Consider the following 56,417-nt stretch of genomic DNA (forward strand, 5'->3'; position numbering starts at 1 on the left):
GCCTGTTCCTCCACAATTGATTTCTACCCAGAATGCAATAAAAGTCACTGAAGAGAAAAGAGAAGCAACTGGGTAACAACGGCTTGTTAATCAGTGCTGCTGATGGGTGTGCGTACAGTCAGAAATGGGCTCTTCTGTACATTATGCATGAACACAGATAAATGCATTCAGTTACTTTACCTGTCTATATCACTGTAGCATTGTATTTTGCTACACATGAATGCAAGGAGGTTTGCGCAGTACTGGTATTTGGTGAGTCTGATTGACATCTGAATGGATTTCCTGCCATCTTGATGCCTTTTCTATAACTGCTCATCATTAGTTGTGCTGCTGTTTGGTTAAAATCCATTGATCCTTTGATTTGTTTTTGCACACATGTGTAAACTCATATAGACAAGTAGAGACATGACAGACGCTCACCAACACAGGAAGATATACAAAGATTGTATAGATTATTTAGACTGCAGGGGAGAGTTAACCAATAGTGTGCAGTATTTCCTGCTTTGATTAGCTAATATTCTTCGAGAGATTAACTGAAAGTCCATCAGGACACTTTTAAAAGAAAACATGCATGATATAGAGGTTAGAGGTTTAGGGTTAAATATCCCTCTATGACAGTAAATATTAATGATTAAATTAGCAACATTGAAAGTCACTATTTTATTTTGGGAATTGTTTCTTCAGTATTTGGCACTCAGAACAGCGTGGCATGGCTGCAGCTTGTTGACAGCTCTCGGTTCAATTCCTAGGACTTTCTGTGTGGTGTTTGCGTGTTCTCCATCTGCCTGCATGGTTTTTGCTCCAGATATTCCAGCTTCCTCCAAAAACAATCAGGATTGGGTAAATTGGTGAGTGTGAATGGCTCGGCCCTGTGATGGACTGTAAACCTGTCGGTGGGTGCCACGCCTTCATCCAGTGACACTGTCAGACTAATCTATATTCATCTCAGTGGCACTAGATTGGAAAAAGAATATATCTCAAAACTTGGGTCACATAAGGAACTAAAGTAATTTCTATTACTCAACACAACAATAGAGAAGTGAGAAATGATGTTAGTTTTGATGTTTAAAAAATAAGTACACAGCTGGAAGGTCAGACAAAGAAAATGAAACTGCATATATGTGCATTTATGTGTGAGTGTGTCTGTGTGTGTGCAGCTCTGTGTGCAAATTGCTTGATGTAGTGAGCATCTGGACTGAAAGGCAATCCTCTCACTTACCGTATGTGTGTGTGTGTGTGTGTGTGTGTGTGTCTGTGCGTGTGAGTAGGAGGTCAACACTATCCAGTGGGTAGCAGCTGTCACTTTTCCTCTCCAGCCTCCCAGATTACACCAAATGAACTTGTAGCTGCTCCAGACTGGGTGGGACCCAGACTAGGTGTTCATTGATCAGTCTGGAAGGTCAGAGTGGGTTGGAGCATTGGGGTGACCCCGGAAAAGATGGGGAAGAAGAGTGGAGGGAGGCGGGGCGACACTCTCCTCCTTATTCCACCTACCTTCGAGGCAATCACTGCCTTCCCCAGCTACTTCCCTTTCTTTACTCCTTACGTTCTACCTCTCCGAAATAGATTGTCATATGTATTTACTCATTATGCATAGAAAATGCTTTGATCGATAACAATGAGGTGGTGGCACCGACCCAACTCTAATCTGCGTGATTCTTGCTCATCTGAACATGTGGTTTAAGCACACATTTGCATATTTTGGACCCACACAACCCTGCTATTGTATATTTGCTCTTCTACTTCGGCTGTACCTTGGCATAAGTGTGATCATTTTTAATATCTGAAGTATTCTGCATGAGAAATTCATATTGTGCACTGTTGCTGCTGTTGCTGCAGCAGTCCCACAGGGATCATTCCAGCTTCATTTAATCAGGTCTGAGCTAATGATTAAAAGCAACCACATCACATTAAAATGTAATGCGGTGCAAACATACATCATGTTACACCAAAAGCTGCTGGGTAAGAAAAAAAACAGCAGAGGTTTTAAAGTGAGAGTATCTTTGGTTAAAATAAGAATGCATCAAAGGGAAGAAGCTGTTACATATGTGGGGATGAAACTGGGTGGAGAAAGTTGAAAGCAATGACGGCGGTTCAAACTGGACAGTGAGGCCATTGATTTAGAAGCACCCCTACCTTAAACAACATGCGTTGTTTCCCAAGATATTACGGTTTCCACATTTCTTTGTTGAGGGTTAGCAGGTATCAGACTGATTTGATGGTTTGTCAGGCAGCAAAAACTGCAGAGTGGTTTTTAAAACAAAATAAGGCATAATTTTACAGCCCTGGAAGCACTTCACAACAGTGCAAAGTTAAACAGCCAACGTCCATTTAACAAGCTGTTCCATTCACTGAAATGAATTTTAAAGTTAGAATGAATGTGGCCTGCAAAGTTAAGATCGTCACCAAACCCACCGTGTAAATATGAAGGCTTAGCAAAAAAAGGAAATGTTTTTTTTTTCCTCAAAACTATTTCATGACAATTTGACTTTTAAAGTACTACTAGTTGTCTCATAAAAGTCACTCCACACAGAACATTGCTCTTCATATCACTCTTGAAAACATCTTTTGTGCATTTTAAACAAATGAGATGTAACCTATTAAATACTGTAAGTGAGTCTTTATGCTGAGCTGAGCTAATGGAGGTTAGCACACACAGTAATTTTGCTTTAAGTTGTTGCACAAAAGCGCAATGCTTTTACACACACACACATATATGTATATATAGTGTAGCCCAACATTATCAGCTTCCCTGCTCTGGGAGCAAATATTACTTAATTGGTACCTCATGAATGATAATGATTCTTTAATCCTATGAGGCTCCTTCTTGCCCGTCAGTACTGTAAGGGGGGCTTCAAGAGAAAAAATAGAGGGAAATCAGAGCTTCAGCACACATCATAAGTTACACTTCCTATTTTCATGCAAATATGGTTCACTAATCCATATGGGAATTCTGTAAATGAGATGTTTGTCACTGCACCCAGCACATTACCCCCGTGGCAGGAACAACCTGGATATAACATTTTGCACATTATATCAAAATGCTTATTTACATTTAAATCAATGAAATGTTGCTGCTGAATGGGAAATTGCATATTTTTGTACATTTAAATGATTAAAACAGTGAGAGGGGCTCCTTAAAAGCACTTCAACTTCTTATTTTGTTTAAAAAGACATTTTCTTGGTACACTTTAAAGAGCCTAGCCTTGCACTCATTGACTTTTGATGATTAATTCAAAGCAGGATGGCAGATTACGTATTTGAAAGCATGTAAGACAGAAGACAGAGTGGAATGAGATGAAAGCACGAAAAGAAGGGGAGATCACAATCTCAACGGAGCAAGCTGAGAAGGAGAGAGTGATGGAGAGGGGAAGCTGAATGATTGCTGCCTGTGTTTCTCCAGTCTGTTAGGTCTGTGTCTTTGTAGCCTAGCTCCTGGGAAATGGAGGATATAACCCTCTAAAATCTCCCTGTTTCATGTGGGGTCAAGATCTTTTTGATCAGGGGTGACTGAGGATAAAAGTGCAAGAAGAACGTGGAGGGTTGAGGGGTTTGGTGTGGTGGTGGGGTGGAGCAGGAAAGAGTAAAACTGAGGAGAGAAGAATAAAGGATGAGTGACACATGATGGGGTCTAGGGTAAGAGGAGGTGTGTGTGTGTGTGTGTGTGTGTGAGAGAGAGAGTGTGTGTCTGATGGGAAGATGAAATGGTCAGACAAGGATTTCACGGTGTCTGCCTCCCTGCTGAGCTGCAGGGGGAACTTCAGAGGGGCAGTTATAGGAAGGATGTTTCCCAATCATCATTCTCAAGTGTGAGTGTGGCAGTTTGCGCGTTTTAGTTTCAGGAGTCGAAAGAGGCCCTGGTTTCATATGGCAGGAAAAACAAGCGTCAGCAGTTGTTGGTGCGCGTCTGGGTATCTGCATGTGCATGCAGCTGTCGAGGAGAAACACACGCACACACGCACAACATGGCAGAGAGCGCTGCTTCTATATTAACTCTCTCAAAGGGAGGGCTCCACGTCACAAGCTTGATATTGATTACAGAGACTACGATGCATCGAAGACACCAGATACTGCAGCCATATGTTCACGTGAAACTGTTGTGAATGTGGAACGCGCACATATGCAGACTACTAGAGTGTATCCCTCCTGTTGCGGGTCCCTACCTTCCTTTTCATACTGCATGCACAGCACAAGTGTTCACACTTCGCCAACTCTGCTTACACACACACACACACACACGATGTTATGTTTGCATGACGGTTGCAAAATCCTCATGAGCGTCATCTTATGAAATCAGAGTCATATAACCGTCTGCTCTCATAAGAGATCCCGCTGCAGTTTTTTTTTTTTATTTTTTTTTTAGCGCTGCGCCTTTAAACGGTGGGCGTGGCTACACTACTACGACCCGCCTTTCTATGCATAACAGCCAACCCTGCATCTCCCGGATCACATAGTGCAGCAGTCTGCACAGAAAGTGACCGCAGACGAAGCCCATCCAGCTCTCTGACCAAACGGATTGACTCGCTTCAGCGGCTGTCGGTGAGCTGAAGGCGACTGCAGGAGCGGAGGATCTCATATCTCCGGCTACTTTAAGGAGGGGAAAAAAAAATAATTGCACCGTTTTTGGACACTTAGGCTACATTTCACACGGCGGATCTATGAAGACTAAGGCAGGGTTTTCACTCCCAGCACCAGGTAAAACTCCTTTACTGCTGTTATTATGATTATTTATTCCCACAGAAGCTTCCCTCTGTGTGGGCGTAGACAGCCGCAGGATCGTGGCTCTTGATGGGATAAAGGTCCAGGCTGGAGTCTGGAGGTGTTGCAGCTTTCAGCTCGCTGCTGTTTAATTAACTGATCGGCGCTCTTTAGTCGCAGCTGAAGTCTCTGAGCTTGATCAGAGAGCCGGACCGAGGAGGAGGCTCATGAAGCACTTTGCATGACACTCTGTTCTCTGTTTGGCCGGCTGCGGGGCTGGTACCTGTTCCTCCAATTAATCCATTTCAGACTCTTTTAATCCCTCTGTTTCTGCTGAGCCCCCTTGTTCGTAAACCCCCCCCCCCCCCCCCCCCCCACACACACACACACTCCTCCTCTGTCTCCGTCCCTCCGCCTGTCACAGCATAGTATACTACTAAAACACTGTTATGTAATGAAACACTGTTGCGAAACTTGAACTTCTCGGCGGCAACACGGACTAGTTTAACTTTAACTTCGCAGTATTTGAGCGCAGGGTAGTTGGTATTAATAACCTCTCCGGTGTCAGTGGGACTCGGTGACCTCACAGGGTCTCAGCTGGCACACTGTGTTCCCATACATGATTATTTGATCTCTTGTGTATTTTAAAGTTTGTGTTTACCGCAGGAAAAAAAAGCAAGGGTGTAATTATTGACAATAATCAGCTATTGTGCATTACTCTGGCGGCAGTGCGGACGCAGATTGAGCCAATGTCCACAGACAGGGGTGTGATTATTTTAATGAGAATGAGGCTCAGTACTGATACAACTATTGGCTCTATCCCTGTGCAGACCGAGGGAACAGGGAGTGATTCACCCACAACTCCCCCCTACCCCACCACCCTACCGCCACCAGCCTGCAGCCCCCATGCCGGGCATAAGCTCCACCGCGCCTCGTTATGAAAACTGGGACATGGACCACCTCGATCATTACCAACATTATTTCTACGACGACCACGACCCGGATGAGGATTTCTTCAAGTCCACAGCACCCAGCGAGGACATATGGAAGAAATTCGAGCTGGTGCCGACCCCGCCCATGTCCCCCATCCGGACGGTGGAAGGGTCGGGCAGGGTCGGGTTGCTGTACCCGTCTCTGGGGGACAAGCTGGAGTGGGTCTCTCAGTTCCTGGGGCAGGAGGACGAGCAGCACCACCAGCACCAGCAGCAGGACCTGCCCTGCAAACTGACCGCGGCCAACGACTCTTTCGGGAACCTGAGCTCCATCATCATCCAGGACTGCATGTGGAGCGGCTTCTCGGCCGGCCAGCAGCTGGAAAGAGTTGTAGGGGAGCGCTACGCCTCCTGTCCCGGGACGGGGGCGGCCGCCGCTAAAGTCCCCGTTGGATCCCCGGGGAGGGCGCAGTGCGCGGCTGCAGACGCGCCAGCCCTCGGCGGCTTGGCGGCGGACTGCGTGGACCCTGCTGCGGTTCTCACCTTCCCGTTGACCGGCGGGTGCAAGAAACAAGTGTCCTCTGGTTCAGAATCTCACACCGACTCCTCAGGTCAGTAACTGATGCAACACAGCACTTCTCTGCAAGAATCATGTTTAGATCTCCTTTGACTTCCAGAAGTGATCAGCAGTGCCATCTCCCCATTTGCCAACAATTTTATTCTAAAACCCCCTACTTCTCTGTGTAGATTCATTTTGGGTTTATATTCCAATTAGTTTCCCCTTATCCAGTCAGCGATAAGCTGTTATCTGACTGAGAGGGCTGGCATGGCACATGATGACTGCATTGCGTTACCTTGGTGCATGCAACACATGCTTCAAGCCCAGAGAGTGACACGCCCATTGAAACATCTGCTGCTTGGCGGGGCTCCAGTCGACCAGCTGCTACCTCTCCCTTCTCCTCCAGCCTGACTTATGATAACAATATCCTCTCTGCACTCCCTAACTCGGGGTTTGACATGAATTCGGTAAAGAATAACACATTATTGGAACTTCATGCATCAAGCTGAGGGAAGAAGAGGAAAATCAACCCTCTATTTAGTTATGTTTGGTCAAAATTTTCCCTGACTTCAGAATTCAGATTTTTTTTTTTTTTTTTTTTTTTTTTTTTATATATATTTCCTCGTTGAACCCAAACGCTTAACTTTGGTATGTAGGTTGCCATGTGATGTTGAGCTTGGACCGTGCATAATCGTGTGTGGAATGTCACAAAGGGAACTTGTTGCTGCATTCCTCCACTCAACAGGCTGCAGCGCCAATTGTGTCAGTGGGTGGACCTGGTCCCAGTCAGCCGGCCTGGGCTGTGAATAGAGTGGGATTAGCCATTTAGGAGGAAGGCTGGGCCTGCAGAATTGTTTGACACAAGTTTTGAAGGCAGCATTTTGCACTGTTTTGGGGAATAGTGTTTGCCTGAATAAGCTCAGAATGCGCTTTCATTAGAAATGTGTGCACCAGTAGAGCCACTTGAGAGATTTTGTATGCCTGGTAATATCATCATATCCCTTTTGTCATACAAGTGCTGTTGAAAATAGTTAGGAAGCCCCCCCCATGTAGACATTACTTTCTGAGGTGCCAAATTCACAAAGGTGCAATTATTTTATTAAAAAAAAAAACAAAACAAAAAAAGTGTTTCAGTTCACATGAGCATTGAAATTCTCCCAGGAGTCAGTTGGTGGGAATCAAGCCAATGGGTCCTTTCCTTTATGCTTAATACACCATACACAGCAAACTGTTTTTTAAGCTTGTGTGGCATTGAATATTAGACAGCCTGTTTTAACAAGTTGAAGAATTGCTGATTTTTCACCTGAGTGCCTCTTAATCCAGTCTCTCTGCCTCTCATCCTCCCTCTGTCCACATGAATGAAGAGGGAGAATTCCCTCTCAGGGAGCTGACCTAATGGAGGGATCATTAGTCAAGGGATGTATTTTTGTAGTGTTTATGTTATTATGATTATGTAAGATGCCATCAGGTCAAACGGCATTTTACAGAATGTTAATTGTCTTTTAAAAGAGTGTGTCTTATGAGGATCTGTTTGACATAAATTCAGTCATTTGTAGTTTGGACCATGTTTTCTATTCTTTACAATCAAATATTTTGTTTACTGGATTTCTTTTACCCTTTCAGATGATGAAGATGACAAGGATGAGGATGAAGAGGAGATTGATGTTGTGACAGTGGAGCACAAGCAGCAGCGTAAACCTCGTCGAATGGTCAACACCCGGAAGCCTGTGACCATCACAGTGCGGGCTGACCCCCTCGACCCCGGCATGAAGCGTTTCCACATCTCCATTCACCAACAGCAGCACAACTATGCTGCCCCATCACCAGACACTTTACCCCCCCCAATTGAACCACCTCGCAAGAGGGTCCGGCAGGAGGCCTCCACCCATGTGATCCAGTCTCACCAGAACTCCCACTACCACCAGCCCCGAACTGGCCACGCCCCTCTGAACTTAGACAGCAGAAGGTCTCATGTGACAGTGGCTGGAGTCAGGTCAGAGTCCCCTAACCTCAGCGCCTCCTCTCCCACCTCATCAACATTGCCTTCATCTCCTCCCTCCTCTTCTTCCTCCCATTCTCAAAACTCCTCCCCTTCAAAGCCCCACACCCTCACCCACCTTTCAAGCCCCCAGTCCTCTGACTGTGAAGATACAGACAAACGCAAAGCGCACAACTTCTTGGAGCGCAAGAGGCGGAACGACTTGCGCTCGCGTTTCCTATCGCTGCGGGATGAGATCCCGGGCTTAGCAGACTGCCCCAAGACTCCCAAGGTGGCAATCCTGACGCGAGCCACAGAGTACCTGCAGCAGCTGCATGCCAGTGAGAGGCAGAAAGCTCAGGAGAGGAAGCAGCTGAAAGCCAAGCAGCTGCAGCTGCTGCAGAGGCTGGCACTGCTCAAACGCTCCTGAGCGGGGTTTGGGGGGGGGGGGGGGCTGCCATCACACCACACACCTACACTCACAGAACTCAAAGGGACTACATGAAGGACAAAAGATACTGATATTCACTTTGAGTTAGTCATGTTGGAATAGTGCGGGTGGAGATATATATGTATAATTTTTTTTTATTTTTGTTCTGTTTTTGTGGTTTGCACATTAGCTTCTGAGTGATTGACAAGGCCACCAGCCATTCGGAACAGCAAGTGGGGGACTGATCTTATGACTTTAACAGGCAGATGAATATGTCCATGGTTACTCAATACAAATTTGTTAAACTGAAATGTTTCCCCTTGCCAAAAATGTTAAACTGTTGCTTGCCACTGGGAGGGCTGCTGTGAAAGCAGCAGCTTCTGGTTGATAAACTGCTACAACTGTGCTGTTTAACTGCTGCATGGTCTGGTCAGACGTCTCCTTGTGATAGATGTGCTTGCACAGCAGTAATGTCTCCCTTTTCTATCAGTCTGAAGAGCCCCCTAGAGTTTGTTTCCTCTTTCAAATATCTTTCTTCTTTTGTGCTTGCATACAATTTTGTCCTTTTTTACATTTTCATTATGTCTTGCTCTGTCTTTCTACTGTCTACCCTCTTTCCATCCCCCCCCCCCCCCCCCCCCGTCAGCATTAGGAGTTGCTAGCTTGATGCTTGCTGATAATGGAGATGCATGGGGATGTAGTTGGACTATATTGAGCAATCCAACAGTAATGTTACAACTGTATGGACACTATGTTCAGGACCTCTGTAATGGCTCAGTTTGTCTTAACTTCTATGCCTGCAGGTTTTCACATCTAGACTTATAGTTTTCATCTTGCATCAGATGTCTTGACAGCAGCACAATAACAGCCTGTTTTTGTAGCATTTATTTGGAGAAAATGAAATTGTGTTGCCATAATTTTGAGAGTTACAACTGTTTCAAGCAACAATCTGCAAAAAACTTTACAAAGCTACCAATCAAATAATTAACCAAAAGAATCTTTAATAAAATGGCTCAAATTTAATCTGTCAAACATGCCAACCTTTGCTCAGAATGAGGCCCACTGAGTTCCAATAGTATATTGTTTCATCTTACTGTGTGATTTACATTTGTTAATTATTTTTTTTATTTCATGTAATGCCTATAGAAGCCTTTCAGTGTATGTAGACTGTCCCGTCGGATGTTATGTATATAGTACCCTTACTGTACAGCCCCTTCAAACCAAAACCAGAGCTGTCTACTATACTCATCCTAGTTTTTGTTGGGCCTTGTGTGCTAAACCGGGGTTAGGCTTGCTGGCTTTTCAAAGATAACTTAAAGCTTCTATTTTTGTTAATAAAATGATAATGAAAAAGAGTCAAAATAAAACACTCACTGAACATTGATCACACTAGCCACTTTGTCACAACTTATTTTCTTTTTTGTGATAATTGTTTTCAGTTTTTTTTTTTTTTTTCTGTCTCTGGGGTTTCTTTATTTGTACAAGTCAAGAGCTGACAAAAGTTTTATACTATATTTTCCTACCAAGTTGAGTTTGAGTGTGAATTATTGACTATTTTTGTTATCCAGCCACCAGGGCTTTATTGGCGGTTGTGTGCTGTAAATTGGCATGTGACGTATGCTTCTCTTTCTCTCTCTTTGGAGTGGAAATTACCTGAAAGCTGTATTCAGTCCACTCAATCACTGTAGCTGTAACACACTCTGAAATCTGGCACAGGGTGGGGTGGAGGAGGGTGGCGCTTAAGAAGATCTACCGATTTAAGCTTGTCTTTGTGTAGCCTTTAGTGACCTTAATGTTGGGGCTTTTTTTTTTTTCTTTTTTCTTTTTTCCTGCAAGCCTGGTGCTCCTTATTGCCCCACAAGCCATCAAACGGAGAAACACTGTAGCCCTGGATCTAGTATTGTAAATGACTCGATCCCTAGCACTCAGGAAACCCTCAAAGTAGTTTGTAACTCTTGTGATAGGTTCACAGACGGTGCTTGAGGGGGAGAAACAACATAATATAATATAATATGCTGTATGTATTACATGACCTCAAAAAGTGCCCTCAATGATTTGATTAGTGGATTCATGGTGTACTTGGCAAGAAATACTAGGATATCATTAATGCTTTCCTTTCTCCCCTCCTCTCACAAATAAACCTTATTATTCAGCACAAACCACCAATAGCCCTGATTTTTTATTTTTTTTTTGTTTGTTCCTCAATAAGGTGCACCCACAGCAGTGGTGTGCCCCATATTTCATTTTTTTCTTGTATCGATCACTGGTCTCTGCGGTGGGCACACTCATGGTAGCAGTGGACATCGCTTGCTTACTTTCAGACTTCCAACTATGGTGAATTTGGAGCCTTGTCTCAGCACTTTGTTTTTTCTGTACCTCATAAGCCTCTATGTATGAAGAGTAAGTCATAATATTAATAAATTTCATGGTTTGACATCATAAATCCTTTGTTTATCGACTTTGTCTCTTTCACGTGCTTACGATCCTGCCCTGTATTATCGTTAAACTATATCATAATGGGATGGTTTTCAATATAAACTACCTGTATGATTGAACACATGCTTCCATTTGTTCTGAGCAGTCTCCAAGGTAACCCATCCTGGCATTTTTGCCATGGCAATAAACATATTTGCTCACAGAGCCCTGATAGTTTCCATAGTAACCACACCAACTACAGTGCAGCCCAATTTGTGAAGACAACTCATAGACGTAGTAAATGTTATCAGTCTGTTCACAAATAAAGCAACATCTCTGTTCTGACACCTTATTGGCTGATTCATTTTGAACCGAGAAGATTTTAATCCAGGCTAATAACAGGCAAACCAATCAGATCGTGATTTGCATCGGGAGGGCAACAATGTTTTAGCAGAACTGCATTTATTAGACTGAGAAGGAAATCGGCCCCATCAATCAACGTTTCCAAGGTAACGGTTCCCTGTTGCTTGGTAACAGAGCCCGCCTCTACGGTCCACCCCCGCTGCGCATGCGTACCTCTGTCAGCTGGGAGCCGAGGCAGTAGCATCATGGCGGCGTCCACTCGTAGCGTGCAGTCCGCCTTACGGAAAGCGATGGCTCCGTCGTTGGTGGTGGTTTTGGGAGCTACCGGTACCGGGAAGTCCAAACTGGCAATAGAGATCGGAAAACGGCTTCAGGGAGAGATAATCAGCGCTGACTCCATGCAGGTACGAATGGTGTTAAGCAGTCTCTTGCGCGGAGAGACCTTGACATGGCAGCCATAATGCTCTGGATGACACTCAGATGGGTGAAATACATCGAGGAACACGAGCTGTTTTCCACACAGATGAGCACAGGGCCGGGTACATTTAGCAGGGTGTCGTCTCACCCAGTGTTTTTTAACGAGGGTTCTGTAGCAAGCCGAAAACCCCTTTGCGTCAGATAGCAGGTGCTAGCACAGCGAGGACATTTACTATAGTACATTTCCATCCCTAGCCAGATCAAACCTCCACTATTACAAGCCTAAGGTCAGCTCTGACTCGAGTCCAGCATTTATCATCGGCTCTGTTGTGCTGGGACAGTCTGATCTGCACCACCGTCGGTCTGTAGGACACTGCGGGGACATAGCAGCCGAGGACAACAACCATACGCCACAAATATGACCTACTAAAAGTGCCCAGCAGGCTGCTGTCCTGTTAAAGCCATGAATGTACACACAAGGTAAAGAGGTGGGTCGAGATAAAAACAAGGCATTGCAGTTTATTACTGAGTCCTGTAGTGTTTCTGTGCCTTTTGTTCGTCTCATGTCTCTCCATTCTACCATGTTTATGATTTTATGATATGATCATGATTTTGTTGTCATTTGTATGTTTGTGCATGAAACGACATTTGTACTCAGGTTAGGAAGCATATGATATAACGAGTGGAATAATAAGCTATAAATTATTTGTCTATCTTCTAACCAGAACGCTTCATCTGACAGAGATGAATGAAACTCAAATAGCTGAAGCCAGATTGCATTATTTCTTTTGAGGTGCCACTCATCCTATGATAAAACTCAAGGGAATTAAAGTGTCACCTATGAACAGTAAGTAGCTGTTGAGTAGCTGCATCAGGTGGCTGCTGGTTTTAGCAACATGAGCTCTGCCCAAGAGTGAATTTTGAGGTTTGTAAAATAGGGACTATGCACTGCTTAATGTGATGGTGATTATCAAATGTGCTGTTTGTGCCTTATGATGAAGTCTTTAAGTCATGCGTGCCAGAATTTCAGCAGCATCGCTCTGAGCTAAATGAAGCAAAGTAGGATTGAATGTGATGAGTCATAATTTAGTTGGAATGTTTATTGCTTTCTGTACTTGCATTTCTGTTATTATGTTCAATATAAAACAGCACAAATGCAACCATTACACACATGACTACATAGTAAATGTTTGAGTTTACTGTAGAGGAATAGATAATGGGGGTGTGTGTGTGTGTGTGTGAGTGCAGTGACAAGTAAAAATTCTCACACTTGCGTCGCTTCTCACGCCTCTCTTTCAGCCCCGCCCTCCCCTTTTGGTTCTCAGGCTCCGTTGCCGCAGCAACGAGAGGTCATAAGCACACAAGAAAACGCTGGGTACCCGTTTGAGTCCGGGTCACACCAGAGCATGGTGTGGACATGCAGAATTACACGCACACACAGCAAATATGGGTTTATCCAAATCTACCAGTGTCCGGTAGGGATTTCTCTTACTGCAGAATTCAGTAATTTCAGTATCGCCTCTCTCCCCTTCCATCCTCCACACCACTTGGTACCTGTATTGTCCTGGTGCGCTAGCATCCCCGTAGAGAGTGATTCCTCTAGCAGTCACCTGGTACTGGGTAAACTGGGTTACGCTAATAACATTTCAGGCCAAAAATATCTCAGCGACCAGCAGCCCCAGTGGAGGGAAACGGTGGCCTAATTGCAGTGCGGAAGCTGGCGCCTATCTCCACAATCCCCAGCCTTGTTGCTACCATGCTGTTGGCATGTGTGACAGTGAGAGTAAGCCAGGGAGACATGTACACATGGAGTGAGTGAGAAAGAGACTGCTTATGTGAGAATGGGGCTGTGTATAGGCTAGAGCTGGCCTGTGTTGTCTTTGGGATAGGAAACAGTCTGGTCTTGTTTGGGAGAAAGCAGTATTGTGCTGAGCTGGTGCATATTCAGCACGGTGCTATACCAGCCCAGCAGCTGATAGTGAATGGCCATGCTGTGGCCACTGGGAAGTGTCTATTGTCCCAGGGAGAATTGGTTCCCACACTCCCTAACACTCCTATTGTGTTATCATGGCCCCCCACCTCCTGCCCCTGGCCCATGCTCCCAGCCAACAGTTCATTGGACATGCAAGGGGATATTATTCACTCATTAAAGGAACATGCTATCTATGGCAAACACACAAGTGCCTCGCTGTACTGTCATTGAATGAGGCGCCGCCAAATAGTGTAAACCAGTGGTTCCCCAAAGTGGGCTCCAGGCATTGGTGGGGGTCCTTCAGAGTCTTCCAACAAAACTGTCACCATTCCTTTGCTCCCTAAATGTTGGAGCGATGGGAAAATGTCAGCATATTAGTGTCATTTTTAGATGAACGAATGCCAGCCCATTTTCTTCCCTTCACCTCAACTATGGATACCAAAATGATCTCATTGGGTGTGTGCTTAAATTAGTGATCCATATCAAGTTACTTACACAAAGAATCTGAGGCTTCTGTTTCACTATTAGATAAATGCAGAAGTTTTAGTAGTACAGAACACCAGATCCTTTACTAAATTTAAACTGGACTCGATGCCCTCTTGCATTTAACTGAGGTTCCTTTGCTCATCCTTTACACAAATTGTTTTAAAATAGATTAAAGGGCTTCACATCTTTTCACCTTAAAAATCACCTTAAAAAATGGATGTTCAGTGTTCAATGGATGAGGATGAGGTTCAAGCATCTGATAAACTGTGTGGCTTTTCTGGCTTCGAAGGATGCTTAACAATAGTAAAAGGATTTTTAAAGTTAGAATTTACAAATTAAATATATTGCTTGTTTTCATGTATATATAGATGCTTTTTTTTATCCAGCGTAATTACAATAGGCTGTGACAAAAGTATTGTGGTACCTCAGAGAAGCTGCATACATTGTACAAGTGAAAGAGAGCAAAGTTGTTTGGTACAAGCGCCAACAAAACTCACATAATCACCAATATTAAGATAAAATGCAACCAACTGAAATCATGACTTATCAGCCAAAAGTAATCACAATCAGATTATTATTATTATTAGTATTTTTAGTATTATTAATTTTTTTATGTTTTTGCATATTCCTTTTTTCTAGTATGTGTTATACTGCCACATCACGCCATGAGTTACTGCTGCACTCACTGTTTGGAAGGCCCAAATTGTGGGATTTAATTGTTTGAATCAGGCTTTTGATGAGCTGACATTGTTTGTCAATCAAGCACGACCTCAGGGGAGCAAGTGATTTATCAAGCCGCCGTCTCTTGACAACGCTTTGCAGGGCATTATTGGTAATAAGAAACAGCTGAAATAGACAGTGACAGCATGGGGATGAAGTGTTCAGAGGTGATTCATGTGAGCGGTACTCAGGCTGAAACATTAGATCAGTTTACTTAAAGCTGTGGTCATCGTTTATATGCTAACTTATTTATGTTCAGCTACACATTAGAGCAGTGAGACATTGCTGAGCTCCCAGTCTCACTCTTCATTTTAAGAAAATTGGCAGGGACTGTTCTTTGCTACTGTCAGTGTCACTTTTTTTTTTTTTTTTTTTTTTTTTTTTAATCTTTCTCTTCAATGTGCAACCAAAGTCTACTCGCTTTTTTTTTCCAGCTTGATCTGAGGTTGATGGGCATGTACTTAGTGATATGTTACAGTGTATTTCCTTCAGTGCTGTGCTGATTAAGTATTTAGCCAGATTCTGTAATGTTGTTTGTACTTTATGACCAAACTAAACTCAAATTACATTTCTCCTGGGATACCTGAAGGCATCAACCAAGAGAGAACGGTCTCTGCTTCATATTTTTATTGAGCTCTGACAAAAATAACGTGAACATGACTTCATGTTCACTGTCATGGCTTTCCAATCTCAATAAGGTTTCCTATTTAATTGTACTTTAGAGTGAAATAAACAGAGAATAATTGCTGCTTTGAAGGCAGGAAATTAATCTAAATTAATAATTAGTCATGAAAAGTCCTTTCAGTTACAAGTTAATTGGTAAAATCATACAAAACCGTCAGTGTCACTTTATACTTTAACTCGAATCACTGAACATTTCCTGCTGTCTAAACAAAAATTGAGCTCATTATGCTTTTTGTGCATGAGCAGATTTCTCACAGTTACTTTCCATTATGTGTTAACTAACACACTGTCACTACATTAATAGTTTCACCACAGGGTGTAAAAAAAAAAAAAAAAAAAAAAAGGGGGGGGGTGTGCTTCAGTGCGTATGCGTTAGCATGGCTGTGTTTTTTTGTTTTTTTGTTTTTTTAAAACCAAAAGGCCATCAGAGGTCTTGGGGGGGCAATTTAACAGGCAACATTAGAAATATTAGTTTGTGAAACTATGGTAAGCATTGATGGCCACTGACCCTTTGGTTTATCCGTGTATAAAAGAGGGAGCTGCCATATCCATAAGTTGGGACAAAGGAACATTTGGGTTATCAAGGATTATTCTTTTTCTGGTGAATGTGAGAAATGGACGCGAACAGTAGAAAAGCTGTCATGTGTCATCTCTGCCTTTGCAGTGCCATAAAAGGAGAACGAGGGAGGTCTCTCTCAGTGTAAGAACACAGCAGGGCCGATTTGTCGTTACTCGTAAATTTGATGGTTGTGTCGCCACTATGAGGGTTGCTTATTCTTTCAAAGGTTATGCTTATTATTGGCCAGAGGTTGTTACACAGGCACACACACCACCTGCTTATATGCGTATTTAACACATCCCACACTCAAACTGTGCAGCTATGTGTTGTATCCATCTAATTCACTTGCAATGACTCCTCGTCGTCTCTCTCTCTGTGGATATCTGACCATCTCTCACTCACTCCCCCCCCCCCCCCCCCCCATTCCCCACTGTCTCTCTATCTGTCTGGTGTGCCTATGACCTGTCTGGGCTTTGACGTATCTGTTTGCATTGCAACTGAGGCGATGTTCCTGCCTCCCACATTCAATTTATGATGCATGCTTTTTAAGTAATCTAAGCTGGTGTAGGAGCCAGCCGAAAAAAGAGAGAGATGATTAACTCTTACTTCTGTTGTTTTTGTTTGTGTGTCTGTATGTCTGTGTGCGTGCGGGTAAATTGTAGTCTGCGGGTGTGGTGATGCGGTCACCGCTAGAGCAAAGCAGTGAGGGAGAAGAGGATGGCAGGATGGAGGAGGAGAAAGAGGAAGGGTGGGGTGGGGAGACAACGCCATGAATGATTTATTAGTCTGGCATTACTGGGCCATTCCCCACAGAGAGACAGAGAGAAAAGGGGAGAATGGAGGGATGAATTGTTGAAGGATGGTGCCTTGAGGGAGAAGGATAGAAGGGAGAAAAAAAAGGGCATTCGGTTGAAAGAATAACGGAGGAAAGGATTCAGAGAGGGATATAAACGTAGAGCCATCTTGTGGGACTTGCGGACAGGGTCATGGCCAGGGGTCAGAGTAAGGACGAACTGAGCTGCACCAGGGTTGACCTGTTACAACTAAGCCTGCTGTTGTATTTAATCAGTGAGACTTTGACACTTTGGGATGTTATAGCAGTTCCTTCATTAAAAAGTAACAATTACAATATAAAACATGAAGAGATAAGGAGAAAATTATTGTTTTGAAGGAAAAAAAAACTGTTAAATAATTGCTTCATCATGGACACACTCAAAATCCAAACTACTAATAAGACAAGTTGTCATATATATTTGGTCTGATTTACAAATGGATTCACTTAGCAAGTGCAAAGTATATATTCCACCTCCCCTCCCAGTATTTAAAATTTGCAATCATCTCTTTGGGATGCTGACCGGTAGATGCTCTATTAAGGAAGCTTCTATGAATGAATCTTTTCTCAAAACACTTTGCTGGATGCGTTCAGTGCTTTATGGCGTTTTATCTCACCATCACTCATAAACAGCACAGCACAGCACAGAGGAAATATAAAGAGGTTCAAGGAGCGGTTGTGGCTGACTAGGGCTAACATCCTCCCAGTTGGTTGGTGTGAAGGTGCTTCAGCTCCTCATGGTTCTTTTCTTCGCAGATAAAAACCAGCCTGCTGAACTATTACAACTCCTTTGTGAGGTTCTGTTTTTTTTTTTTTAACTTTTGCTGCTGAGGTTTTATGGTCAATCAGGTGTGAAGACTCACAAGATTTGCACATGATGTCAGAAAAGCTCAATTGAGTAACTCTGAGGTGAGTTACCTTTGACTGCTAGTTGTATGTTTTATATTTTTGATTTGCAAAGAGCCTACTGTACTCACATTAAGCTTGTTGGTTGGGTCTGATTGCTCTAACTTTGGTAATTCAACCGTCAGCATCGTCTAAGCAAGCCAGCACTTTAACCTGCTCTTCTGTGAGCACACCATGTGGCCTGTGGTTTGTCATTCTCATCAGTTAGTCTCATCTTTGGGCTGCCTTGATCTGACGTCAGGATAAAGTATAGAAAATACAATTATATAATGTATTAAGTTTGCTTATCTAAAATATGCCCTTTCACTTCTTTGTTTCCTGAACAGTTGTCAAGAAATCATCAGATAGAAGCTGCATATCATTGCAGTCTTGTGCACAAAAGAAGCAAGTTCCATCCCTTTGACGAATGTTGTTTGAATAATGCTGAATAATGCTGCATTTCACACATTTAATGTTGCAAAAGGTTTCCAACATCTGCTCCACAACTACTGCTGTTGTAATATTTAATCCAAGGAGACAAAGGCATCTGCTCCATGTAATGTCCAAAGGTCTCTTATAGTCACTTGATTGGTGGGAGATCATTTTTTGAGCTGTGAGTACTTGCATTGTGATTTAAATGGGAAAACATGTTTCCACTCTCCACCCTTGTGAAATAATGCTTAGTCAAAGAGGCCGAATGCTTTTTTTTGGCAACATTTGAGAATGCACCAATTTTTTTTACTTCACAGAATCAAACTGTGCATGAAGAAGGTTGAAGGAAATATCAGACAGAAATCTTCCATGTATAGTTAAATGGTATTCTTTATTGTCTGAGCTGTTATGTTTGTCCATTTAGATATTAACAATAACAAAGTCATATAACAATAACTATAAACAATGACTGAGGGGAATGCTAACCTTAGCTAATGTGAAAACAGGACTTTCTATTTACCAGTAAAGGCCTACAACTGCTTCCACACTGAAATGGGTATATGCCCTGTTTGTAAAGCACATACAGCGAGTGGTGTGGCATCGATTGGACCTTTTTATAAATCACTGGCTCACAAACTGAATGTGGACCACAAACCTGATAACAGATCCACTTGATTAGCTTCATTATCAGGGCTGATACCGATCCAGTGGATCAGATTTTGTATTCCTTAACAATTACACAAGAGAATTGTCCACAGAAAATTAAGCAATATTTGCTGATATTTCACCCAAACTTGCAAGAGTTGCAGACAAGCATTTAAGTTGAATAAAATCCCAATTCTGCCAAACTGCTGGTCTATGATACTCTGATAGACCTGCTTCATCTTACTTTTTCATTTTTTTCCCCTTTTCTCTGAAGCCTTTTTTCATTTTCTCAATGAGTGTTTGTTCTCTGCGTTTTTCTTTTTCTTCACTCTGCCTCTCTTGTCCTCTCTCTTTCTTTTGGCAATGCTCACCCCCCCCACCCCCCCAGCTTATTTATGTGGCAGAGGAACAGCTGTCTCGTGCAGGGCGTAAGGTTGGCCAGGCAGCCCGGCTGCAGGCTCCACAGAGCGCGAACACTGAGCTCATTGTCTCGCTCACACACTGGCACACAAACACTCCTCTCTTACTCTCTCACAAGCCACACCGTCACATCCATTCACGTCCATTTAAAAGACAGACGGGAAAGAGTGGGCAGCTGGACCCACATTAACTGGGTTTCCATTGAACTACATTGATATGAGTTATGACATTTGCAGTCACAATAAGTCTAATGTGATCAGCAAAAATTGTTGAAGCATTTCCGCAGCAACTTCCTGGAACATACCCATTGATGAAGAAATGACACACCACATTCCTATTGGAGGGGAAGAAATAACGTGTATTCACTCATCAGACTCATCCGTTGTTTAATTTCTTTGCAGCATAGAGGTGGTTGTAAAATATCTGCCCCTTCCTGTAAATCTTGTGCAGGCTGGCATTTCCGCAACCACACTCCTCATTAATAGAAAGCGGCTAAGTGCATTTTCTTGTTTGGTCCTCAGATGTCATGAAATATGGCCAACATTAGCTCCAACCAAACAACTTGCTCAGCACTAATTAATTCTTCCTCCACTGTTTGACATTTTTGTGAGTTTCACACTGTTGTGTATTTTCTCTCCAGCCCAGTAAATATCAAAATTTCACATTTTATTACTTACATTGTTTCATATGCTTGCTTAAAAAAAAAAAAAGAAGCTAACCTCCATCCTAATCTACATCTGACATCCGTTTTTCAGTTTCTTCCGCAATACACATGTAAGCAGGATTAGCTAACTTTCATTTTCATTAATTTTATTATTCTTTGATGCCTTTATGACTCTGAGCTGACAGATCACTGCAATTTGTTGCTCATTTCCACCACCTTGAATGATGGCCTTAATTTTTGTCACTTTTTCTCTCTCACTTGCAACCTCCCTCAAAGCATTTCTACTCACTTCACATATTCCACACGTGGCTGGTTTCACTTCTTTATTTACACTCCAGTCCTCTTCTGCGTGCTTTTCCTTTCTGCTCTCCTTGTTCTCGTTAAAACGAAATTAAAATGACCACAATCTGCCTTCACAATCTGCAACCCGCTAGCACGAGAGCACATGCATGTATATTATGGCGCGCTTGCATAATGGCTAGCAATTTCAGTGGCAGGTAAGAGTTGACCAAATGAGGGCAATTGTGAGGAGGAGGGTAGATCGAGTAAAACTTACAGCAAACTAGGAGCTATTATTCAAAGTTTGGGAGACAGGATAAAAATAGTGGATAAGCAAAACATTTAGAAGCAGGCGTGTAAAATGTTGTGACGAGACATTGATAACAATTAAACGTAATCTTGTTCTTGTCCCTCAAAGCAGTGGACATAAGCTCGGCGCGCGGTCAATTTAGCAGCTGTTCTGTAGCTTTTCATCACATCACACCCCTTCTTCTTCAGCAGATGTAGTTGTAATGAAATCAGCATTTTAAAGCCAATGTAGACGAAAAATCCTTCAAGTGCTCAGGAAAATGGCAAGTTGAATGTTTACTTCTGTGACAACTTGGCATCAACTCTATCTTTTGCTGAAGATTATATAATGAATATTATATAACATATAATGAAAGCTGCGAAATGGGCTGTGAGGTTTGCATGTTTTGTTGAAAGTTGCAAAGAGACGCACACATGAACCTCACTCAGTGTCTCTGTCTCTCTCACACACACACACACCATCCTTCTGGTACCATCATCTTGTCCTCTCTTTTTAGTGTTTCTGCGTTTGTGCGATTGTGTGTGCGTGTACGAGAGGAACACAGTGAAGACAGGAGAGGCGGTGTTGGATAATGTGGGCAAATTTGTCAGGGAGCATCCTGTTCGCTGTAACAAGTACACAATGCTCCTCTGTCTGCTCATCTTCTGTCATCCTTTCTGTTGTGGTGTTTTTCATTCCAAAAAAACCCTTCAAACTTTCACTCATGAGTCTCCCATCCACCCATCCATCCAGCCATGCGTCCATGCTTCCCTTAGCTGACAGCGCTGTCGTGCAGAGAAGCCATGAATAGTTTATCAGGCCGGGTTATTCTGTGCAGCCCTGCTCCCCACTTTTGGCTTGCTGCGGTGCTCAAGAATATTTGGTGAAGCACACGCAACCGCCAGACTCCGTCATCAAGCATGTGATCCATCACCTATGCACACTTGTGTTTGTTATTTATAACGTTGGGTTAAACAGTCTGTAATATTGCTGTTTTCAAATATAAGATTCAGGGTACACGGTGATGCTGTATAATAAGGTTAGGGGGTATTCCAGAGGATGTGGCTACACCTTGCACCACAAAAGCTTCATAAACTGAAAAACATTTCAGAGAAAATAAAATCTTCCTGACATGTTCTGACAGAACAAAAATACTTCTAAGAAAGACATTCAGACAATTAATGTTCTGGCCTAAGTAAGCAGAAAACTGCAACTGCAGAAAAAAATCGACATTGAGAAAAGAAACTAAAACCAAAATGAGGGCTGAAACGTGAAAATAAAAGGATAACTTTGAAGTAATAAACCCATGACACAGTAAAAGTTTTCTAGCTGGCAACTGCATTTCTAGCTGATGCTAATTACTGTTTAATTAGCTAATGTTAATGCTGATTGCTCTGAAATTTGTGATGGTAACAGTTGAAGTGCTACAAAACCTGGAGAACTAAAAGTAATGAGGCCTTTAATATTTTGTTGATGGCGCCACACACGATCTTGTGCTAAAAGCCTAAGTCAGAGAGCAATGCTTCTCAACCGAAAAAAGGAGTAAACAGCATTAGTTTAGCGTTGTATGTGCAGGCAGTTAGTTGCAGAGTCACACTTTAGGATTAATGTCAGTGTAGGTTTGGCTGTTTGCTGAAATGCAATTAAAAAAGCCTGTAGGACAGAGGACAAACCTGAGTGACTAATGTCAGCCTAAACTCTGTTAGCATCCGGGAATGACTCCAACTTGTAGGGGAACGCTATACTGTGTGTGTGTGTGTGTGTGAAAGAGAGATAGCATATATATCTTCTTTTGTTTCAACAACTTGTAACTGCACAAAATTATGTTTCCTTGAGTGAATAATTTTTTTTTGCTGGTTATGCTAAGTGTTGTTGAGCAGATGAAATCCATTCACTCAGTTTTAGTACCTGGAAAAATCAATGGTTTTTACACGCCTGCTGTGCACCGTTTGTTACTTATCACACTAATAACACATCTACAGGGCTGTCAACCATAACCCACTAATATTTACATGAAGAAAGCAAAAACCATGCGGGTTTCTGACCCTGTCCTTTCTCTTCCTTCCACATCCACCAATGTCCCAGCTGTCCAAACCTCACACAGATTCTAGTTGGGGAAAATGTCAGAACGAGAAGTGACCCCCCCCCCCCCCCACACACACACACACACACACAAAAAAAAAACAACAACAACTCAACTTTCCTCAATGCATGGGAAAAATCAGTTCACTGTTTAAACCATGAGTGACTTCATTCATTCATTCTTTCATGCTGTGAAGATGATACTCGTGTTCATTTGGGAGTGTGTTTGAGTCACCTTAGCCAACTGAGCGCTCATGATTAAAACCACTTTCCTACTCTGAATTATTGAACAATAGGGTGTTTCACCAACATCTTTCCCGCAAATCACAGCTGAATCCAACCAGAACTTGCAGCCCACTGAAGTGTTGTGGAGCGTTTTGACTCAGAAGGATTTCATAAAGTTTTCCTGGCAACTTTGGGCTGATTTACTTTCTGTGCCACGCACACACATACTTTGAATGGTTGATGGTAGACTACACACAGAGCTGAGGATAAGTCAGTAAAGGTGTATTAACATGATAAACTAGCGTAGATGTTCATGTTTTGCCATCTAATTACTTCAGTTCAAAGTTTAACTTCTGTTGAAATATTGTTGAGCTAGCATGGCCTAGAATTAATCTACAGCATCCAACTGCCTTAATACTTTGAACCTACCAATCAACAGACTAAAATCTTGCGTTTGTGATGTTGCAGTTTGGTAAATGCTGAGAGTTGAAATGCCGTTAAGTAAATCTTGACGGCCACGCTCAGTTGCTGGACATTGCAAGGATTAGGCTCAATGCCTGCGTTGTTGGTTATTAGAGTTAATAACTGTACTCCCAAACTCATGTCAGCCGTGCATATACAATATGACAAGTGAACTCATTGATGACCTTCATCAGAGTTTGTTTTTTTTTTTTTGTTTTTTTTTGAGTCTCTAACCCCTCCACCTTTGCTTAAACTATGCCAAACTAAGATGCCGTATTCCTGCCCCAGTGTGCGTGACAAACACCTATGGTCACTCCCTGATTCAGTTTTTATCAGCCTGAACTCAACTGGTGTATGAAACTCCAATTTCCCCTTTTCTCTGTCTTTTGTAGAGAATTTGGATATAGAATGAAGGCTCAAAACGTCTCATTTTTGGACAGGCTACGTGAAATCTGGCACTAATTGAAACTGTTCCACCAGCAAAGCATTATCAAAAAATGCCTTTAATACAGCTGCTCAACAAGGTGTTAACAGCTGGACACTAACCTTTGTTTGAAAAGTGAAGGTCTTTCAAGGGGTTTCTGGTGGAGGACATTAACCCACAGATCAGCTACATTGGGACAGCTTGGAGAAGAAAAGCAGAGATGGAATAGTGCAAACCACAGTGTTGCCTACTTTATGCAGCAGCTACAAATCTACTTGGCTAAACGTGGCAAATCGCCTTTCTGTACAGTGACTCCACGTGTCGATCCAGTTATCATTCCTCATCAGAGTCCTGTGTCTTCACAGTATTCTCTTCTACAGGAAGCTCTACCATGAAAGCCAGAAAGCTTATCGTAGTTGGATTTTCAAAATAATCATGGCAATTGAAACAAATAAAAACAAAATCCAAGTTAAAACACTGAATTGTAGAGAGAGGAGCCAAGTTATAAAGTCAGCTCTACAGTCTGTAACATCTCTATAACACTTGAGATGGTGTGTGTGTGTGAGACTACTGTGTGACACCCTGCTGGTACATTCCTTGCAGAGGAGTCCTGTCACTGGGTGATGTAAAATGGACAAGGGAGGTGTGTATCATCATTTACAGGAATGGTCAGAGCCATTTCATGTAGACTATCACTTCTCCATAACAACCCTTTCTCCAGTTTCTGACCTTGTCAAATACAGACAGAGAACCACCCTACTACTATCTTAGATTTCAATTTCATGACCTGTTTGTTTTATGAAAGCAATTTTTTTGTGTTGACTACGATTTTATGCTTTCTAGGACAAACCTCCAATAAACTACCACTCTTGGAGTGCATTACTGTAGATTTACTATTTTTATGTCCTCCATATAACTACCTGTCCTCTTTCCTCGTTTTCTGTTTTATGATGTACTTCTGCACTTAGTGTTTGCCTTTTCACCCCTGTTAACAGATTCCTTTGTGCTGTCTTCAGGTTTACCAGGGCCTCGACATCATCACCAATAAGGTGACGGCTGAGGAGCTTGCCCAGTGCAGGCATCACATGATCAGCTTTGTTGACCCGCTAGTTAGCAGCTACACGGTGGTGGACTTCAGGAACAAAGCCCTGGCTCTGATATCCTTTTCCGCAAAGCGTGAAAGCAGATGAACAGCGTGTTTTGTAACATCTCTTTCCACACTTTCCTATCAACCCTGCCACATCTGTAATCTTTTATTAATACGTGGTAACAGCAGGAAGGAATTCATTTGATTTGACTTTCACTAATTGGTTCGGGTGTTTGTGTCTGTGTGTAGACAGCTCTATCCTTGTTTTATCAGTGCAGATGTTGCACTAAAAATGAGATGGGCGATATGTCTGGCCTGAGATATTTATAGGAGTCTGTGTCTGTGGAACAGCCACACACACGTATACATTATTCCTCCTATAGTTATGCATTTCCAAAATGCCTAAACCCAACCCCAGCCTGACCATACTTTAACATTAACCCTAAAAAAGCCCTTTCAATGTGTGATGACTGACCACAACGACCTCACAGTGCAGAATTGTCCTCACAAGTGGCTTCAAACTACATTTTGTACACACATGCACACAAACTCTGGGCAGTCACACCCTCCTGCAGACTCCAGCCATCACACAGATGTGGAGAGAGGAGGCGATAACTAGAGAAGGTATAAATAGATCAGGATTTTATACACACACACACACACACACACACACTCTTCCACTCTTTCTCTCTCGCTCACACATTCAGCAGTGCAGTGAGAGGGGATGCGGTAGCTCCAAGAATACGCTCAGTGCAGTGTGAGCCTGCTGGTGGGAAGAGAGAGAAATGGAAAGAGATGAATGCAGATTAAAGGGATAGATGCTGCATGGGGGATTTTCAACTGTAAAGGAGATGATGAAGAGGAAGAACAAGGGATGTGTGTGTATTAGTGTGTAATAGCACGATAGGTTTGACAAACTTAAGAAGTTAAAAGACACAAGAACCTAATGACACATCTTCAGCTATCAGTCCTTCACTCAATCACATAATGCCCCTCCTGAAGCTCTCCTGTGTTTCTCCTTTAATGCTCCCAGTCTTCTGGCCCTCTTCCTGTTATCCCTCCCTCAATTTTCCTCACTACTTGTCAGTGATCTCTCTCTTTCCATCTCTTGTTTCCCCCACCCTCATACACAATGATGCAGCTGTATGTGTGTGTGTGTGTGTGTGTGTGTGTGTGAGCGAGAGAGAAAGAAGAGGTGAGTGACGATGGCAGAGTGGTTATTTAATTATCCCTGAGTGGAGAAGGTGGGTGAGTGGAAGGAGGGAGGGGGGGAGGAGAGAGAAGGAAAGGTGCAAAATGAGAGAAGATGCGACAGAAAAAGAGAGGGCTAGGAAAAAGGTGTGGCTCCGGAAGGCTCAGTTTATGTGACCACAAAGGCTCTTCCTTTGAACTCAAACTTAATGTGAACCGAATGCAAGTGACACTGTGTTTTTAAAAGGAATCAAAATGGGATCCATAGTTGGATCTTATTTGTACTTTATCTGTCTATTATTTTCTCAATCAATCGATAAGTTTTAGACGTTTTAGATGACATGTTTATACTGCAAGCACAATCATTTCAAATCAGATCCAATCAAATTTATATATATATAGCTTCAAATCATAACATAGCTACATCAAGGCGCTTTATATATAGAGCAGGTTTATACCAAACTTTTCATGGAGATGTTGGGTCTCTGCCCAACAAATAGCTCTAAGAACAAGCACTTGGCAACAATGGCAAGTAAAAATTTCCTTTGCAAGGGACAAACAGTGAGAGAGATACCATAAGTGTGAGCATGAAGGAGATTGGGGGGGGGGCTAGACCAAGAGGAGAGAAGATGTCATGGAAAATACAAACAAAACATACAGTGATTGCATCTGTAGGACGGGGAGAGGAGGGACAGAACACAGACTACAGGAAGAGACAAAGTTACAGACATGTAATGTTGTAATGTACATGCATGGGTGGGGGAGAGAGAGAGGTGCTCAGTGCAACCCCCAGTGTAGGCCTATAGCAGCACAACGAAAAGAAAAAGAGCAATTAAATCAGGCTTTGTCATAAATTAAGATTTCAAGCCTGATCTTGAAAGCTGCGACAGTCAGTTGATTCATAATCAATGTTCTGCTTGTAAGATTGCTGAACACTAAAACAAATCATCATTCATTATCATTCATTTATCATGATAGGTCTTTTTGAAATGTCCTTGAAATTGGTAAAAGTAGCAAATTAATTTGTGTTTCGCTATGCTGCTTTACCAAGGTCAGGAGTTGAGTGTCTTTTTAAAGGCCAGCAGTCAAACTTCAGATTCGGAAAAAAAAAAAGCATAGGTTAAAAGTTAAAGGTTGCAATGTTTTTTGTCTTTTCAGTGCAGCACAAGCTTGAGTGGCAAAAAATCACATGCTTCATGTCCACCATCATTGTTGTACATTATTGTTCCATTGGATTTTTTCAAGGTTTCTTTAAAAGAAAAAAAAATACACACTACATTTTCACGTTTGTGTGAATTTCTGTCTATTCCACTCTTTATCCACGCTTTCTCTTTCATAGAAATAAATTAAATAAATGACGGACAGTTGCTCACCTTATAGAGTCACAAGCCAACAAGCAGAAAAATAACCATCAGTCTTATTACATATATCCATTTATATTCAGTTACAGCTGTAGTATATCATCTATCAGTTGTACTGCACTAATTTATTGTAAATGCTGACACAGATAAGAAATACAATATTCTGTTTAATACTGCTGTTGCAGCCCTCTTATAGCGTTACAGTTTGTAATGGATTTAAGCAGTATTGTTCTTGTTTATTGTGTATTCTGCTTTGCACTTTGCAGCAACAGATATTATTACATTCTTCTAAGTTTTGCAGTTTTTCAAAGTAATACTCTGAAGCAAACAGTAGTGAAATGGCCGATCTCATGCTATAGTCACATTTTACTTTTTCATTTGTATTTTGCATTTTGTATACTTTGCGCAAGTGGTATGTTCTTTAAGTGTTTGCTGTAACGTGAACACTGTATATTGAGTCAAAAGGGCTCTGATATCCAAAAGGCCAAAAGCTCAATTTTCTCTCCCATTTGGATTCTCAGTTATCTTGAATGTGCACATAATATGAAACCATTAAACAAGCAGCGTTAAAAATGTACCGCCGACATGAGTAACTCGAGTAAGTGCACAATTTAGTAAAATTTGAGTGCCAGCCTCTCAGAGTGAGTGACAGTGATTAAATTAGAACCTGCCTCGGATGTTTTTGTGCCGTTGGGGTTTGAATGTCGAAAGAACCTCAAAAAGTCATTTATTATCTATTTGATTTGTGTGCTGATTTCCATACAATCTGTGTAGATCAGTTTCCTCCTTAACCCACTCAACATAGATGATATGCACAGCAGAAAAAAACTCCCAATCATTGTTGGAGGGACAAATTATTACATTGAATCTCTGCTGTGGAAAGTCCTGCTGGATACAGGGGTGCGTGAATATTTCAAGAGCACAAATCTTCCCTTTCTATATTGCTAAGTATTTTCCCTGCCTTTGTTGTGAACACTCATCACATGTGGATCGATAAGATTTTGTGTGTTTGTCTGATGATAAAACTGCCAAGTTATGCGTGAAGCACAAATAATATAGATAATCCACACCCATACATATAATTTCAGCCCATCTGTTACCAGAACCTGGAAATATCGCCCTTATAGTGAAACCTACATTTTTGAATGTTTTTTTGTATAATATCTACTGCTCTCTGTGCTTACATAGATAGGAATGTAAAAGTAAGACTTATTAAATTCCTCATGTGCCAAGATGCTAATCAATGTGTTTTAAGTAGGGTGACTCACAGGTTAAAGCTAATGGCATCAGTTTTGTGTATATTAGTACAGTACAGTATTTACATATTTGGAGGGTTTAGTTCAAGATCACTACTTGAATACAATCCAGAGGAACACTTTAAATATCTTGCACAACAGGAGACTGAAGATTCAGAAGATGGAGGAGATGGGCCGTCGGACAGGAAATTGGAGCTGCAAAAACTTGGAGCGGCTGAGTTGCATACACAACTGGCGGAGGTGGACCCCGATATGGCTGCCATGCTGCACCCCAATGACAAACGCAAGATTGCCAGGTGCAACAGCTGAGTAGATATCTTCAATGGTGTATGTGTTCTAGTGAAGTATTGATTGACAGTATTGATTTCTTTTCATTTTATCGCTCATGCTGCAAGATCGTTAGGCATAATAAACTCTATTTGTTAAGCAAAACATATTAGCTGATCACCGTTGCGCTTTAGGGCATTGTCGTGTTATCTTCACTTCCCGATTAAATAATTGGCTGGCAACTTTCCTGAAGATGCATCCTTTTTGAGGAGTGAGTGAAGGTATTTTCTTGTTTGATCCTTTGCTTTAGATTTCATATATCTTGATTGAATTGTGAATTGCAGCACTATTTTGCATTTCCTTTATGACAGAATTATGTTTTTTTTCCATCATGTTAAACTGCCAGTACAGGAGTCCTAAAAGAAAATAAATGTATTAGTTCCACACATGATATTGATTGCAAACATTATCAGCATTTGAATAGCGCTACTTGTATTTTATAGAAATGCCTATAGTACAGGATTTTTTTCTTTTTCTCTTGAGAGCAACAGGAACTGGCTCTTTTCACCTTCAGGACAATATGGTGTAAAATGATTTAGGTGTGTCTTGTGGTAACTTGTTTGTGTGCACATTTTTTAGTTTCCTTATGTTTTGTGTGAGCTCCTGAAGGGCTAATGTTTTGTCTCAGGCTGACAGTCACACTATATGACCTCCACCCAAACTGCACTAACGGTGTGTGTCTGTCTACACACACTCACACACGCACACATGCACTCACATCTTGATAAGTAGCAGTCAGTGAATTCGGGTCTTTTCTTTGAGTAGGTTAGGTGACAGGAGAGGACGGGAATTATCTCTTCATCATTACAGCAGAGTGAAACTGGGCACAGCTAAGAATCAGGTTTGGATTCAGATCTGAATATCTTAAAAGCCCAGCTGAAATATAACCATGTGGTAACAAAAAGAGTCTGAAAGAGTCTGAGCCCATGCAGAAAGTTGTTTTTTTTTTTTTTTCTTCTTTTCTTTTGTTCTTGTGTTGACGTTGCACATTTTATTTGTTCACAATGTGTTGGTGCAGCCATACCATTTATCCTATTATCAAACCAGATTCTATATTTGTGCCTCAGAAGTGGAGAGGTTTTCATTTACTTTGGATGAAATGGATAAATGAATGGTTAACTTGTCCAATCTCAGTTTACCCACCCAGGCCTGATTTACAGGGACTGGGGTATAAAGTCATTCTATATTGGGGCTTTTAGGATTTTGTGTCAAGCTGAAAAACCTCTTGCTTTGTTATGTCTACACAGATATCCAATTGAGGCATTCATTAAACCTATATTTATGCGTCCATGTTTATCCACAGGAGCCTGCAAATACACCAGGAAACAGGCATCCCCCATAGTCGCTGGCTAGAGGAGCAGAGGGGTCAGGAGGGAGGCGGCGGACTCGGGGGCCCGCTGAGGTTCCCAGACCCCTGCATTTTCTGGCTGCACGCTGACATGGAGGGTAAGGAGGAACAATCGCTTCCATTTCCATGTATTGTAAAGAACAGAGCTGCTGATTATCGTATGGGAGCTTCAATGCAGCATGAAATTAGCTTGCATCTGCATCTGTCTATTCTTTCTGGTATACTTGTTAAATTTTTTTCTTTCTGTTCCCCTCCAGCTCTAGACAAGCGCTTAGACTCTCGTGTAGATGAGATGTTGTCTGCAGGACTTATAAAGGAGCTGAGAGACTTCCACATTCGCTTCAATCAGCAGAAAATTCAGGATGACAGGTAAGGTAATAAGCAGCTAAACAGGTTCACCCTCCAGATCATAGTCAGCCATCCATCCATCCATCCATCCATCTATTCATTAGTATCGTTTATCTGTTGGCTGATCATTTTTGCTGAAGGCAAAAAACATTGGAACTGGATCTTGGGAAAGTGAGCAGATGGCTTCATTTTCTAGTTAATTTGTTTCAACTATTTCATTTTTATCTACAAAATCAACCGAACTCCCAAGTCATTCAGGGAGAATAGAACGGCATTTACAATCTGTTTTATGTGCCAAAAATTAATCTGATATTTTCCTATGGCCCTGTAGTCCTTGCTCTTGAGCATTTACAGGGGGGCATGAGGGGAGAGTGTCCCTGCAAGTCAAAGCTCACATTCTCCCCCTCATCTAAATTAATGATCCAGACATTCAGTCTGAACCCAGAGTCAACTCCTTTCATCCGTGTAACCAGGGCAATAGAAGAGACCTCAGCCAAGTAGCTATCCAGTTATTTATTTCTCCTTCCAGCTCTGACAGGTCACTGTGTTCTGTACCGTCTTGTTTCCCATAGGCCTGGAGACCAATTTAGATACAGCCCACACTGTTGTGAGTTTAGATCAGATGGGACTAATATTTCTTTAGGATGTCCAGTGATTATTAATAATTGCAGCGATAAGGTCTCTCCATAGGACTTTAGCACTGCCAGGGGAGTCTGGTGATTGGTGCTTATTACCTCAGGACCTCAGGAAATTCATCCCACACTGGATGGATGTTGGTCACAGAGCAAATTACTCACCTTGCTATGGTGTCTGTTGAACTATAGATGCTATTGAAGACAACGGTAACACGATAAAGATCAACATCTTTTGTCTTTAATGCAATTCCCCACTTGTGTCTGACAATTCTTTAACAGTAACCACATGGTCAGTAGTGAACTGGACGTGAGCGACTCCTTCATTTATATGGGTCCACTGTTTTACTACTGTAAATATTGTTGTGTGGTGGCATATCTGGCTTAGTATCATTCAGGGACATTGTGATTTTTGCCGTTTTTCAATGTTCTTTCTCCTCCAAATAGATGGGTTCCTGTAGTTATAATATTGCAACCACTTGTTACTTTAAATTCTTTTTATTCATCTGAATAATACTGTTTTTTAGTTTTGCTCCCCTTCCCTCAGTCATGTTGCAGCAGATAGTTGCTTTTGCAGCATTACACAACATAATCAACCAAATGCAAAAACACAAAGGCACTTCAAGAGACACTACTGACAAAAGAGACAAGCTCCATCGTTTTTTTTTTTTTTTGTTGTTGTTGTTGTTTTGTTTCCACTGGTAAACACAGCAGTCTGTGCTACTTCCAGTGCGTTTGTGTATTTATTGTTGTACGTGGTGCAGCGAATGATTCAAACTGATTAAAATATATTCTGAATTGGTTTGTTTTTTTAAGTTAATGTGTTAACAATCTGGGTTGTTGTGTGGTTGGTGCACATGCCATTTTATCACAGTGTCCTGGGTTCGATTCCCAGGATCTGTCCTACATGTAATTTCCCTGTCTTTCTCCCTGTCAGCCTCTCTGCCACTTACTAATTAAAATAACAGCATATCAAGTTGAAAAAATAAATAACAATAATAATGATAAAAAAGAAAAAGAAATGACTGTGCATTGAGCTCTAGAGGCTGCTACAGAAATACAGGACTAAATCATGGATTTGCCAGCATACCAGAAAACCACAACAGTCTAGGGAAAAGGCAAGAAAACCTGTTGCGGAATGAGACAAAAATACTTCACACCTACCTTTGCTGTGGACTGTTACTTTCAATTCATTCATTCATTCATTCATCTTCAACTGTTTATCCGTTTCTGGGTCATCTGGGTGCTGGAGCCAGTCGCAGCTCACACTCAATGAGGGCGGAGTCACCCTGCACAGGTCACCAGTCCATCACAGGGCCAACACACAGAGACAGACAGAGACCAACAACCACTCACACTCACACCTACAGACAATTTAGAGTCACCTGTTAACCCAAACATGATGTCTTTGGACGGTGGGAGGAAACCAGAATACCTGGAGGAAACCCACATAAGCACAAGGAGCACAGAAAGGCCCCAGGTTCGGGGACCGAACCCATGACCTTTTTATTGTGGAGCAACAGCGCTAACCACTATGAATATAAAATTAATAAATGAAGATTGAAAAAACATATGTCACACAAAATTGAAATTGTGTCATATTATATAAATTATGAAAAGTGCCCATGTCCAAATGCATTTTTAAAGGGTTTGACATGGAATTGATAAGAATTGCTAATATTATTTTCTGGCCTGTGTGTCAGCCACGGCAGTCGTAGCGGTGTGCAGTTAGTAAGATAAAGATTCTCTGCAATTGTCCGTGAATTACCATGCACAGCTTGTGACAGAAATATCATGATTAATATTTCTGCTAACATGCAAACACCAATTGATTCAGCAAGCTTTATTTTTCCTACCAGCAACAAGCCCTCTCTTTGATAATAATTTATAATGCCCCCTTTTTTATTTATCATGTATAATATGAATCTTAATATTTATCCATAGACTCAAAATCTCAACAAAAAATGCACTATTAATTAAAAAAAAAATGTGCATGACATGAAGTATACATGAGCTTCACTGATAGCTGAAACAGAAATGTGGAAATATACTGCTTTGTGTGTCTTTGGCAGCAGATACTGATAGTGTATGTGTGTGCTGTGAGGGGTGTGGCTGCAGGGAGTTGATGCATTGATGGAACCATGCCCAGGAAGCTGCCAGTTCCCTTCTTTAGTCCCTCCTTTCTTTCATCACCCCATCACCCCATCCCACCTCATCAAACAGCCCCCTCCTCCTTGTCCTCCCACCTTCTCTATGTCTCTCTCTCCTCCTTCCATATCTGCCACTATTGCCCTCTCAGCAATCTGATCACCCAAGGACTTCACCCTCCCCCCCACTTCCAACTCTCTCTCTCTCTCTCTCATGCTCTGTCTGTCTCTCCTTCAGCCTCATGTCTCCATCCCCGGCTGACTGCTGTGGCCAGACATCAAGGTCAGATCTTTCCCTCCCTCTCCTCTGTCTTTCTTTTCCTCCCTCCATTGACTCTACATTTCCTGTGCTCTGTCGCTATTCTCAAATTTCTGTCTCTACCTGTCTAGCCAGATTTATTTTATGTTATTTACACCTCTTATTTCTGTTAAATGTTAGAAGTTACAGAACAAACAATGTAATAGTTATTATTACTGTGAGAGGAATTTTGAGTGACCTAAATAGATTACTTCCGGTTGTTAAAACCTGCCCTGTTAGAGGCATGTGGTCGTAATAGTTTGACCACCATTCTGTGTCCCTCAGTATACTATCAGGTCAGTCAGAGATCCCATGATCTTAGGTCAGGACCCCCAGCAAAGAATAAACATGAGACTCATGTGATGCTCATAAGATCTTCAGTTTACATCCATGTATAAAACTGAGCTCAATTCAGAGAGAAATTGTCAGACAAAACTCTGGACCTCTCTGGCCCTAATCATCTGACCAATATTGATGTGACTTGTTGTCTGCTTTGTTGGTTCATTCATTCATATTCTACTGCTTATCCATTTCCGAGTTGCAGCGGATGCTGGAGTCAATCCCCCACCCATATTGGGTGAGGGCGAGGTTGCCAGTCCATCACAGGGCCAACAATCAGTGACAGACAGAGACGAAAAAGAAAACATTAACACTCATACATACTATGCTGCTTTGTTGGTGTTGGATATAATAATAATGTGTTTCTTTCAAGGATTTCTCATATTAAAATTTTCAAGCATGGCCGAGTTGAATATGTTTATTCTCTCACCAGGAAATGATAAGAATTTCCACCACAATTACCCTGTTTAGTCTACAGTGCATTTCCTAAAAAAGGATAAAAGGGCCTTACAAAAAGACAAAATTGATAGCAGAAACAGGGACTTCTTGGCAAAAAGAAAATACAGGCCCCACACAAAGGATAAAAGCAGCCTACAAATCCAAATTAATTCAAATAAGTGGTTTGTATTTCATGGTTATTGTAATGATCTGAACATGATCAGAATACAGGTCATTGGCAAAGTTTGTGTCTCTTCCATTTCTCTTTCCTGTTGGCTCCAGAAATGTTTTGGTCTTTTTGTTAACTCACCATCAACAGGAATCAAAATCAGAACATCTGGGAATTATTATAAACTGTACAGGTCATTGTACTATGGTGAGTTGAGCGATATTATCTAAGGAAATTAAATTGTTTCACTAAGTCATGGCTGCTCTAAACACGAAGCATAACTGTATTTACTTGGAATGTAAACAAATCCGACACGGATGTGATCAGACTGTGTCATGATATTTGCATTTTTGGTGTCATCCCTACCCCTCTGATCTCTCACCTTGACACAATTTGCAGAAAGTTGTTTAATTTGAATTCAAAATCATACCTTTGTGAATCAGAGCTGTTCTGACAAACTTCTTACACATAAAACTTCTCTTCATAAAAAAATCTATTCAATACGCTTCAACTCTGTTTTATATCCACTTTTGATTTACATATTAGTTTTAGAAATTAAATAACCAAGATTTTCTTATTTAACTAATAAAAAACTTACTAAGAAAAACTTACACGTGGAGAGTGCAAATGGTGTACAGAAAATAAATCAGTACTAATGATTTATAACATTGAAATCAGACATTGTCTGAAATATTCATAATTATTTTTATGAAGTGAATAAACAAAAAAAAAAAAAAGGGCCAGTATTGCCTAAACACTGATTTATTAGTGGCGTGCTTCTTCAATATCAATGACCACCACATATAGATTTGTAACTATTTCAAATGGATAGAGCTGTGTGCAAGAGCATTGATTCACTGAGATCCTCCTTGTCACCCCGCCCTCACATTTACATCAGACCAGTCTGTCATGGTCTGACTGGCCATCGGGAGCACTGGGAGAAATTCTGTCACATCACTGGGCCAGTGGACCATCCAAAAAATCCATAAAGTTTTTTTCCATCCCTCTCCAGCTCTGCATTATTCAGGGTGTGCTCGCTGTGTGTCCTCCAGGTCTGGGCCTAATGGCCAGGGACAAAATCACCAACCTCACTGACTTATTACTGGTTTACATAACATATAGAAAATGAGGTGTTATATATTTTTTCATTGCCATCTTTAACCCGAATATTTGCAGTGAAACGTTATACATTAAATCAGCTAATACCACAAACAGTATCTAGCTATCTTTTTTGGAAAACGCTGTAGACACATCCATCAACTTTGCCTTACATGCCAAACATTTATGAGTCCATTACACATAGTCTAAACTGTTATCCTCCACCCCCACTGTTCTCGATTAAACATTGATTTTTTCATTAGTCAGGTCAGCTGTTTGGTTACATAAAACCACATTCTTGTTCTGGCAGTAAGGAAAATGCAATCACAGATCACCTTTGCCATTTTCACAATCATTTTTAATTCAGAAAAGGATCAAGTCTTTCACCTAAACACACAAAGCAATAGAGTAGCCAAACTATACTATCAGGAAGGTGCAGTTTGGGCTCGAACAGACAGCACTGCTCTCATGGGGGTGATGACTGATATTGTTCTGTTTTCATTGTCTAGTGAGGTAATCTGAAGGTTTCTCCCCCAACTTGATGTCACCCTGATCAGGCTACTACAGTCCCAGCACCTGTGGGTCCCTCTGCCAGTGCCTTTCACTTTTTTTTCTTTTATTATTATTATTATTTCAGTCGCTTTCTGCCCTGAAGGGTGTCACATCTGCTCAGACAGATATTCTTTGTTCAGGGATGGAAGGAGAGATGGAGGAGAGGGTGACATGAGTCACCACTGGGTGTCTAGAAGTGTCAAGTTAGAGACAGAAATTTTCTGTATTGATGGATAATGTTTCATTTCCTCCTCTCCTCTCCAGTCAGAGCTATCAACATGGGATTTTCCAGTCCATTGGTTTTAAAGAGTTTCATGACTACCTGACTGCTCCTGAAAGCAGCCCCCAGCAGGAGAAAAACGCACTACGGGATAAAGGTGAGAAAAATACCCGATCACAAAGATGGATTTATATTCACTGGTTAACTGACAAGTTGAATGATCAACCAAATAAATGTATTCTTTAACTCTGTCCAGGTATAGAAGCTGTGAAGATTGCTACAAAGCGTTACGCCCGCAAACAGAATAAATGGGTCCGTAATCGTTTCCTTCAACGTAAGTATCCTTCACCCATTCATTGAGTGTGTTGTGTTGTGTGTGTGTGTGTGTGTTTGTGAGTGTGTGTGTGTGTATGTGTGTGTGTGTGTGTGTGTGTGTGTGTGTGTGTGTGTGTGTGCGTGCGCGTGCGCATTCGTCCTCCACAATCAGCACTCTCTTTAACAAGATGCGAGTCATGCACTCCATTAGACACAATAAGCCTCTCAGACACTCTTCTGTTCCAAGGTACAAGGTGTAATTTGTATTTGTGTGTCAGAGGATTAGGGTGATGTCATTTAAAATAATCACAACTTTACGGTAAAGGTTTTTAACAAATATAAACACTGCACACATTTGAAGGGAATATTTCATGGTCTAATGTTTTAGCACAATTTAATTTTGCCATTGTTTCCAATTTTTTCTTCTTCTTCTTAGTGGTTAGTTTGTACCTTTGAAGGAAATGTTTGACATATTGAGAATTATTACATGTCAAGCATTTGATGAAGAGACTGACACCTCATATGCTAAGGTGGCCTGGGTTTGGTTAGCCAAGTATAAAGGTTGAATGGGAACAACTCAAACTTGATAATATAGCTTCTAAAGCTTAATATTCAATATTTACTTGTGAACTCTCCGTAAGTAAGCAATAACTCTATTTCCCAAACGTCCCAATTAGTCCTTTGCTTGAATGTGTGTCTCACTCTCCTAAGTACATAATGGATTTGATAGTGTTATATATTTCAAATTAGGACATCTGATTTATTTATTCACTGGCATAGGATTGGATTTGATTTTGTGCAGCATACATGAGCTGCTGTGATGCTATTGAGGAGATAATGTTTCAAGATCCAACTGTGGCATAGACCTCTATCTGACCCTTTTTTCATAGCCCTGTGGCTCCGAATACATAAAAATAAACTAAAGTGGTTGGTTACCTGCCAGAGGGGCTTGCACAGCAAAATGGATAAACATAGCCAGCACAACCAAAATCATTTGTAGTGATTTCCCACCCTGGTCGCAACCCGTAGAAGTCAGATGTGTTTTAAAATGTATACAAAAGCTCTCTGTATTTGTCTGTCAAATGGAAACCTGGCCTCTGTGTCCCACCAGCAGCATGTCCTGCAGTAACCCAGCCTCCTAATCCTGTTAGGCCCAAGTGGCTTAGGCCGCACCAGGCCCTAAACCTCAATACCCCTCTTTCTGACTGCCTGCCTGCCCGCTGCACACACCATATGGTCTTCATCTGTGTGTGTATCTCTGGTACTGCCCTTTTACATATGCAGTAATCTGTCTGGAGTTGTCTGCTTTTGTGCACGTGTTTAAGGTTGTGTACGTTTCCTTGCTCTGCTCAAATGTCAGCGAACATGTTCAGGTTCAGAGCTTTTTGCCACGGCAGGCCTGGTCGTACAGGTGATGACAGAGGAGATCAGTTCTATTCTTTGTGTTTGCTGTTGCCCATGTTGAAAGATACATAAATATATATACATATGTATTTTTTATCCTCTGACGTTTTCTGACGTTTTCTCAAAATAATACATTTTACTTACTACCTCCATTGTAGTTTGAGAAATACTTAGAAGTCCGATTCTGACAATAACAGCAGCAGCAGGCTTAAGGACTATGCTTTTCAAAAACTTACAGGCCTACAAGTACAATCGTGGTTAAACAGAAATGACTCCCTTAAAGTCCCTGTAGCTAGGGTTAGTCCCTGACTGACAGCAGTCTGCACCATCAGAGCTCAGGGTGGAGGTGGAGCAGATGTAATCAGCACTAAAGTGTTAAAAGTCTGACATTTTGCATAGCATGAGGTTTGTAAGGACACTCCCCGACTGTCAGCCCTGTTCTGTTTGCAGAATCTACAACAGTCTCTTGTGTCTTAAAGGAAATCAATCAATCAGGATGTTAGAATCTTTATTCCGACCAAAAGACTAAAAATGCATTTTTTTTTTACGTTGCTGCAGCGAGACAGTGAAATATGGTCCTAGAAAGTAGATCAATGAGTTTGAAGGAAAAAAAATTAGCTGAGTTCATTGGACGTTGATCATGACAAAGTATCAGAATGCACTGATTGACTGATTCCAGTGAAAGTTTTACTTTCTCTGGATTTAATCAAAATGTCAGAGTCCAACTGTAAGAAAATGACCATGGCCTTCTTTAAACAAAAAACAAAACAAAGACAAAACATGTTTTTTTGTACATGCTGATAAATATGGCCTGTAGTTACCTTTGAATGTTAGTTGGCCTCCAACCAGCCTTGGTAATCATGACGGGAGGAAACTGTGTGTACAGCAGCAAAGTCTGCATAAGGCAAGGTCGAGTGGATGGATGAGCCAAACAAAACACAAGAATTACATACAGAAGGCTGCTGTTCATTTTCCACTTGAAACCCCCACCACCTTAACCGTACCAGAGGAAACTCCTGATCACTTTTCATATCCTATCAACGTGGTTGACGAATGCACGAATTATTTGAACACAGCTCAACACAATCGTGCTCCCATATCTACATTTGGTTTTACAGAGAGAGCATTTGCCTAAAAGGACTGGCTTGTACGGCCATCTACCCCTATTCCTTAACCCAGTTAGTCCCACCTCCCTGTCCTGCAACGTTCACAGTCTCTCTCTTGCTTTGACTGCTGACCTCTTTTCTGTTTCATCTGAGCCAGCACACACACACACATGCAGATGCCAACAGGCCTCAGCTGAGCAGGCTAATCTCTTGAAGCATTACAGAGCTGCCGGGAATTTGCCCCGACCACACAAACTCGGGCAGCAGGGTCACAGAGTCTACATGGACCAAACCAGGCGTACAAAGACTCGTGGGTCAAGGGCAGAGGTGGAGGGAGCACTGGATAATTGCACTCAAGTAAAAGAACTGTTACTGCAAAGGAAATTGATTTACTTGTGTAAAATGAAAAAACATAGATGAAGTGCAAACTAAATGACCTAAAATTTACTTTGATATTTGTTCATTTTTTGGGGCAGGGGATTGGACTCTGCAATACATTCTTGTCAGACGTTGGCAGCTTCTACATACAACTGATAACGACCACAATCCTGCTATTAGTCATCATTTGTGGAGGTTATAATGTTCAATTTTCATCCAAACTGTTTAAGATCCTTACTGGTTTGGTTTTTAGGTCATTTTGGAGGATATAGTGTGTGGTACTGTTGAACTGTATTGCATTATACAGAGAGGTCTTTCTGTTATTTAACCTAGATCATGAATAACATAAACTTCACAGCTGCTGCAGGTGACAGATGCTCCTTTGCTAGGCGATATGGTAGTTATTGATGCTGTCCTCTGCTCTGAATAGCCTGAAATCCTGCATCTGTCATTTTTTTGCACACACCTGTATGGACATAACACTTAACTTTGCAAGTCCTCAACAATCAGATCCAAACCCAGCATGACAGTACAATATAGTACGATGCTCATTTCTAAAAAATTTAATCATCCCATTTAGAGGAAAAAATATCATAAAACAGGGTATAGGGCATTAGGGCGTGGCTACTGAGTGATCTGCCACACTCAGTGACCCACACGACAATCAAGACAGAGTACAGAGCAGGCCAAAGGCTTTAAAATGTCAGCTCACAGACCAATGGATGACATCAAGGTTGGTTTCCAAGTGACTTTTTACTCAGTTACAATGTTGGTTTGAAATTTATTGAAGTAATAAGGATAGAAAGAGAAAGATGAATGGGAACAACAGAGTTTCAGCCAGACAAGCACGGTGAAGTAGGATAGAAAAGCTAAAAAAATAACCAGAATTTTGACCTTTCTTGTACATATACAGAATAAGACAAAATCACATGTCTGGGAGGCAAAGGATCAACCTAGTTTTTCAGCATGGAGTTGAAGCATTAAGTGACGATAGACAATCAGGGAGCAGGTGGGCTTTCAGTGTCTTAAATACTTTTCAACGGGTTACACGGTTCTTGATGGACTCAACTCTGGTTGCTCTGGGAATTGAATCACCGGGTCAGCCAGCTAATATTAAATCAAGATTAATTTGTCCCGCCTTAAATTGCACCTCTGTGTGGGTGTGTTCTTATTGGAACGTGTGTATATGTGGTTGTATGTGGGTGTTTAATTAGTGGATTTAATCACTTATAAAGAAAACGTTAATATGAGGTTATATTAATTTTAATAAGTGCCACCTTCTACGCTGAGACTGTCAGAGCCCTCAGAGCTTTAAATTCTCAAATGATGCACACACAAGCAGAAAACACGCACTACCTGTAACCAGCATATACAGGTGTAGTTTAACTGAGGCCTCGTGAGTGTTAAGTAACAAGGGTATAGGACACATGGGTAACTGGATGGATGGAGAGCGAGGGTAATCGATCCAGCTGGGGCAACAGGTGCGGTGTGAGTTTACACTCTTGTCTTCGAACAAGTGCAAAGCTTTTGCGTACACACTTACACACAGAAATGCCACCTCCCCCTGTGGAGCTGCAGTCAGGTCGGGGTTGTTGTTACCACAGAGGTCCCCACGCCACCTCTGGTCGTTGAAAAGCCAAGAGATGAGAGGGCCGGTGGTTAAAAGGAGATAAAATAATAGGTAGCCCACGTGTCCATTCATGCCAGAAATGCGAGAAATTGAAGAGAAAAAAGAAAGTTATCAAAACACAACTAAAAACATTTGACATTGTCATTTGAATCCAGACAGGTCTCTGACTATGTGTTTTGTATCATTACAACACCTCATAAGAACGCCCAATACAAAGTGATTCATTAAAAAAAAAAAAAACAACTTCCATCTTCAGTTAAAAGCAAAAATGAAAAGTAGAGGTGTATCCAACCTCAGGGGCCCCGTTACTTATGTAACCATATTCATGATGTCAATATTTACAAAAAAAGATCCGAAAGCATGAAAGAGAAAAAAGTAAAAACAACTCAATAAAATTGTCACATGAATAACAGTGGTAACTCTACTGTTCTGCCATTTCATATGTTAGTTATTGATACTGATATCTGCACAAGTTAGTGTCATGCAGTGCAGAAATTACATATTTTTTTAGCAAAAATTTCAGAAATTCACTTAAAGCTTGCATTTTTTTCTTATGGAATTAGCAGGAGAGAAGGGGTGTACACTGGGAAGCTCTAAAACTTATACAAGGACAAGAATCTAAGACAAAGTGAGACACTGAGACGGTACATAAAATTCATATGAAGAGTTTGCAATGATACATTTTTATCTGACCCTCTTCCAAAAATCAACTTCATCTGTGATACTTAAACTGCTCCACAGATGTCAAATGTAAATAACAGATAACGAAGGAGGTAAAGAGAAAAGATGAAGAGGGACTATGTTTAAGAGGAAGGAGGCTGTTGAGTGAACATCGGTAGTCCGGTTCCAGTGTGGACCTCAGCCAGAAAAGCACAGCTGGACCCAGGACACTGGTAGTTGGGTTGGGGTTTTATAGCAAAACACACACACACACACACACGCACACACACACACAGAGCGCGCATCCTCACTCAGCAAACATTAGACAGCAAATAAATTGTGGCCTGTTTGTTGCAACAGGTGGACTACTGTTTCAACACTCAGACACTGGTAAGCAGCTGCCCAGTGACAGGAGATGCGCCTTCTTGTTGGCAAAGAGAGAAGCAACACTCAGTGTGTGTGTGTGTGTGTGTGTGTGTGTGTTCGCCAACCACCCTGCTCTTTGTCACCTCAGTGTTTCTTATCAACCCTCGTTCAGAGTAGAGTGGATTAGCAGAGTTAAATTTCACCAGATCCCAAACAAAAACAGTGGAGTCAAGGGTGGGGTGGTTGTGGCGATAGGGAGGTGGGGATCTATCTAGCATCTGGCACCCCACTCCCTTTTATTTACCACTACCCCACCCTTTCCCAGTGGGAGGTGGGTGATTGCAAAAGGGAGTTGTGGGAGGGGTGGCGGTGTTGATAAAAAGAAAAAAGTAAGGAGAGATAGTGGCAACAGGAGGGCACAGGGGAGCACCTAAAGGAGAGCTTTAACTCTGCATCTGGTATGGGTATGCCAGGTGACGCTTGCCACCACCACCTGCCTGCTATTGTGTCACAAATACAAAAGACTTCCCCTCAAACACACACCACGCACGCACGCACAAAGTAACCATAGCAGTGAAACCTGAGGCTTTGATTAACAACCATTACTGTAAAAAAAAAAAAAAAACACACACACCCTGACAAATTGACCCACTGCATGATTGTATGATCACACAGGCAGGGCAGCCTTCTGGGATTTGCAGTGTAAACAATGAAAGCACACACTGGAAATCCAAGTGATCCCATGCAGGAACACTGAGATGTTGTGAATAAGGCTCTCTCAGTTTATTTAGCTTTTGACACCCTTTGTCAGTTATTCAGCAAAGCACAGCTGAGTGCTATGTTAAATACACCACATGATTCAACAGTAAATTAAAACCTATGACAGACAAATTTAGCCTAGACTTGAGTTGAAATGTGGCTCATGCCAAGAAACATGTTGAAATTGAGCTTTATAGCTGCGAGGCATGGCTCTGTGAAGACTCATTGTTCCCACAAACGCCCTCCTCTGACAGCGGCAACACTGTGAGCTGCATACACGACCAGTTATACAATTTCCACTTTGTCTTCCTCAATAATAATGTCGTCCCAGTAGAGTTCATAACTCCAGTCTATAGGGTGTCTGCTGCCCACACCTCCACAGATCAGCCTGTGTCTTCAGAGGATTAAGTCATAATTGAGTTGGCTAACTGTGCCTTTGAGGTTAATGGGATTCATTTAGGTGATTAACTTAAACACAGATATTATGGGCCAAAATTACGCCAACGCAGACGCCTGTGATGCGGCGTGGCATGGCCTGGCACTCAGGATGCCACTGTCAGTTTTTTGGGTTCAGCATATCATAATTACTCCAGCAATCGTCCTTCTTCTCCTCTCGCGCCACCGTGAGGCTGACTTTATTTGTTTTGAGTGAACTGTCTTAACAGCTTTTGGATGGATTACAGTGAGTTTCGGTGAACACTTGAAACGTGAGCATATTGAGGGGAAAGCACAGATTTTCACACATTGAAGTCACTGGCCTACTTTGAACTACCGTTAACTACTGTGATTGTAGACTGTAGGGAGTTTTATGGTAGAGCTGAGCAAAATCTGCCAAATTGCCTCGAGTGAAGTCGCTTATCTGAGTGACTATATAGTTTATGCATGAAAAAATCTCAATGGGAATATATATATATATATATATATATATATATATATATATTAAGACATGTCTCTTCTCTGTCCATGTGGCAGAACAAGTGACAACAGGAATCAGCAAAAAATTAATCGTTCCACTATTACTATGTTTTTACACATGGCATTTGATAACACATTAGAAAACCAGACTGGAGCCTAATATCACTCAGGTACCAACAGTGATATAGACACCTGATCTGTTGTGTGTCTCAAAAATATTCAATGTGATTTGTCATCAATTTTCTATATTTTCTGATGAGTCTTTGGAAAATATAAAGCTTAATTTATAACCCAGGCAGGTCCGCTGTTAATATCACATTTGTGGCAGAAATCTGAGCTTGTTTAGATCCGGTTGTAGCTGATAGAAGTCGCTTTCTCTATCGCTTCTACTCAGCTTCATTTCCTGTGCGTCTGTGTGTGCTCATTCGATGCAGGGCAGTGGCTCATGATGCAGACAGGCGCTCAGATAGACAGACAGACAGACACGCAGACAGACTGCTGTTTAGTGCTGAGGCCTGGCTCGGAGACTGCTGACTGATGCAAAACAGAAACACGGGGGTGGAACAGTTAGAGATCGGGAGAGGGAGAATGGGAGAGTGAGTGAAAGCCAGAGTGAGACTGATGGTGAGAGAGAAAGAGAGAAGTTGCACAAGAGAGAAAGGCAGGCGGAAGGAGGGAGGGAGAGACATTATCGAGCCAGTGTGAGTCAGCAGGTTGACAGAGCTTCATGGTGCAGTTCCAGCACATTACAGCTACTGTAAATATCCCAGTTTGTACTGGACTCATCCTGAAGTTGACCTTAGGCTTCCTGAGCTACAGTCACTCACTTTACTTCCCACTGGAAATAAAATGATCAACCACATACTCTACAGTGGACGCATGTTAAGAATCCAACATTAATATTAGCTTCTCCTCAAACTTGCTTTAAAGCAAGTCAGCTCAAAATATTTTTCAGAGGGTTTTCCACACGTCAATAAAAGTAGATGTGGAAACAGTGAATCAATACATCAGGTTACAATTATTCGCAGCTAGCGTTCGCCTCCTATAAAGAGGCATTTTTTGTGTTAACTGTGTGTGTAGGACCTGGAGAGAACGTGCCAGCAGTGTATGGACTGGATGTGACGGACGTCTCGAGGTGGGGGGAGTCGGTGCTGAACCCTGCACTGCAGATACTGGACAGTCTCAGTAAGGTGGATAAACTCACAGCATCTTCTCTCTCTCTCTTTTGTTCCTTTCTCCTTTCCTTCACTGCCACTCCCTCTTTAAGTACTTCTTTCCATTTTGGTATTTTATTTTTCCCTCCTGTTGTTTTTCCTTCCATGACTTTACTCCCTTTGTACACCATCACACGTGCCTGTAGGTTTCCTTTCCCGTTTGCTTTATTTCTTCTACTTTTCTTGCTTCATTCCTTTTTTCATCTCCTTTTCCTCTTCGTTTCTACTGTTGCTTTTTCCATAATTCTTTCCCATCCTACTTTTTGTCCTATCTTTCATTTTCCTGTTCATCTTTCCAGTCTTCTTTGCTCTCCTCACCGTCCTGCTTTCATGTCTTTGCAGTTTTTGTCTAGGTCAAACTGCCTCCTGTTCGCCTTTCTTGCTTCTTCGTTCTTAATTTTTCCCTTCTTTCTTTTTTAAATCTTGCCCTTTTTTTTTTTTCTTTCCTTTTCTTCCTAATTTTCAGAATTCCCTCCCTTTCCCTCACTTTAACATAATTAGTCCTCCCTTGTTTCCTCCTCCCTCTGAGCTCCCCTTAATTTTGCCTCATGCTGCGTTTATGTCATTCTACGTCGGTGTCATTAAATTGGTGAAGTCAGTGCTGTGTCTGAAACCACTGTCTGTTCATCACAGTGTACTGTACTTTATTTCTTTTGGTTCTTTATCTGTGTCTTAAATGTATGCAAAGGAGCAAAAAAATTCATTGACAATGATGTACGGAAAAATCACTGTGGCGTGAGAGAACACCTGGCAGTGGTGACTCAATATGATTAGAGTAAACCACATGTGTTATTTTTAAAGGGAGTAGTGACATGTTTTCTGACACCGCTGAATATTTCATGAACACTCCATTAACTTCCATCTCCTTGGCTCAACCAATCAGGGTGAGGAGCCGACAATTACACCAATCAGAGTGCAGCAGGCGGGGCAGGGAAACAAACGTAGCCTCCACACGTGTGATTTGTGTGACAAAGTGATCATCGGTGACCTTCAGTGGACAGGTGAGCCTGCCAACATAACGTTTAGTGAAGTAATGGAATGTATTTGGCTCTGACTTTGGATGTACTGTTTGGTTGAAACATCTTAAAATCTTTCTGTTATGTAAAAACGTGCACAGTATTGTGGATTTACAATACTCTGTGCCTTCTCTTCACCTATAGCTCACCTAAAGTCCAAGAAGCATCACTATCACGTGAGGAAGAAGAGGAAGTCGGATCCTGCCTGTGAGCAGCCCCAGTGCGCTGGAGCTTCTGCCTCTACGCCAGAGACTCTCTCAGAGAACACTACTCGTGCTCTGGTTGCCCCAGGATGCAGTGAAACCGCTCAGGACTCTTCCCAGGAAACCAGGACAACACACAAGGATGCAACGGTGACATTTTAACAATTGGCCATGTTTATTCAGGCTCACCGTTTTATGCTCACAACTGGCTGTACCCTGATGGCTCTTAAAGAATTACAAGTATCTCCAGGTTCCTTCTGGGATAGTTTGCACTTGGGCTAAAGTCTTCCCGTTGAACTTGGTTACGATCTCAAAAACAATCTTCCAGCTCTGCAAATATTTACAACTGATCCTCACTCAATGTGTGCACAGTGAACATAATTGAGACTTTTTTCCCATGTCTGCTTGGATTACAAGTTGATGGCTGGAATGAATCATTCTCATGGACAGCACACACAAAAAGTGTGTTTCCTTTTTGTCTCCTTTCGAAGAAATTTTATTTTTCTTTTTGCCAAATGTGCCTTAACTGAAGTGGTGACCTTTCTGATTGTTGACACTGAATGAAAGCCTTCCATCTCTAAAATATTGGCATTTTCAGGATTATGTTCCTTTTCCCCGTGTTTCGCCTCACCACCACGTACTTTTAACTTCATCTAGTTGCTTTTGAAAATATTTAATAAACCAGAGTTTCTTCAGCTTTCTAAACCTGTGGGGGATTATGTTTTTTTTTTTTGTCACTGATGTGAAAAAACTAAATCCACAAAATTGATCAGAGAGGTTTTTACATGACATCAGCTCTCAAGCTTTACCTTTATCCCTGTGAGATCCCAGTGGCATACATGCCCTGTGCTCTGTTGGCCTGCTGCCTTGTGTTGCATTGTCAGTAAACACATTTTTCTGCCCCCCGATGTTGATAATCACCAGATGCATGATTTGTATCATTGCCTTTCAGTGGAGCTTGTTTCTGTTCCGACAGTGGTATAACCCACCAGCTCAGAGACAGTGTTTTCCCAGCAGTGATTGCCGCTCTTTGTTTATGCGAGTGCATGTTGTACCCCCTTTCAAACCAAAGTATGCTGCCTGCAGTAAAAACCATTTACAGAATACATGGCATCTATCCAAGAGCCTCTTTTGTCGCTCCCTTTTCCTCCCCTCACCTGCCACTTTTTCTTCTCACCTCCCCTCCTTTTCCAGAGATTCATAGCTGAATTGTTACCGGCTGGCAATCTATCACCTCTTTCTTTTTAAGTTTCCAGCGTCTTCGACATGTTCCTTCACCACAAGTTTAGTTCACAGGCTCCTGACGTTTGACCTCATCCACATGACTAAAAATATTTCCAGCCATATAATAACTGGAAATGTGCGCACATGTGTGTGTGTGTGTGTGCGTGTCCCACATTCCCTTACTCCAAACTGGGTCAGGCCTCAAGCTTACTGGGGACTTACAATACAGTTTGGGAGTCACATCCATAGTAAAGATCACTGTGCAACTGGTGTCTGGCGTTTATAACTCTTCTGTTTATTTTTCTTTCTGTCTATGAAGCATTTCATTTTCTTGTCCCTGTAGCAATTTGTTCCTCCTCTGTCATCGCTGTAATTAAAAATACAGAAACAGTGGGAATGATCTTTAAATAGCAAAAGAAAAATAATTTGATGTTCTTTTCGTACTTCTTATGCGGTATGGTCTCGTCTTAGGTGCCCCATTGAGTCCTGCCTGGCACCTCCAGGCACTGCTGAATCATACCACATTTTAAGCTGAAATCTTGTGCAATAAAGTGACATAAGGCTTCAGCCCCTTGATCTGCACACAGAGACACACTCACAAGAAGTGAAGAAGTGGGGCAGCGGCCACAGTCACAAGGCTAATTAGTGATTTACGCACTGCGATGCACTGGATCATCTACGGACGCACACAGCCACACATACACCAGGTCAACTCATTAGTTACGGACAGTGAGCACTAAGAATCAACACAAATACATTTGAAATGGGAAACCTGGAACTACGGTCTCTATCTCTCACACACACACACACATAAGTCCCTTTACAGTGGCGTTTCATGCTTCATTAGGTTTTCGATCCGATGATGCTTCTCGGTGCTTCTCAGTGTTTGTATGTACAGTAGAGGTGCATCAATCAACAAGCCGCACAACAGTTCACCCAGTTTCATCGCTCCCTTTCTGTCAGGCCAGTCCTGCTTTGTGGAAGCTCAGTAGCTGTATATGTTCACAGAGCACACACTGTCCTATACATGAGGCCCGAGGTGGGGGAGCTGCAGGCTGACTTATGTAACACATGCTGCAGCTTATAGACGCTTGTCTGTGTCTGGCATGTTTGCCATGATGTGCCGTGACGTCTTGGCCTCCGCCTCTGGCTTCACTGCAAAAAAGAAAAACAAAAAACTTTTATATAGTGTAGATAATTTAGATATCGCAACCATTATGTGCATTCACCGCAAAATTGTGATTTGTGATTCAGGATGTTTCTTCTCTGATCTTTATTTCATTGATGAAGCAGGCAAGCAGTCTGTTACATTCAGCAACAATAATCTGCTGTTCCTTGGCCAGGACCAGATAAATTGCATTAGCAAAAAAACACTCTGCCAAACACTCTACAAAACAGCTATTTAACTTTTTTCACTTTTTTGTATGAATTTATTTGTATGAATAATCATTTTAATCTGTAATCTTTTGAGGTGGTGGTAGATTTCATTACCTGAAGACCCAACCAAGTAGTTGTTTCTCTATGTTTTCATTATAGACATTTATGATATAAATCTTCCTTTTGAACTTTTGGCAAAAAAAGCAAGAGTATTTCCAAAATGTCATGAATTTTCTCACTTTGCCTGTCACTAATACTAAACACGTAGCATGTGTGCGGTTGGCCTTTCCACCCCACAGCTCTGCTGTAGTAGTGTGTCATCCAGTGACTGTGCGTCTAGGTAATTTGAAGTCCACTTAATCCTAATCTCTAATCCCATTTGACTAAACATTCTCTGCCATCTGGCCCTGGCGGGACAAAAAACACACTCAGGCTGACAGACATGCAAGAGGCTAATCAGCTAGAGCAGCAGCTGTGGTCGAAGACACTGCTGACTTGACTAGAAAGACGATGCTTTTTTTTTATAAAAACCGCGTCTTTTGCTGAAGTGGAGCTTGTTTATAGATAATACAATGGGAAAAACATTTTGCACTGGATAGATGCTAGACACCACATAGTTGTATAATCTCAGATCTGAATTATGTGAAATGTGAAGGCCTCAGTTAAGAATGTTTTTGTCATTGTAGGCAAGAAAGTGGCAAAAGATCAACTATCAGGCCTCCAGCTGCTGGAAATGTGAGTTTGCTTCATCCTGAGTACAGAAAATACAGAGTGCCTTGATTTGTGCCCTTTGATTTTATTTTCAAATGTACACTATTTGAAGCATTGAGGTATGTGTGCGTCTCCCTGCGTGTGAGCTTCCTCTGATCAAAGCCAGGTTCATCAGGAAGAGGAAAGACAATTCAGACCTTGTGTGTTGTGCAACTGAGTGACAAGCACAACACTGTCAGGTGTGACTCAATCAGATAGCATTGAGAACATTGTTGATATGTGTGTGCGCATGTGAGATGTTTAGTGTTTGCATGTTTCACATTAGCGATACAAGAGGAAACGCGCACACACACACAGCTGCTCTATCCACTCAGACGGCTGTACGCACACGTGTTTGTTTTTGGCTACCTCCCTCAGCAGTGTGTTACAGCTGTGTGCTTGTACCTGTGTATATTATGGATTGCACACACACAGCCAGAGCTGCACTATTAGGGATGAGTGTATTGCAGCCTAATCCAGGCCAGAGGTGATTTTTTAGAACATTTCAATACTCTGTGATGTATGCATCCAGAGCCAAGTGCAGACCATCATTTATTGATGGTGTGTGTGTGTGTGTGTGTGTGTGTGTGTGTTGGGGGGTGGGGGGTTGAGGTTCATTGAGTTCATGCAGCTCCCTCTCTCTTTTTGTGGTGCTGTCTGGCTCCTGTGGTGGCTGCCTCGAACGAAGAAGTGACAGAAGGAGCAGGGAAAGAGATGTGATTAGATGTGAAAAGCCTTTAAGGAAAGCAGCATAGGTGCAGTCTACGCATGCACGGTTTCCTGTTGTCTCCCCCCCCCCCTGCATATTTCCTGCCTGGTTATGTAATGCGGGGGCTGTTACGTACTTTTTTCTTCTTCTTCTACCCTCCCCAAATCCAGACCATGACATGGCTTCCTGTTTTTCCAACAACCCAGTGAACTCTTTTCCCAGGGCAACGCTTAGGATAGGAGGGCACACACAAACACACACACACACATACACACACAGCACATACTCTATTGTCACTTATTTTAAGTCATGTGCTTATTTTAGACAAAGCTGCTTACCCTTGATGTGTTGGGTCTGGTGGGCAACATAAATGTCATTGTCTCACTCCTCGAATTCTTGGGGTTAGTGTTTATGTCTGTGTGTGTGTCTCTGCAGCTTTCAAGTCATAATAAATTCTCATCTGTATCTCTTCTTTCATTTATCTATCTTTTCACTTGTTTTCACCTTTGCTCTCAGGCAGGAAATGGGTGTGCCAGCTCATAAAGAACCAACAAAGCAGCCCAACTGCCTGCTCTGTGTGTGTGTTTTGGCTGTGGCTATTTGTGTGTGTCTGTGTGTTCATATTTATTGCATATGTGTGCACAGGGAGCAATGTACTCTCTGCAGTGTACTGTATTTGAGACAAAGAGAGTGTGTGTGTGTGTGTGTGTGTGCGTGCGCGCGCGTTTGTCTGGGTTTCACCATTGTCAGTGGCTTGAGCGCTGGTGCCGGCTTTTTCCCGCCAGTGCGGCGTTTGGTGGGAGGGGTTTTGGCTGCATTCAGCAGCAACAAAGAGCCACAGCTTCCCGCCCAATATGCAAATAGACAAAATGTGGGCGGGGCAGGGACCCTCCTCTACTGCGGCGCTTAACTCTGTCGCTGCCAGCGTGGAGGTGAGTGCAGCCAGGGTTGTGTAGGCATTAACGATTTCATTCAAAGTGATTTATTTTGACATGTCACATCAAAAGACAGTAAAATAAATTCCGCATTCTCAATAATCAACAATGTTTTACATGAGTTGTCGTTTTCCCCTGTTGGTAAACCACTCCTTTCTCACAATGTAAACTGACAGCGCCCCTTCAACTTTCGTAAACCACCAGCACTTTTTTTTTTTTTTTCAACATGTTTCTGAAACTGTTTGTCCCCTGTCCACATGTGTCTTCGTTTTCTCCAGCTGTGAGCAGCTTCTCTGTTACCATTGTGCTCTAACAATTGCTGTCCAGCCACAGTATGTGGAACAAGAGGTTAGACTTTCTCCTCTTTAAATCTTTGTGTGCTTCACACCTTCACTTTTCTTACCTTAAGCAATGATAGCAGTGAGATTATTTCCTCCCATGGATGCCGTAGGTCTATAGCTAAATGGCAAAGCTCAAACTTACCTCTGGCACACAAAAACATCAGAACTGGGACCACTTCCGTTACAATCCAGAGGGAATTCCTGTGTTGCTTGTATTTTGTAATTCAGATGCATGTGGCCATTTCTGTGTAAAAGCACATGACTCAGTCGTGTTTCAAATGTGTCATGCAAGTCAATGTAACATTAGGAAGCATGTCAGCTAGTAACAGCTATCACATCCTCTTCGGCCTATTTTGAACAAAGGGCGCTGTTATATGAAGAAGTTGTTTGTTTCAACAAGCTAAGCAGCAGACAGGGTGGTGGACGCAATGTGGTCTCACACATCCCATATGCTGGCCACATTCTCACTCTCACTTTACTCTGCTTTTATATGTGAATGTCAGCTTGTTTGCAAACTGTCAGTTTATCTCACATCTGCTGCAGCATCATGATGATTCCTTAGCTTTATTCATGAGAAACCTTACAGTTAGGTAGCACCCAGTGGTGCAAACATACAGCATATGCGATATTTGATCCACGCCGGTGGAGTTATGTAATGCTGTATTGATTCTATAGCAACCATAGTCATGCGCATGGCTTTTTCTGGAGGGACTGGTACTTGCATTCTTATAAATGGGAGCTGTCAGTTGAACATGTTTCTCCAGTGTTGTCAATAAAAAATAGAGTGAGTTTCTATAACTGCAGTATTTACACTTCATAACCAAATGATGCCTCCTGTTGTTCCTAAGATACAGTGTATTTGACTTTAAAATGGGTCCATGGCTAGCTCAGGCGTGCTTTGTGCGCTATCATATCCAGGTTCTCAATCAGACAACCATCACATTGCGAAGTAGATGGGTTACAGTAAGTTTACTGAGCTGCACACGTAACTGTGTGTGCATTCACAATGAAGTTATTGTTCTCAGATCAAGTGTCTGAAGTTTTGACCTCCCCTGTAGACATATGTTGTGGGTCTTGTGATTTTCGACCTAAAAAACATGAATGGAAAGATTCTCGTCAACTACATTCATTCCCTTCAGCAAAAGTCACCAACAAGAGCATAGTGCCACAGGATGATTTAATTTCTGCTGAATCCATCTTCCAGCATCACAGATGCACTCTTAGAGACACACAGCCTTGTTAAAATGTAGACACAATTGTTGCTCAGGACATTTGCACAGTGCAGGTTGTGTGGAGCAGATGTTGATAACCAGCAGTAACGACACTGGACTAATTTACATTGTGGCTGGCAAGAGGACAATGACCATGTGCTAATATGAAGGATGTGAGGAGTGGATTATTCAGTAGTTAGGGTGTGTGAGCGGGAGACAAAGAGGGGAAAAAAGAGACGGTTTAATGCCTGTGTGTATGTGTGTGTGTGTGTGTGTGTGTGTGGGAGTGTTGAGGAGGTGGGGGGGGGGCTCAAAGTTTTGGTGAAAGGCGGGAGTGGAAGCCAGTGGAGGGAAACCGATGATGAATGTGTATCACACACACGCAGCCTGGCTGATAAGGTGTTTCCACCTCAGGACAGTTAACGGGTTAATGGCTGATCCGTTTGGGTTGAGTCGCTTTAGGGGGGAAGGGAATAAAAGCGTTTAAAGGTGTGTGTGTGTGGAGGGGGGGTTTAGATGGAGTGAGCCTTTGACTGCTTCAGTAATTCAAATGAAAAGAAAATTTCCCATGTCATGACCTTGTTTGCTCTGCCAGGTTTTTGTTTACTTTTATGATTACAACTTTAAGCAAATTTTTACACAGACTGGCCACTCAGTTGCTCACTTAATTGCTTTTAAAAGAAGTCGTCTAGAGTACATTTAATTTTTTCCAGAAACTCATGATGTGCCGCATGAGTCAAATTCACGTCTGTTATTTAATATTTCACATTGTCTGTTGAAAAACGGTCAATAACTGACATTAGTAGGGATTAACACAGTTCTGGATTTGAATTTATGCCACAAGGGAAGTAAACTCAAACACTGGTTCCGTATTTATTACATGACAGTTAAGGCACAATGCCAAAGCCAGACCTGTGCATGCTGGTCTACACCCTTCATACACACTTGCGTGTGCACACAATTCTCCCTTTCCAAGTCATGAGATACCATATTTGCCTATGATCTTTTTACTTTTGCATCCAGATCAGTGTGGTTCTAAGGGTGTGTGTATCTGTGCGTTCTTTGGCTTGCAGCTGCTTCTTTCTCTATGTAAGCTGTGGTTGCATTTTGCCCTATAAGACCCTACAGTATCTGCCTGCTGCTCTCTTTTCCATATATAACTTGTGACAGGCTCTCCTGTGTGTCCCTGCCCTACTTTATACCTCCCAACAGTCACACTGCACAGTACAGTCAGTCTGACGTTTCAGCTGAGTAAACTCGTAACAGTCACAAACTGTTGACTGGCAGCAAAAGTTGGTCTTACTGTTAAACCACTAAACATAGTTAAGCAGCCATTATCAAATGATGCTGCTTGTGTAGAACATTAGCTGAATTGAAAAGTTAAAGAGCTAAACGCTAAATTATTGCCTTTGGCTCATTCCAGTCAGTCTGATCACTCAGATAAAGTTGCTTTTGTTTGGATCCATATAAAACAAGTTATTCATCTTTCATCCATTGTGATCTTCAGTGGATTGTGTTGCAGGGTTGTATAAAATGATCGTCTGCTGGCCCCTTGTGGTGAGACAGGGGGACAGGGACAGGAGGACATGCTGCACTGACTGCAGCCTGTTGGCTCGAAACTGCCAGAATACAGTTTTTCACAATTGCTGAAACAGTAAACCTGATACTCTGAACCACATTCTCAGCAGCCTAAAGTCATTTTCCCAATCAAACAATCGTTTGGCCAAACCTTAGACACTGCTCAGGTACTTAGACTCAATTTGCAAAATGCATCTGCTATGCAACAGACTTAGCATGAAACAAGTGCACAGGAATCCCCTTTGAGCACAACTTTGAAAGAGTGAGATCTAAGATATTAGTATGTTCAAGTCAGTGTAACCTGCACACACTTTCAGCACTGATGCCTCCGGTACAATTCTATGCTCATAGTCTATTACTGTAGGTTAGTAGTTGCAGTTGCTGCTGTTGCAGGACTGTAAAATATATTTAATATATATTTAATATATATAAGTCTATCTTTCTGTATCACTCACTGTACTAGACTACTTCTTATCTATTATAGAGTGGTTGAACTGGATTCCTGGACACTTGTTTCATGCTAAGTCTGTTGCATTGGAGGACACGGTCAACAGTTGAGAGAGACACACTGTTGATTCCGTCAAAGTTGACATTGTCCTCAATCACTCTGCTGGATTTCACGGAGTCGGATGGCATTATTTAGAGGAACCATGTCAACAATGACTGCTTCTTGTTGTTGGGAGAAAAGAGCAGTCTTTCAATTCGACAAAGGGGAAAAATGCACTTAGAAACATACGCAGCCAGCAAAAAGAGTATTTTAATGAACATTGCAGTACTTGCAGCACAGTGTTCTGTATGTTAAATGGTGTACAACAAGAAACAATTACCTGTTCTTCCCGATGATGCTGGCCACAGAGAATCTCCTCAAACTGGGATGTTTCTCTCATTGTCATCCCATGAACAAAGACACGGTGCGCCATACTTGCCCAAATTTCCTCACTAATGGTTGTTCTTGGTCTTCCTCGCCCACCACCTCTCCCGCAAACTCTTCCTCCTCTGCCTGTCTGTATGTTTCTGTCCATTGTAGACGGATGCTCTTGTGCCACCGGTACACTCTGAACAGATTTTTATCCTTCCCAATAGGTCAGACCACATCGTTACAAACGTGTTAGATTTTGAGTTGTTGTGTGTTACAGCTGTGTTGGAGTTGTGTTCACATTTTGCTGCCAGTGTTTACAATTTTGCAACACAATTGTATCACAATGTGAAATGTGCTTAATGACACAGTGTGTGTCAGGTTTAGCAAATAATAGCAGATGCGTTTTGCAAATTGAGTCTGAGTACCTGAGCAGTGTCTAAGGTTTGGCCAAACGATTGTTTGATTGGAAGAATGACTTTAGGCCGCTGAGAATGTGGTTCAGAGAATCAGGTTCACTGTTTCAGCAATTGTGAAAAACTGTAATAGTGAACGAATGCTGTGGACCGATCATCTGTATCTACACAGACACACAACATCAGTGTTTAATGTAATAAATGACAAGTTTATTGTTGCACAAAATGTACAAAATAACAAGCAAATGGACAGCCCCCACCCCCCCATAATGTCCCACACCTCCCTCTGGTTCTTTCGCCATAATGAAGCTGAATTTCTGAAACCTATGACTACGGCAAGTCCGATGGTCCAAGCCAAACGCATGGTAATTCTGAGAGACAACACACACCC

The 56,417-nt window shown here is 42.0% G+C and overlaps 2 protein-coding genes across 7 annotated transcripts; both read left to right on the plus strand.

Annotated features, from left to right (window-relative positions):
- The first annotated feature begins 4,464 nt into the window (after positions 1-4,464).
- myclb (MYCL proto-oncogene, bHLH transcription factor b) lies at positions 4,465-9,981 on the plus strand. Its single transcript, XM_029513381.1, has 3 exons — positions 4,465-4,695; positions 5,529-6,241; positions 7,813-9,981. Exons 2-3 carry the CDS (start codon positions 5,605-5,607, stop codon positions 8,595-8,597), a joined length of 1,422 nt encoding a protein of 473 aa, XP_029369241.1. The 5' UTR covers positions 4,465-4,695; positions 5,529-5,604; the 3' UTR covers positions 8,598-9,981.
- Positions 9,982-11,618: 1,637 nt separating this feature from the next.
- Positions 11,619-48,255, plus strand: trit1 (tRNA isopentenyltransferase 1). 6 transcript variants are annotated; one of them, XM_029513376.1, is made up of 11 exons: positions 11,619-11,779; positions 24,869-25,009; positions 28,293-28,395; positions 28,905-29,043; positions 30,378-30,520; positions 30,680-30,791; positions 36,708-36,820; positions 36,920-36,997; positions 45,277-45,386; positions 46,294-46,411; positions 46,571-48,255. In XM_029513376.1, exons 1-11 carry the CDS (start codon positions 11,621-11,623, stop codon positions 46,789-46,791), a joined length of 1,437 nt encoding a protein of 478 aa, XP_029369236.1. In that variant the 5' UTR covers positions 11,619-11,620; the 3' UTR covers positions 46,792-48,255. The 6 variants fall into 6 exon arrangements, with proteins under 6 accessions (XP_029369236.1, XP_029369235.1, XP_029369237.1 ...); XM_029513375.1 differs by having other exon boundaries at positions 28,293-28,391; positions 28,889-29,043; XM_029513378.1 differs by lacking the exon at positions 11,619-11,779 and adding an exon at positions 17,884-17,954 and having other exon boundaries at positions 28,293-28,391; positions 28,889-29,043.
- The last annotated feature ends 8,162 nt before the right edge of the window (positions 48,256-56,417 follow it).

The sequence above is a fragment of the Echeneis naucrates genome, chromosome 11 (genome assembly GCF_900963305.1).
Source record: "Echeneis naucrates chromosome 11, fEcheNa1.1, whole genome shotgun sequence".
In the NCBI taxonomy this organism is placed as follows: Eukaryota; Metazoa; Chordata; class Actinopteri; order Carangiformes; family Echeneidae; genus Echeneis; species Echeneis naucrates.

Bases quoted from the DNA above. Each gene is read 5' to 3' on its own strand.
- myclb (XM_029513381.1), top strand. From the start codon at position 5,605: ATGCCGGGCATAAGCTCCACCGCGCCTCGTTATGAAAACTGGGACATG. The intron at 6,242-7,812 runs GTCAGTAACTGA...TTACCCTTTCAG, and splicing joins ATCTCACACCGACTCCTCAG to ATGATGAAGATGACAAGGAT.
- trit1 (XM_029513375.1), top strand. From the start codon at position 11,621: ATGGCGGCGTCCACTCGTAGCGTGCAGTCCGCCTTACGGAAAGCGATG. The intron at 11,780-24,868 runs GTACGAATGGTG...TGCTGTCTTCAG, and splicing joins TCAGCGCTGACTCCATGCAG to GTTTACCAGGGCCTCGACAT. The intron at 36,821-36,919 runs GTGAGAAAAATA...AACTCTGTCCAG, and splicing joins AAACGCACTACGGGATAAAG to GTATAGAAGCTGTGAAGATT.